This window comes from Oncorhynchus keta, chromosome 19 (assembly GCF_023373465.1).
Source record: "Oncorhynchus keta strain PuntledgeMale-10-30-2019 chromosome 19, Oket_V2, whole genome shotgun sequence".
NCBI classification, from domain to species: Eukaryota; Metazoa; Chordata; class Actinopteri; order Salmoniformes; family Salmonidae; genus Oncorhynchus; species Oncorhynchus keta.
Genome location: NC_068439.1, coordinates 84,628,412 through 84,700,500, shown reverse-complemented (window position 1 = coordinate 84,700,500; position 72,089 = coordinate 84,628,412). Strand labels below are relative to the sequence as shown.

At 41.4% G+C, this 72,089-nt stretch overlaps 1 protein-coding gene and 1 long non-coding RNA gene across 2 annotated transcripts in view; both read left to right on the top strand.

Moving 5' to 3' along the window:
- The first annotated feature begins 32,350 nt into the window (after positions 1-32,350).
- On the top strand, positions 32,351-49,063 carry LOC118375638 (transcription factor AP-2-delta). The gene is made up of 8 exons (XM_052471793.1): positions 32,351-32,564; positions 33,148-33,657; positions 37,634-37,694; positions 40,755-40,920; positions 41,454-41,572; positions 44,004-44,145; positions 44,478-44,591; positions 47,782-49,063. The coding sequence occupies exons 1-8, from the start codon at positions 32,526-32,528 to the stop codon at positions 47,990-47,992; spliced, it is 1,362 nt and encodes a 453-aa protein (XP_052327753.1). The 5' UTR covers positions 32,351-32,525; the 3' UTR covers positions 47,993-49,063.
- An 8,375-nt stretch (positions 49,064-57,438) lies between these two features.
- The window catches only part of LOC127909573 (uncharacterized), a 17,036-nt gene continuing 2,385 nt past the window's right edge, over positions 57,439-72,089 (top strand). The window contains exons 1-2 of the long non-coding RNA XR_008071972.1: positions 57,439-57,473; positions 68,939-69,035. This is a non-coding gene — a long non-coding RNA (uncharacterized LOC127909573). The remainder of the gene's footprint in view (positions 57,474-68,938; positions 69,036-72,089) is intronic.

The window sequence follows — 72,089 nt, the reverse complement described above, 5'->3', positions numbered from 1 at the left end:
GAAGAAGGCGCAGCAGCGCCTCTTCAACCTCAGGAGGCTGAAGAAATTCGGCTTGTCACCAAAAGCACTCACAAACTTCTACAGATGCACAATCGAGAGCATCCTGGCGGGCTGTATCACCGCCTGGTACGGCAACTGCTCCGCCCTCAACCGTAAGGCTCTCCAGAGGGTAGTGAGGTCTGCACAACACATCACCGGGGGCAAACTACCTGCCCTCCAGGACACCGACACCACCCGATGTTACAGGAAGGCCATAAAGATCATCAAGGACATCAACCACCCGAGCCACTGCCTGTCCACCCCGCTATCATCCAGAAGGCGAGGTCAGTACAGGTGCATCAAAGCTGGGACCGAGAGACTGAAAAACAGCTTCTATCTCAAGGCCATCAGACTGTTAAACAGCCACCACTAACATTGAGTGGCTGCTGCCAACACACTGACATTGACACTGACCCAACTCCAGCCACTTTAATAATGGGAATTGATGGGAAATTATGTAAATATATCACTAGCCACTTTAAACAATGCTACCTTATATAATGTTACTTACCCTACATTATTCATCTCATATGCATACGTATATACTTAGTTTAGTTCACTTAGTTTACTTTGTCTACATACTCATCTCATATGTATATACTGTACTCGATACCATCTACTGTATGCTGCCCTGTACCATCACTCATTCATATATCCTTATGTACATATTCTTTATCCCCTTACACTGTGTATAAGACAGTAGTTTTGGAATTGTTAGTTAGATTACTTGTTGGTTATCACTGCATTGTCGGAACTAGAAGCACAAGCATTTAGCTACACTCGCATTAACATCTGCTAACCATGTGTATGTGACAAATAAAATGTGATTTGATTTGATTTGATTTCGATTTGATTTATGAATTTCATAATGCAGTTGGTAGTTATGTACAGTGCTGTGAAAAACGTTTTGAACCCTCCCTGATATCTTTTTTTTTTTGCTTAAATGTTTCAGATCATTAAACACATTTTAAAAATACAGAAAGATCAACTGAACTGATGGCCGGACATTCTCCTTCAGGATTTTTTGGTAGAGAGCATAATTCATGGTTCCATCAATCATAGCAAGTTGTCCAGGTCCTGAAGCAGCAAAGCAGCCCCAGACCATCACACTATCACCACCATATTTGACTGTTGGTATAAGTTTTTCTGAAATGCTGTGGTACTTTTACGCCAGGGACGTACACCTTCCAAAAAGTTCAACTTTTCTCTCATCAGTCCAAGGAATATTTTCCAAAAAGTCTTGGGGATCATTAAGATGTGTTTTGCCAAAAGTGACACGAGCCTTTATGTTCTTTTTGGTTAGCCATTTTTGCCCAGTCTCTTTTTTTGAGTCATGAACACTGACCTTAACTGGGACAAGTGAGGCCTGCAGTTCTTTAGATGTTGTTGTGGGTTCTTTTGTGACTTCTTGGATGAGACGTTGCTGCGCTCTTGGGGTAATTTTGGTAGGCCTGCCACTCCTGGGAAGGTTCACCACTCTTCCAAATGTTCTCCATTTGTGGATAATGGCTCTCAAAGTGGTTCGCTGGAGTCCCAAAGCTTTAGAAATGGCTTTGTAACCCTTTCCTGACTGATAGATGTCAATTACTTTGTTTCTCATCTGTTCCTGAATTTCTTTGTCCTTCTGTGGCTCAGTTGGTAGAGCATGGTGCTTGTAACGCCAGGGTAGTGGGTTCGATTCCCAGGACCACCCATACGTAGAATGTATGCACACATGACTGTAAGTCGCTTTGGATAAAAGCGTCAGCTAAATGGCATATATTATTATTTATTTTATTCTTTGGATCGCGGCATGAAGTCTTGCTTTTTGAGATCTTTTGGCCTACTTCACTTTGTCAGACAGGTTCTATTTAAGTGATTTCTTGATTCAACAGGTCTGGCAGTAATCAACCCTGGGTGTGGATAGTGAAATTGAACTCAACTTTACAAAAAAATTGATTAATACAGTAAATTCATGATTTTACAAGTGGGGAGGGCAATTACTTTGTCACATAGGGCCATGAAGGTTCTGATAACTGTATTTATAAAGGGAAAAAAGCTATCTGCATTTTATTAACTGCATTTTATTTTTACTTGGGTTATCTTTGAGTAATATGAACATGTGTTTGATGATCTGAGACATTTAAGTATGACAAATGTGCAAAAAAATTAAATCAGGAAGGGGGCAAATAATTTCACAGCACTGTATTTGGTATAACATTAGTATGTAGTTATGTAGTTAGTATAACATGTAGTGTGTAGTTATGAAGTTCGTATGACAGTTGGTATGTAGTTATGAAGTTGGAATGTTATCATTTAGTTGTTATGTGTAACGGCGTTCGTCTGTCGAAAGAGAGTCGGACCAAAATGCAGCGTGGTGGTTACTCATGTTCTTTAATGAAGAATTGCGATACATGAAATAACTATAAATATACAAAACATGTAGTTGGTATAACTTGCCATATTCAATGTCCTTCAACTAAACAGCAGCGACAGGTACTAGCATTAACCGGTGCTTTAAGTCCTCCAGACCCAAACTTCTGCTGAGGCCTTTGGAAAGAAGCCCCAGAAAAAGGTGACCTACTATTCCTAGGAGTAAAGTTATGTTTATGGTACATGTCACTGTTTGTCATTAGCCTGTACTCATCTGTACTCATCTGCAAGGATTGCTGCATCACTTGGAGACTTAACTTTACGTTCATTCATGTATGTAGCAACCTGGTCACACAGAATTTTTTAACTCTCCTAACACAATCAAATTAGACAGACCCTCAAAAGTACTAACTTCAGAAGCTATACACCAATGATTAAATGCAGAAGTCAAATCACGAACAAACTCAGAATAGGTTTGTGAATCTAACTTTTTCCTGTAACGAAAAGGTTGACGATATGCCTCTGGCACAAGCTCGACAGACCTTCAGAACTGATGATAAAAAACTTTAGCAAAAACTTTACTGTCAGCTACACTCAGTGCTGTAAAATCCTCACGTGCTTTACCTGTAAGTACACATTGCAACAACATAGTCATGTCCAAATCTGAACAAGCTCTAGCTTCTGAAATACGCTCAAATAAAGCAAAGTATGTGTCTGGATCTGACTCATCAAATTTAGGCAACAAACAAAGATTCTGTGAAACATCAAACAGTGGTAGACCTTCTGGTCTATTAGCATTTCTCAATCGCACTCTCTCTAACTGCATTTGCACCAGCTCCCTCTGCTGCTCAAAAGTTAATGAAGGGCTAGACTGAAAACTTGCACCCTCACTACTAGCAGACTGACCCCAAAAAAACATCAATTTCCCTAAGGCCCTGCTTTAATCTAGTTTTAACTTCTTGACACTACCCATCCCGTTGGCGGGATAATTGTCATAAACAACCACTGAATTGCATAGCGCCACATTCAAATAATATTACTAAAAATATTTATATTCATGAAATCACAAGTGCAATATAGCAAAACACAGCTTAGCATTTTGTTAATGCACCTGTCGTGTCGGATTTTGAAAATATGCTTTACAGCGAAAGCAATCCAAGCGTTTGTGTAAGTTTATCGATCACTAGACAAAACATTATGAACACCTAGCGTCAAAGTAGCTTGGTCACGAAAATCAGAAAAGCAATAAAATGAATCGCTTACCTTTGATGATCTTCGGATGTTTTCACTCACGAGACTCCCAGTTACACAATAAATGTTCCTTTTGTTCCATAAAGATTATTTTTATATCCAAAATACCTCCATTTGTTTTGCGCGTTATGTTCAGAAATCCACAGGCTCAAGCGGTCACGACAACGCAGATGAAAATTCCAAATAGTATCCGTAATGTCCACAGAATGTCTAACGGTTTTTATAATCAATCCTCAGATTGTTTTAAAAATATATAATCGATAATATATCAACCGGCACTGTCTCTGATTCAGTGGGACAGGGAGAGTCAATGGCTGCAAGCAAAACTCATGTGAAGACCCAGCTATCCACCGACACGATGTTATCTTTCTTGCTCATTTTTCAAAATAAAAGCCTGAAACTATGTCTAAAGACTGTTGACACCTTGAGGAAGCGATAGGAAAAGTAATCTGGTTGATCTCCCTTTAAATGGAGGGAAGGCAGGCTATGGAACATGGAGCTTTCAAAATAGAAGCCACTTCCTGGTTTGATTTTCCTCAGGTTTTGCCTGCAATATCAGTTCTGTTATACTCACAGACAATATTTTTACAGTTTTGGAAACGTTTGAGTGTTTTCTATCCTAATCTGTCAATGATATGCATATTCTAGGATATGGGCCTGAGAAATAGGCCGTTTACATTGGGAACGTTATTTTTCCAAACGTAAAAATACTGCCCCCTAGCTGAAAGAGGTTAACATTCTCTTTAATGTTTTATCAACAATCTCAATCTGATAATGTTCAGCAATTTCAACTAACTGCTCCTTAGTACAAAACTCCAAGGCTAGCTCTGAAGGAGCTTGAACAAAACTACTCAGAATGGAAAATATTTTCCTCAACCAATACAACTATTACAAATGCTCCAAAAAAAAAAACAACTGTTGTGGAATTATGAGAATTTGTTGGTAACATTTGTAAGATGTTTAATATTCATCAAATGTGTGTAAGTTACTTCTCATAAGAATGTATTTTGTTGTACTATAGTGGTGGCCATTGGCAGTTATCTGTTCTATGTCAGGACTAAGAAGATATCCCTCTAGTGGTGTGGGGGCTGTGCTTTGGCAAAGTGGGTGGGGTTATATCCTTCCTGTTTGGCCCTGTCCGGGGGTGTCCTCGGATGGGGCCACAGTGTCTCCTGACCCCTCCTGTCTCAGCCTCCAGTATTTATGCTGCAGTAGATTGTATCGGGAGGCTAGGGTCAGTTTGTTATATCTGGAGTACTTCTCCTGTCCTATTCGGTGTCCTGTGTGAATCTAAGTGTGCGTTCTCTAATTCTCTCCTTCTTTCTTTCTCTCTCTCGGAGGACCTGAGCCCTAGGACCATGCCCCAGGACTACCTGACATGATGACTCCTTGCTGTCCCCAGTCCACCTGGCCATGCTGCTGCTCCAGTTTCAACTGACCTGAGCCCTAGGACCATGCCCCAGGACTACCTGACATGATGACTCCTTGCTGTCCCCAGTCCACCTGGCCATGCTGCTGCTCCAGTTTCAACTGTTCTGCCTTACTATTATTCGACCATGCTGGTCATTTATGAACATTTGAACATCTTGGCCATGTTCTGTTATAATCTCCACCTGGCACAGCCAGAAGAGGACTGGCCACCCCACATAGCCTGGTTCCTCTCTTGGTTTCTTCCTAGGTTTTGGCCTTTCTAGGGAGTTTTTCCTAGCCACCGTGCTTCTACACCTGCATTGCTTGCTGTTTGGGGTTTTAGGCTGGGTTTCTGTACAGCACTTTGAGATATCAGCTGATGTACGAAGGGCTATATAAATACATTTGATTTGATTTGATTTGATTTGATTTAAGTTGCATGGGCCACAGAGAGGGGAGAGGTCAAAGTGTCATCATGTGTAAACATATCTTATACTCATTCTATGCTCCCTCTTATGTTGTTTCTATCTTAACCTATAGCCTCACCCCTCTCCGTGAGTTTGTCCAGGAGTTTGTATTTTGAGTGGGTTGTATCTAAATGACAATTTGATATATGCCTGTTGATATGGAGGATTTGGTTTATGGTTCTGGGGTTTGGGAAAGGAGACAAAGCTGAACGATAAATTATGTCTATGCTGTCTGACTATGGGTGTCTTTGCTATTAAAAGGAACTCAGTTGCATTGTAAGGGGGCTCTCAGAAGATTCACTAGGAGACACTGAATTTATCTGAGAGTCACAGGATTGTGATAAGAGCTCATATAATTAAAGATGGACTTTTATAACTAACTCTGACTTGTGTGTGGTTTGCTCCCATGATTTGGTAAATAGAGGAAATTTCCACGACATTTGGCGACGAGGAGGGGATGTGAATCTTCACTCGGTGACCGTTCCTACGATCTAGGTAAATAAATCGTGCACGAGGGATCCCCTAAACTTGGGATCTCAGGGAGAACCACACTTCGGGAACGAAGCAGATGGACCAACCTTTGATCTAAGAGGAAGCGAGCCGAGTGGATACCACATCTCGAACTGAGTTTTTTTTAAAGAAAAAGGTGAGCGAACCACACACAGATTTGAAGTCAAGTTATTTAATTATTCCTGTTACGTATACTCTGAGCGTGAATTCCTTTATAATAGGCACCTTGGCGGCGTAAGCAGGGCCGAGTCAGAGGAGAGTAATCTGGGGGTTTAGTGGACTCAAAAGATACTCTGCACTGTCTTAAATGGATAATTTGATAAAGATGAAGTTTTTAAGCACTATTAAAATCATCTACAAAATCTGGGAAATTGAGCTCTAGAAACTGATTAGAGTGTGTCCACTTTTGGTTATCTTACCCTAACGATGTAACTATAGAACGCATATTGGATTATCTCCGTCTGGGTGAAACATGTTAAATTAAACTGCCCTTAATGTCTGAACATGTTATAATTTTTCTTCCCAGTATGAGAGAAGTTGCGGGATTTATTGAATAAACTGTTTTCCATAAAGTTAAAGAGAATTCGAGGGATGCTCGATGTAATTTATAATGTTGTACTTAGCCTAAGGTTTTCCATCAAACTAATTATCATTGATTAATGTGATGTAGTAAAGCCTAAGGTTTTCCATCAAACTAATTATCATGGTGTGATTAATGTGATTAGTAAAGTCAATGAAATACGGTGCATAAGTAAACATAATCTACTTTTACTGTTTCCTGGTCATTAGTGTCGATTTTATTCTTTGATTGCTAATATGTGTAATTTGGAATTTGAGAATCATAGCTGGAGTAACGTTTCTACTGTTAAAATTGGGCTATTCTTCTTCTGGGAATTACCGATAGTGACGTGTTTTGATTTTACTTTGTAAATGGGGTTTATATCCGGAGTAATTTTTGTTATTTGCAATAACATTAGTGGTTCAGTGGTAGAATTCTCACCTGCAACGTGGGAGGCCCGAGTTCCATTCCCAGTCATGGCGCTGGCTGAATTCAGAGTTTTTGATTGTAAATAATCTATTTGAATGTTTTGCCTGGAAAGTTATAGTCGCTAGTGTTTGTATAAGAGATAAATTGAACGTTTTCAATAGATTGTTTAGGTTAAATTGATAGGCTAATTCAATTTAAAATAATAACGAAGCGAATTCTGATGCAAGACGATGTCTGTTCACTAAATGGTCTGCTGGAATAATGTATTGAGAATTGGGTCGTATTTAAATTACTGTATCAATAGAGAATACAGTTACCTAAGTTAAAGAAATGCTGAATGAGCGGGGAGAGAATGGCGATAGGAAAGTGGTTACCGAAATGTTTTTCATTCTTATAGATTGACTGACGCATGTTATAATTTTAGCACTGCGTGTGTTATTTTTAAAGAAATAGGATACATTTCATAAGTGTGGAGAGCAAAGGGAAGAGGAAGTTATAAAGTTGGGTTTTAATCTTAAAATAGAGGTAAGGGAAAAACGTTGAAATGAGAGGGGTTATATTTTTGCCCACTGGGGGAAAAAGAAGTAGGAAAGTTTAGTTGAAAGTATGGAAGAGAGTTAGTTGGCTACTAATTGTCAGGGAAAGTTGCTGGAGGCAGATAGATTGTTGTAGAATAACGTACATTTGCGTTATTAGTTTGAATATACAATAACCTTACTCTAATTGTTTTGACCGTTGTTCAGGTACATTATTCGTTTGGAGGTTAGATAGCAAAGTGTCCAATGACGGGCCGAAAGCATATAGAATGGTGTCGTCTGCGTAGAGGTGGATCAGGGAATCGCCCGCAGCAAGACCAACATCATTGATATATACAGAGAAAAGAGTCGGCCCCAGAATTTAACCCTGTGGCACCCCCATAGAGACTGCCAGAGGACCGGACAGCATGCCCTCCGATTTGACACACTGAACTCTGTCTGCAAAGTAATTGGTGAACCAGGCAAGGCAGTCATCCGAAAAACCGAGGCTACTGAGTCTGCCGATAAGAATCTGGTGATTGACAGAGTCGAAAGCCTTGGCAAGGTCGATGAAGACGGCTGCACAGTACTGTCTTTTATCGATGGCGGTTATGATGTCGTTTAGTACCTTGAGTGTGGCTGAGGTGCACTCGTGACCGGCTCGGAAACCAGATTGCATAGCGGAGAAGGTACGGTAGGATTCGAGATGGTCAGTGACCTGTTTGTTGACTTGGCTTTCGAAGACCTTAGATAGGCAGGGCAGAATGGATATAGGTCTGGAACAGTTTGGGTCCAGGGTGTCTCCCCCTTTGAAGAGGGGGATGACTGCAGCAGCTTTCCAATCCTTGGGGATCTCAGACAATATGAAAGAGAGGTTGAACAGGCTGGTAATAGGGGTTGCGACAATGGCGGCGGATAGTTTCAGAAATAGAGGGTCCAGATTGTCAAGCCGAGCTGATTTATACGGGTCCATGTTTTGCAGCTCTTTCAGAACATCTGTTATCTGGATTTGGGTAAAGGAGAACCTGGAGAGGCTTGGGCGAGGAGCTGCGGGGGGGCCGGAGCTGTTGGCCGAGGTAGGAGTAGCCAGGCGGAAGGCATGGCCAGCCGTTGAGAAATGCTTGTTGAAGTTTTCGATAATCATGGATTTGTCGGTGGTGACCGTGTTCCCTAGCCTCAGTGCAGTGAGCAACTGGGAGGAAGTGCTCTTGTTCTCCATGGACTTCACAGTGTCCCAGAACTTTTTGGAGTTGGAGCTACAGGATGCAAACTTCTGCCTGAAGAAGCTGGCCTTAGCTTTCCTGACTGACTGCGTGTATTGGTTCCTGACTTCCCTGAACAGTTGCATATCGTGGGGACTGTTCAATGCTATTGCAGTCCGCCACAGGATGTTTTTGTGCTGGTCGAGGGCAGTCAGGTCTGGAGTGAACCAAGGGCTGTATCTGTTCTTAGTTCTGCATTTTTTGAACGGAGCATGCTTATCTAAAATGGTGAGGAAGTGACTCTTAAAGAATGACCAGGCATCCTCAACTGACGGGATGAGGTCAATGTCCTTCCAGGATACCCGGGCCAGGTTGATTAGAAAGGCCTGCTCACAGAAGTGTTTTAGGGAGCGTTTGACAGTGATGAGGGGTGGTCGTTTGACTGCGGCACCGTAGCGGATACAGGCAATGAGGCAGTGGTCGCTGAGATCCTGGTTGAAGACAGCGGAGGTGTATTTGGAGGGCCAGTTGGTCAGGATGACGTCTATGAGGGTGCCCTTGCTTACAGAGTTAGGGTTGTACCTGGTGGGTTCCTTGATGATTTGTGTGAGATTGAGGGCATCTAGCTTAGATTGTAGGACTGCCGAATAACGATAGTCTATATGTTTAACAGCATTGGGCGGGTTGATAGGTGTATTCTATATGTTTAATAGTATAACGTTAGTCTATATGTTTAACAGCATAGGGCGGGTTGATAGGTATAGTCTATATGTTTAACAGCATAGGGCGGGTTGATAGGTATAGTCTAAATGTTTAACAGTATAACGTTAGTCTATATGTTTAATAGTATAGGGCGGGTTGATAGGTATAGTCTATATGTTTAATAGTATAACGTTAGTCTATATGTTTAATAGTATAGGGCGGGTTGATAGGTATAGTCTATATGTTTAATAGTATAACGTTAGTCTATATGTTTAATAGTATAGGGCGGGTTGATAGGAATAGTCTATATGTTTAACAGCATAGGGCGGGTTGATAGGAATAGTCTATATGTTTAACAGCATTGGGCGGGTTGATAGGAATAGTCTATATGTTTAACAGCATTGGGCGGGTTGATAGGTGTATTCTATATGTTTAATAGTATAACGTTAGTCTATATGTTTAATAGTATAACGTTAGTCTATATGTTTAATAGTATAACGTTAGTCTATATGTTTAATAGTATAACGTTAGTCTATATGCTTAACAGCATAGGGCGGGTTGATAGGAATAGTCTATATGTTTAACAGCATTGGGCGGGTTGATAGGAATAGTCTATATGTTTAACAGCATTGGGCGGGTTGATAGGTGTATTCTATATGTTTAATAGTATAACGTTAGTCTATATGTTTAATAGTATAACGTTAGTCTATATGTTTAATAGTATAGAGTTGTTCTATAGTGTTAGTCTTTATGTTTAACATTATCATGTAAGTTTATCATTTTAATAGTACAGGGTTTTAGTATTTAGGGCAGATGACTATAGGGTTAGTCTATATGGTAGATGACTATAGCGTTAGTCTATATGGTAGATGACTATAGGGTTAGTCTATATGGTAGATGACTATAGCGTTAGTCTATATGGCACATGACTATTGGGATAGTCTATATCCAAGATGGCGTAGCAATCGGACGTGTGTTTTGTCTTGTCCCGTCCTGTCTAGTGTAAATATAGTTTTCTTCGTTTTTTTCTGTATATATTTCGTACATATTTTAATCTCACTTTCAAACTAGAGCTGAATATACTCTCCTGCAACCCGCATCACCCAATGTGGTACGGATCTGCTTTTTCTATACTTTACTTTAGAACCGTCTTTAGAACCGTCAGAAGCTAGCCAGCTAACTAGCTACTACTCAGTTAGCCATTGCTAGCGGTCTTCAAAGCTAACTAGGACACCAGCGACATCAACCCAGAGCATATCAGACTGCTCTTTCTCTACCACATCTCCGGATTCCTACCGCAAGCTCTGAACCTTTACACCGGATCATCGCAACTAGCTAGCTGCAATCCAGTGGCTACTCCTGGCTAACGTCTCTGTCCCAAAACAAGCTACAGTTAGCCTTGAGCTAAGCCCATCTCCCGACTAGCCGAAGAGGCCCAACAATACCTCTTTTGCCAATTGGCCTGGACCCTTTACTGCCGACACGGAGCCCCGCCGATCCATCACGACTGGTCCGCCGACATAATCGTCCGAGGTGGTTTCAACAGGCTTTTTCGTTGCGACATCGCCAAAGATCCATCTGCTGGCCAAGGCCCGCGAGCTTTCTGAAACGCTGTGTCTCCAGCTCACCCAGCGCATTAGAGCTCCTGTAGCATAATCCTGGGCTACAATTACCCGGGCCCACAACCGGTCTGTCGATGTCACCGCAAGAAGAGGAATAAACAGACTCACCCCATCGCGACGTCCCCCAAAGGTTAGCTCTCTAGCCCTCGCTATCTCCCTGCTTGCTAATTCGGCCTGCTAACGGTTAGCTTGTCTAGCCCGGGCCTACGAACTGTTAGCTTGTTAGCACAGGCCTGCTAACCATCTGGCTCACTGCGTTCTAAACACTCTGAACCCATTTACTTTCTATCTCTCTTTGATTTTTATTTTTGTTTATACCTTCCGGAAACCTGCATCACCCACTGTGATACGGAATCGCTATCACCTTTAATTTTTATTTTATTTTTATGACACACTCAAGAACCTCCAGACGCTAACCAGCTAACTAGCTACAAGCTATTTAGTCATTGTTAGTTTTTTTCTAAACCTGGATAACACTCGCCAGCCCAGCTTCCCTGCCCATCCACCGCTGCCCCCTGGACACTGATCTCTTGGCTACATAGCTGACGACGCTGGACTGTCCATTAATCACGGTACTCCATTCTGCTTGTTTGTTTTATCTGTCGACCCAGTTGCCTAGTCAACGCCATTTTACCTGCTGTTTGTTGTGCTAGCTGATTAGCCTCGCCTACTGTTTTTAGCTAGCTTTCCCAATTCAACACCTGTGATTACTGTATACCTCGCTGTATGTCTCTCCCAAATGTCAATATGCCTTGTATACTGTTGTTCAGGTTAGTTATCATTGTTTTAGTTCACAATGGAGCCCCTAGATCCACTCTGCATACCCCTGTTACCTCCTTTGTCCCACCCCCCACACATGCGGTGACCTCACCCATTACAACCAGCATGTCCAGAGATACAACCTCTCTCATCATCACCCAGTGCCTGGGCTTACCTCCGCTGTACCCGCACCCCACCATACCCCTGTCTGCGCATTATGCCCTGAATATATTCTACCATGCCCAGAAACCTGCTCCTCTTATCCTCTGCCCCCAACGCTCTAGGCGACCAGTTTTGATAGCCTTTAGCCGCACCCTCATACTACTCCTTCTCTGTTCCGCGGGTGATGTGGAGGTAAACCCAGGCCCTGCATGTCCCCAGGTACCCTCATTTGTTGACTTCTGTGATCGAAAAAGTCTTGGTTTTATGCATGTCAACATCAGAAGCCTCCTCCCTAAGTTTGTTTTACTCACTGCTTTAGCACACTCTGCTAACCCTGATGTCCTTGCCGTGTCTGAATCCTGGCTCAGGAAGGCCACCAAAAATTCAGAGATTTCCATACCCAACTATAACATCTTCCGTCAAGATAGAACTGCCAAAGGGGGCGGAGTCGCAGTCTACTGCAGAGATAGCCTGCAAAGTAATGTCATACTTTCCAGGTCCATACCCAAACAGTTTGAACTACTAATTTTGAAAATTACTCTCTCCAGAAACAAGTCTCTCACTGTTGCCGCCTGCTACCGACCCCGTCAGCTCCCAGCTGTGCCCTGGACACCATTTGTGAATTGATCGCCCCCATCTAGCTTCAGAGTTTGTCCTGTTAGGTGACCTAAACTGGGATATGCTTAACACCCCGGCAGTCCTACAATCTAAGCTAGATGCCCTCAATCTCACGCAAATCATCAAGGAACCCACCAGGTACAACCCTAACTCTGTAAACAAGGGCACCCTCATAGACGTCATCCTGACCAACTGGCCCTCCAAATATACCTCCGCTGTCTTCAACCAGGATCTCAGCGATCACTGCCTCATCGCCTGTATCCGCCACGGAGCCGCAGTCAAACGACCACCCCTCATCACTGTCAAACGCTCCCTAAAACACTTCTGTGAGCAGGCCTTTCTAATCGACCTGGCCCGTGTATCCTGGAAGGACATTGACCTCATCCCGTCAGTTGAGGATGCCTGGTCATTCTTTAAAAGTAACTTCCTCACCATTTTGGATAAGCATGCTCCGTTCAAAAATGCAGAACCAAGAACAGATACAGCCCTTGGTTCACCCCAGACCTGACTGCCCTCGACCAGCACAAAAACATCCTGTGGCGGACTGCAATAGCATCGAATAGCCCCGTGATATGCAACTGTTCAGGGAAGTCAGGAACCAATACACGCAGTCAGTCAGGAAAGCTAAGGCCAGCTTCTTCAGGCAAAAGTTTGCATCCTGTAGCTCCAACTCCAAAAGTTCTGGGACACTGTGAAGTCCATGGAGAACAAGAGCACCTCCTCTCAGCTGCCCACTGCACTGAGGCTAGGAAACACGGTCTCCACCGATAAATCCATGATTATCGAAAACTTCAATAAGCACTTCTCAACGGCTGGCCATGCCTTCCGCCTGGCTACTCCAACCTCGGCCAACAGCTCCGCCCCCCGTAGTTCCTCACCCAAGCCTCTCCAGGTTCTCCTTTACCCAAATCCAGATAGCAGATGTTCTGAAAGAGCTGCAAAACCTGGACCCGTACAAATCAGCTGGGCTTGACAATCTGGACCCGCTATTTCTGAAACTATCTGCCGCCATTGTCGCAACCCCTATCACCAGCCTGTTCAACCTCTCTTTCATATCGTCTGAGATCCCCAAGGATTGGAAAGCTGCCGCAGTCATCCCCCTCTTCAAAGGAGGAGACACCCTGGACCCAAACTGCTATAGACCTATATCCATCCTGCCCTGCCTATCTAAGGTCTTCGAAAGCCAAGTCAACAAACAGGTCACTGACCATCTCGAATCCCACCGTACCTTCTCCGCTGTGCAATCTGGTTTCCGAGCCGGTCACGGGTGCACCTCAGCCACACTCAAGGTACTAAATGATATCATAACCGCCATCGATAAAAGACAGTACTGTGCAGCCGTCTTCATCGACCTCGCCAAGGCTTTCGACTCTGTCAATCACCAAATTCTTATCGGCAGACTCAACAGCCTCGGTTTTTCGGATGACTGCCTTGCCTGGTTCACCAATTACTTTGCAGACAGAGTTCAGTGTGTCAAATCAGAGGGCATGCTGTCCGGTCCTCTGGCAGTCTCTATGGGGGTGCCACAGGGTTCAATTCTCGGGCCGACTCTTTTCTCTGTATATATCAATGATGTTGCTCTTGCCGCGGGCGATTCCCTGATCCACCTCTACGCAGACGACACCATTCTATATACTTTCGGCCCGTCATTGGACACTGTGCTATCAAACCTCCAAACGAGCTTCAATGCCATACAGCACTCCTTCCGTGGCCTCCAACTGCTCTTAAACGCGAGTAAAACCAAATGCATGCTTTTCAACCGATCGCTGCCTGCACCTGCATGCCCGACTAGCATCACCACCCTGGATGGTTCCAACCTTGAATATGTGGACATCTATAAGTACCTAGGTGTCTGGCTAGACTGCAAACTCTCCTTCCAGACTCACATCAAACATCTCCAATCAAAAATCAAATCCAGAGTCGGCTTTCTATTCCGCAACAAAGCCTCCTTCACTCACGCTGCCAAGCTTACCCTAGTAAAACTGACTATCCTACCGATCCTCGACTTCGGCGATGTCATCTACAAAATGGCTTCCAACACTCTACTCAGCAAACTGGATGCAGTCTATCACAGTGCCATCCGTTTTGTCACTAAAGCACCTTATACCACCCACCACTGCGACTTGTATGCTCTAGTCGGCTGGCCCTCACTACATATTCGTCGCCAGACCCACTGGCTCCAGGTCATTTACAAGTCCATGCTAGGTAAAGCTCCGCCTTATCTCAGTTCACTGGTCACGATGGCAACACCCATCCGTAGCACGCGCTCCAGCAGGTGTATCTCACTGATCATCCCTAAAGCCAACACCTCATTTGGCCGCCTTTCGTTCCAGTACTCTGCTGCCTGTGACTGGAACGAATTGCAAAAATCGCTGAAGTTGGAGACTTTTATCTCCCTCACCAACTTCAAACATCAGCTATCCGAGCAGCTAACCGATCGCTGCAGCTGTACATAGTCTATAGGTAAATAGCTCACCCTTATTCACCTGCCTCATTCCCATACTGTTTTTATACTGTTTTTATTTATTTACTTTTCTGCTCTTTTGCACACCAATATCACCAATATCTCTACCTGTACATGCCCATCTGATCATTTATCACTCCAGTGTTAATCTGCAAAATTGTATTATTCGCCTACCTCCTCATGCCTTTTGCACACATTGTATATAGATTGCCCATTTTTTTCTACTGTGTTATTGACTAGTTAATTGTTTACTCCATGTGTAACTCTGTGTTGTCTGTTCACACTGCTATGCTTTATCTTGGCCAGGTCGCAGTTGCAAATGAGAACTTGTTCTCAACTAGCCTACCTGGTTAAATAAAGGTGAAATAAAAAAATAAAAAATATGGTAGATGACTATAGCGTTAGTCTATATGGCACATGACTATTGGGATAGTCTATATGGTAGATGACTATAGCGTTAGTCTATATGGCACATGACTATTGGGATAGTCTATATGGCAGATGACTATTGGGATAGTCTATGTGGCAGATGACTGTTAGGTTAGTCTATATGGTAGATGACTATAGGATTAGACTATATTGTAAATTACTATAGGGTTCATCTATATGTTTAACAGTGTAGGGTTAATCTATATGGTTAACAGTGTCGGGTTAATCTATATGGGTAACAGTGTATGGTTAATCTATATGGTTAACAGTGTATGGTTAATCTATATGGTTAACAGTGTATGGTTAATCTATATGGTTAACAGTGTATGGTTAATCTATATGGTTAACAGTATAGGGTTAGTCTATATGGTTAACAGTGTATGGTTAATCTATATGGTTAACAGTATAGGGTTAGTCTATATGGTAGATGACTATAGGGTTAGACTATATTGTAAATTACTATAGGGTTCATCTATATGTTTAACAGTGTCGGGTTAATCTATATGGTTAACAGTGTCGTGTTAATCTATATGGTTAACAGTATAGGGTTAATCTATATGGTTAACAGTGTCGGGTTAATCTATATGGTTAACAGTGTCGGGTTAATCTATATGGTTAACAGTGTCGTGTTAATCTATAAGGTTAACAGTGTATGGTTAATCTATATGGTTAAAAGTGTAGGGTTAGTTTCTATGTTTAAATGTAAGGTATTAGTCTATATGGCATAGGAGTATAGGGATGATCTATATGTTTAACAGTATATGGTTAGTTTATGTATTTAACAGCATAGGGTTAGTCTGTATGGTATAGGAGTATATGGTTAGTCTATACGGTTAGTCTACTCATTGTATAGAGTTTGTCTATATATTTAACAATATAGTGTTAGTTTCTATGTTTAAATGTAAAGGGTTAGTCTATATGTCATAGGAGTATATTGTTAGTCTATATTGTTAACCGTTTAGGGTTAGTATGTAGGGCTAACAGTTTATGGTTAGTCTATAGGGTTAGTCTATATGTTTAAAAGTATAGGGTTAGTCTATATTGTTAACCGTATAGGGTTAGTCTATATGTTTAACAGTATAGGGTTAGTCTATAGGGTAGATGACTATAGGGTTAGTCTATATGTTTAAAAGTATAGGGTAGGTCTATATGGTAGATGACTATAGGGTTAGTCTATATGTTTAACAGTATAGGGATAGTCTATATGTTTAACAGTATAGGGATAGTCTATGTGGTAGATGACTATAGGGATAGTCTATATGGTAGATGACTATAGGGATAGTCTATGTGGTAGATGACTATAGGGTTAGTCTATAGGGTAGATGACTAAAAGGTTAATCTATATGGTTAACAGTGTAGGGTTAATCTATATGGTTAACAGTGTCGGGTTAATCTATATGGGTAACAGTGTATGGTTAATCTATATGGTTAACAGTATAGGGTTAGTCTATATGGTTAACAGTATAGGGTTAGTCTATATGGTAGATGACTATAGGGTTAGTCTATATGGTAGATGACTATAGCGTTAGTCTATATGGTAGATGACTATAGGGATAGTCTATATGGCAGATGACTATAGGGATAGTCTATAGGGTAGATGACTAAAAGGTTAATCTATATGGTTATCAGTGTAGGGTTAATCTATATGGTTAACAGTGTCGGGTTAATCTATATGGGTAACAGTGTATGGTTAATCTATATGGTTAACAGTATAGGGTTAGTCTATATGGTTAACAGTATAGGGTTAATCTATATGGTTAACAGTGTCGGGTTAATCTATATGGTTAACAGTGTATGGTTAATCTATATGGTTAACAGTATAGGGTTAATCTATATGGGTAACAGTATAGGGTTAATCTATATGGTTAACAGTATAGGGTTAGTCTATATGGTTAACAGTGTCGGGTTAATCTATATGGTTAACAGTGTATGGTTAATCTATATGGTTAACAGTGTATGGTTAATCAATATGGGTAACAGTATAGGGTTAATCTATATGGTTAACAGTATAGGGTTAGTCTATATGGTTAACAGTATAGGGTTAATCTATATGGTTAACAGTGTAGGGTTAGTTTCTATGTTTAAATGTAAGGGATTAGTCTATATGGCATAGGAATATAGAGATGATCTATATGTTTAACAGTATATGGTTAGTTTATGTATTTAACAGCATAGGGTTAGTCTGTATGGTATAGGAGTATATGGTTAGTCTATAGGGTTAGTCTACTCATTGTATAGAGTTTGTCTATATTATTTAACAATATAGTGTTAGTTTCTATGTTTAAATGTAAAGAGTTAGTCTATATGTCATAGGAGTATATTGTTAGTCTATATTGTTAACCGTTTAGGGTTAGTATGTAGGGCTAACAGTTTATGGTTAGTCTATAGGGTTAGTCTATATGTTTAAAAGTATAGGGTTAGTCTATATTGTTAACCGTATAGGGTTAGTCTATATGTTTAACAGTATAGGGATAGTCTATATGGTAGATGACTATAGGGTTAGTCTATATGTTAGATGACAATAGGGTTAGTCTACATTTTAACAGTGTAGGGTTAGTCTATATGTTTAACAGTATAGGGATAGTCTATATGGTAGATGACTATAGGGTTAGACTATATGGTAGATGACTATAGGGTTAGTCTATAGGGTAGATGACTATAGGGTTAGTCTATATGGTAGATGACTATAGGGTTAGTCTATAGGGTAGATGACTATAGGGTTAGTCTATATGGTAGATGACTATAGGGTTAGTATATAGGGTAGATGACTATAGGGTTAGTCTATATGGTAGATGACTATAGGGTTAGTCTACATTTTAACAGTGCAGGGTTTGTCTATATGGTTAACAGTTTATGGTTAACAGCACTATTGTCAGCTTCACGTTTTGTTTGAGATGTTTTGCTGTGAGTTTCACTTAGTAATAAAAAGATGTGGAACCCAGATCACGCTCCACTCATTATAACGATCGTGACAGAAGATCCCACCAACAACGGACCAAGCAGCGTGCCCAGGAGGAAAGCCGGGAGTAGAGGACATCCTGGACGTGGGAACAAATTATGGCAGTAGATAGAAGCCTGCCATGGAAGCAGGCAGAGGCAGCGAGGGAACAACAGCGAAGACGCCAGGGTTCTCAAAAGACATCCCCCCAAAACAGTTTTTGGGGTGGCACACGGAGTGGTTGTCGACGATGAGGGGTGAGTCAGAGCGAGGAGTGGGCAGCAAAAATTGAGGGGAGTGAGCCAGAGCCAACTTCCCGTACTCACCGTGGGGAGCGTGTGACCGGTCAGGCACCATGTTTTGCAGTGATACACACTGTGTCTCCAGTGCGCATTCACAGCCTGGTGCGTTCTGAGCCAGCTCCTCGCATTCGTCATGCTAAAGTGGGTATCTGTCCAGGATGGGTTCAGCGCGCCTGGGCTCAGCGCGCCTGGTCTGCAGTGCGCCTTCTCGGTCTAGGATATCCTGCGCCGGCTCTACGCGCTGTATCCCCAGTGTGCCTTCACAGCCCAGTGCGTCCTGTACCTCCTCCTCCTGTGCCTGCTCCTCGCGCTCGTCCTGTGGTGCGTGTCACCAGCCCGGTACCACCAGTGGCAGCCCCACGCACCAAGCTTCCGGCGACAGTTCCCAGTCCAGAGCTTCCGGCGACAGTTCCCAGTCCAGAGCTTCCGGCGACAGTTCCCAGTCCAGAGCTTCTGGCGACATTTCACAGTCCAGAGCTTCCGGCGACGGTCCACGGTCCGGAACCTCCTGAGACGGTCCACAATCCGGAACCTCCTGAGACGGTCCGCGGTCCAGAACCTCCTGAGATGGTCCGTGGTCCAGAACCTCCACCGACGGTCCGTGGTCCAGAGCCTCCAGCGATGGTCTGCGGTCCAGAGCCTCCAGCAGGGGTTCCCGGTCCAGAGCCTCCAGTGAGGGTTCTCGGTCCAGAGAATCCTGTCAGAGTTCCCAGTCCGGAGCCTCCGGTGACGATCTACGGTCCGGAGTCCCCGGCGATGACCCACGGTCCGGTTCCTCCAGCTACGATCTACGGTTCGGTTCCACTGGTGACGATCCACGGTCCGGAGCCCCTGGTGACGACCCATGGTCCGGTTCCTCTGGTGACGATCCACGGTCCGGAGCCCCTGGTGACGATCCACGGTCCGGAGCATCCATCGACGATCCCCGCACCAGAGCCACCATTGGAGATGACGTATCCGCGAGCAGAGTGGGTACATCGCCCCGCTCCGGAGCCACCCCCAATGGTAGATACCCACCCGGACCCTCCCCTATTGAGTCAGGTTTTGCGGTCGGAGTCTGCACCTTTGGGGGGGTGACTGTCACGGCCTGACCATAGAGAGCTTTATATTCTCTATGTTGATTAGGTCGGGTGTGACTAGAGTGCATCATCTAGGTGATTTATATTTCTATGTTGGCCTGGTTTGGTTCCCAATCAGAGGCAGCTGTTTATCGTTGTCTCTGATTGGGGATCATATTTAGGCAGCCATTCCCCCTTTGTGTTTTGTTGGATCTTGACTATGTATGGTTGCCTGTTAGCACTATTGTAAGCATCACTTTTAGTTTGAGATTTATTGTTTTGTTTTGCTGTGAGTTTCACTTAATAATAAAAAGATGTGGAACCCAGATCACGCTGCACTTTGGTCCACTCATTATAACAATCGTGACAATAGGGTTAGTCTTTTTGGTTAACAGTATAGTGTTAGTCTGTAGAGTTAGTCTACAAGGTTGGTCTATATGTTTAATAGTATAGTGTTAGTCTATATGGTTATTCTATATGTTTAACAGTTTACAGTTTGTCTGTAGTTTGTCTCTATGTTTAACTGTATAGGTTTAGTCTATAGGGTTAACAGTATAGTGTTAGTCTATAGGGTTAGTCTATATGTTTAACAGTATAGTGTTAGCCTATAGGGTTAGTCTATAGGGTTAACAGTATAGTGTTAGTCTATAGGGTTAGTCTATAGGGTTAACAGTATAGTGTTAGTTTATATTTTTAACAGCATAGGATGAGTCAATAGGATTAGTATATATGGTTAACAGTATAGTATGAGTCTATAGGGTTGGTATATAGTGTTTGTCTGTTGGGTTAACAGTATAGGGTTAGTCTATTTGGTTAACAGTATAGTGTGAGTCTATAGGGTTAGTCTATAATTTAAAACAATTGTAGATGATGCAAAAATCCTAGCAAAATGCTTGGCGCATAGAATATAAAAAAGTATTGCCAGATATTCGTCATCCTAATCAGACAGGTTTTTTACGTGGACGATACATTGGAGATAATATAAGACATGTACTGGAAACAATCGAGCACTATGAAGAATCTAAAAACCAAGCCTGGTATTCATAGCTGATTTTGAAAAGGCTTTTGATGAAGTATGACTGTAGTTTATATATAAATGCCGAGAATATTTCAATTGAGGTAAATCTCTATTAAAATGGGTTAAAGTTATGTATAGTAACCCTCTGTGTAAAATAGTAAATAATGACTATATCTCAGAAAGTTTTAGAACTATCTAGATGTATAAAACAAGGTTATCCACTATCAGCATATCTATTTATTATTGCCATCGAAATGTTAGCTGTTAAAATTAGATCAAACAACAATATTATGGGATTAGAAATGCGTGTCTTAAAAACTAAGGTGCCATTGTACGCTGATGATTCATGTTTTCTTTTAAAACCACAATTAGAATCTCTCCATGGCCCCATAGAGGATCTAGATACTTTTGCTATTCTCTATGGATTAAAAAGATAGAGATTAAAGTGTCGTCTATGTTAACTATATTACTTATTGGATCACAAAAAATGCAAATTTTACAATACCACGTAGTTTACCTATTAAATGGTCTGAATGAGATGTGGATATACTCGGTTTACAAATCCCAAAATGAATAAATGATCTCACTCCAATACATTTTTATAAAAAGTTAGCAAAAATGTATCAAATCCTGCTATCATGGAAAGGAAAATACCAGTCTATTTGTGGAAAAATCACCCTGATTAACTATTTAGTCACATCACAGTTTACCTATTGCTTATGGTTTTGCCTACACCTAGTGACCTGCTTTTTAAATTATATGATCAAAAAATATTCAATTTTATTTGGAACGGAAAGCCAGACAAAATTAATATAACAGCAGGGTAGCCTAGCGGTTAGAGCGTTGGACTAGTAACCGGAAGGTTGCGAGTTCAAACCCCCGAGCTGACAAGGTACAAGTCTGTCGTTCTGCCCCTGAACAGGCAGTTAACCCACTGTTCCCAGGCCCTCAATGAAAATAAGAATGTGTTCTTAACTGACTTGCCTGGTTAAATAAAGGTAAAAAATACATTTTAAAATGTTAAAAAACAAATTTGAATTTGGAGGGCAGAAATGAATAAATATTAAAGCATTAGACCTCTCACTAAAGGCATCAGTCATACAAAAGTTATACTTAAATCAAAACTGGTTCTCTAGTAGATTGGTATGAATGTCTCATCCTAATGTATGTTCAAGAACGGCCTTTTCCCCTTTATTCAGATTACACCTGCTCACTTTCGGTTGTTTGAAAAGGAAATAATCTCCAAAATATCATTATTTTTTAAACAAGCCTTATAAAGTTGGTTACAATTTCAGTTTAATCCACCTGAAAAGACAGAACAAATAATGCAACAAATATTGTGGTTAAACTCAAATATACTAATAGAAAAAAATACATATTTTTCAAATAAATAAATTACATTTTAAAAAGTATAATTTTAGTGAATGATATCACAATTAGGACTGGTGGAGTTATGTCATACATGCAGCTAACACAGACATATGGAAATGTCTGCTCTACCCAAAATTACAACCATTAATTGCAGCATTACCACAAAACTTTAAGAGGCAAGTAAAACGGGAAAAAAGTAAGGAACTTGTATGTCGGCACTGCATTAAAGAACATAAATGGTAAAAGAATAGTAAGTCGCTCTGGATAAGAGCGTCTGCTAAATGACTTAAATGTAAATGTAAATATATAAAAACATATACCAATTTCATTTAATTAAGGACCAAAAAACTGACAGCTGTACCATATAAATTGCAAAACAGTTGGGAAGAGATTTTCGATATACCCATTCCATGGGACATGGTTTATGAATTGATACACAAAACAACGCAGGATTCAAAATGTCTAATTCTTCCATATAAATTACTATACAAAATTATTGCAACCAATAGAATGTTATATATATGGGAGATACAATCTTCTCAGTTCTGAAGATTTTGCTGTGAGGAGGCAGAGTCATTAGATCATTTATTTTGGTATTGTAGCTCGTTTTCGCTGCAGACAGCAATACTGGATGATTTGAAAAGCCATAGTCAATCAATCCATAAAATTATTATTATTTTAGCAAAAATGTTTATTTTGAATGTACAATCTGTAGAAGATATGAGAATAGAAAGGTTCAGTACTTTTGTGAAGCATCACAGCACAATAGAGAAATATATGGCAAATAGAAATTCAAAATGGAGGATGTTGAGAGATAGTTGGTAGGGGTTGAATGGAGGGACTAATATCCTGATAACCAATGTAAAACATATGGGATCTGTAAAATGTATATAGGTTGTATATGTATATAGGTTGAGAAATGTTGTGAAATAGCACAGTTACAAATAGAAACTGGATGGACATCAGAAATAGAGGACAAAATAAAAGCAAACAAATAGAACTATTGTAAAATAGATTGTGTCTGTAAAATGTGTATAAGATGTATAAACTGAAGATAGAAGCCTAAGTGTTTATTAGTTTACTCCAATTGGGGGAAGGGTGGTAGGGTTTGTGGGGAATAGTAAAGGTATATTCTTAAAAAAGTATGTATATCTATATAGGTATGTGTATATGTATGTATATGGATATATTTACCCCAAAAAAATATAAGGGGGATTGGAAATTATGCAGACAATTACATTGATGGAAGCAACAATCTTTCTGCAATATTAAGCTGATCCACCCTTAAAAAAAGTATAGGGTGAGTCTATAGGGTTAGTCTGTATGGTTAACAGTATAGGGTTAGTCTATATGGTTAACAGTGTAGGGTGAATCTATAGGGTTAGTCTGTATGGTTAACAGTATAGGGTGAGTCTATAGGGTTAACAGTATAGGGTGAGTCTATAGGGTTAGTCTGTATGGTTAACAGTATAGGGTTCATCTATATGGTTAACAGTATAGGGTTAGTTAATGGGGTTAGTCTATATGGTTAACAGTATAGGGTTAGTTAATGGGGTTAGTCTATATGGTTAACAGTGTAGGGTGAATCTATAGGGTTAGTCTGTATGGTTAACAGTATAGGGTTAGTCTGTATGGTTAACAGTATAGGGTTAGTTAATGGGGTTAGTCTATATGGTTAACAGTGTAGGGTGAATCTATAGGGTTAGTCTGTATGGTTAACAGTATAGGGTTAGTCTATAATATAGACTAACCCTATACTGTTAACCATACAGACTAACCCTATAGATGGGTTATCAGTATCAGATATGGTTAACAGTATAGGGTTCATCTATATGGTTAACAGTATAGGGTTAGTCTATAGGGTTAACTGTATAGGGTTAATCTACGTACAGTATAGGGTTAGTATATATGGTTAACAGTATAGGGTTAGTCTATATGGTTAACAGTATAGGGTTAGTCTATATGGTTAACAGTATAGGGTTAATCTATATGGTTAACAGTGTAGGGTGAATCTATAGGGTTAGTCTGTATGGTTAACAGTATAGGGTTAGTCTATATGGTTAACAGTATAGGGTTCATCTATATGGTTAACAGTATAGGGTTAGTCTATAGGGTTAGCCAATTTATTTCCCAGAAGTAGCAATATAGTTTGGTCACTTATTTTGACGCTACAAGTCCTCAAGAAGTCATAACGCAACAGATGTCATCAAAGCGCGCAACATAACAGTTTACTGTCTACACTCGGTTTGTTGTTTTTATGAAATAGTTTAAATTAAAACATGTTTAATCATAGCTAAAGTTTGTATTGCTATGGATTCCGCCACGAGGTCAGCATTTATGGCTGGGACTACAAAATTGTGTTCCGGATTCCTGTTAAGTCTCAGTTAAATACTAGCCATCATGAAAGCAGAGCAGGCGAACACTAGCAGTGCTAGTTTAGCAGTGTTTTTGTTCACAGCTGGGCACAAATGTCTGGAGTGAGATGTTTTCCACACAATCACAAGATGAATATAAGGTGCAACTGGAAAATGGACAGGGATTTGTCTGCCCTAAATACACCACCATCCAGCATATTAGGAAGAGATCCCCCGGCTGTTAGCTCGGCTGAGAGAAAAGGAAATCCTGCTTTCTAAGTACACCAAACTTGCTGTAACCCAGGAAAACCAAATCTCAGTTTTAAATACCTCCTATAGCAAACTTGCCAGTGAGTTGGGCAGCATTGATCTGTCCCAACCAACGGACAGATGTTCAGCACAACTCCGCGACCTACGGGAGACAAGACACTCGCAAGGCGATACTCCAATATTGACACCATCTTCACTCACATATTTTTTAACGACCTTTAGTTTTAGACGATCTGAGGAACTTAGGGAAGACTACAGAAAAAACATCTAACACCCTTACTAGCACAGGGAAGAGAATAATTATCTCTGGCCCCCTCCCATGCTACCGAAGAGGTTCAGAACGTTTTAGCCGACTCTGCCCTGAACAAGTGCATGATTTGTTTTTGCAATGACAGGAATGTCTATATTTGTGACAACTTTGATTTGCTGTGGAAGCAACCATCACCTTTGAAAAGAAATGGGATTAACCCTAACCACAGGAGTTATTTCCAACAACATCGCAAACAATTTTCTTACATACATTGCTTGAACTGCATTGTTGGTTAAGTAAGCATTTCAATGTAAGGTCTTACAACTGTTGTATTCGGCGAATGTGAAAAATAAAATTTTATTTGATTTTGATTTGATCCAGTTGCAGCGGGATGCGTTCAGTGCCAGGGTCCTTAGCTGAGTGATGGGTTTTGAGGGCACTATGGTATAGGAGTATAGTGTTGGTCTATAGGGTTAGTCTATATGTTTAACAGTATAGGGTTAGTCTATAGGGTTAGTCTATGGGGTTGGATTACAGGGTTAGTCTCTATGTTTAACAGTACAGGGTTAGTCTATATGTTTAGTATATAGGGTTAGTCTATATGTTTAGTATATAGGGTTAGTCTATATGTTTAGTATATAGGGTTAGTCTATATGTTTAGTATATAGGGTTAGTCTATATGTTTAGTATATAGGGTTAGTCTATATGTTTAGTATATAGGGTTAGTCTATATGTTTAGTATATAGGGTTAGTCTATATGTTTAATAGTATAGGGTTAGTCTATATGTTTAGTATATAGGGTTAGTCTATATGTTTAATAGTACAGGGTTAGTCTATATGTTTAGTAGTACAGGGTTAGTCTATATGTTTAGTATATAGGGTTAGTCTATATGTTTAGTATATAGGGTTAGTCTATATGTTTAGTATATAGGGTTAGTCTATATGTTTAGTAGTACAGGGTTAGTCTATATGTTTAGTAGTACAGGGTTAGTCTATATGTTTAGTATATAGGGTTAGTCTATATGTTTAGTATATAGGGTTAGTCTATATGTTTAGTATATAGGGTTAGTCTATATGTTTAGTATATAGGGTTAGTCTATATGTTTAGTATATAGGGTTAGTCTATATGTTTAGTATATAGGGATAGTCTATATGTTTAGTATATAGGGTTAGTCTATATGTTTAATAGTATAGGGTTAGTCTATATGTTTAGTATATAGGGTTAGTCTATATGTTTAGTATATAGGGTTAGTCTATATGTTTAGTATATAGGGATAGTCTATATGTTTAGTATATAGGGTTAGTCTATATGTTTAATAGTATAGGGTTAGTCTATATGTTTAGTATATAGGGTTAGTCTATATGTTTAATAGTACAGGGTTAGTCTATATGTTTAATAGTATAGGGTTAGTCTATATGTTTAGTATATAGGGTTAGTCTATATGTTTAATAGTACAGGGTTAGTATATAGGGTTAGTCTATAGGGTTAGTCTATATGTTTAGTATATAGGGTTAGTCTATATGTTTAGTATATAGGGTTAGTCTATATGTTTAGTATATATGGTTAGTCTATATGTTTAACACTATATGGTTAATCTATATTTTTAACAATGCAGAGTTAGTCTGTAGGGTAGTGTCACGACTTCCACCGAAGTCGGTCCCTCTCCTTGTTCGGCAGTCGATGTCACCAGCCTTCTAGCCATCGCTGATCCACTTTTTATTTTCCATTTGTTTTGTCTTTGTCTTACACACCTGGTTTCAATTCCCCAATTACTAGTTCATTATTTACCCTCTGTTCCCCCATGTTTGTTTGTGAGTAATTGTTTATTGTATTGCTGTCCGTATTTGTGACCTTGTATTTATTCGACGTGTATTGTTATATTATTGAGTAAAATAGCTTTCATTTCTCATATCTGCTGTCCTGCGCCTGACTCATCACACCAGCTACACACAGATGCATTACAGGTAGTCTATATGTTAAACATATCGATTAACCATATAGTGTTAAACATTGCAGGGTTAGTCTGTAGGGTTAATCTATATGTTTAACAGTATAGGGTTAGTCTGTAGGGTTAATCTATATGGTTAATCTATATGTTTAACAGTATAGGGTTAGTCTGTAGGGTTAATCTATATGGTTAATCTATATGTTAAGGGATTTTAGTGGACCTCTGGACTATTTACCTTTCTGTCCTACCTGAACAGGTGATTTTTAAAGCCTATTTAACTGACAGGGTAGGCCCGTCATTGTAATTAAGAATTTGTGCTTAAAACTGACTTGCCTATTCAAATAAAGGTTACACAACAAAATATTAAGTTTACGCCTTTTTAACTAGGAGGTTTCAAATGAATATGTTGTTAGATGTAACCCAATCTACCTTCATTCTGGAGTGTCTTCAGAAACACAGTATGAGACAATGACTGAGGGATAGCCTATGACTGAGGGGTACAGGTGAGGGGTGAGAGGTAGCCCATGGGTTGGCGGTAAGGGGGAGGGGTGAGGGTAGGGTTTAGGGTGAAGACTGAGGGTAGGCTGGGATGGAGTTTCGAGAGGCATGAACCAAGAGTTTTAACTAAATCTACAGCGCAATTATAGTTATTAATTAAAACAATAAAACATCCTAATTACAAACAAAAGCCAGAAACTACACTATTAACGAGACATTACAATCTGTAGGCCTATGCGTTTATGTTTGGGCTGTTAGTGTGTGTAAATTGTGCATTGCTAATGTTGTTAATACTACAGCCATATTAGAAGACCGTAACGTCTGTTTGTTTGAATGGGCTCTGGCCTCTTGGCTACAGGCTTAATTTAAATACTGACCACTGTTTCCTGTTCCACACCTATTGCTCTGTGAAATAGATGTTGTTTAAATCTGTAAATAAACCAGGCATTGATTCTGATCCCCCCCTCCCTCCTCCTCTTCCATTTTAGCAACCTGGCTAACATCCCATTACTGTACTATGTAGGTCAGTACCAGGCTGTTGTCATGGCGGTTGTTATGTCGCCTTAAAGTAATAATTGAGACTCTGACCGAGACTTTTATAGTGGCGAGCGGTGGAAAGGTCACAGACGCTCACGGCCTTATGAGTTCGGTGTCCGACTGTTTACAACAACTTTGCCACATGCACACACCACAGTTCTCGACACAACAGTTCTCAACATAACACAATCCACAGAACAAAACAAACCTCAGCACATCGTTCAATACAACACATTAAAATCCAACCAATAGGCCTGCATCCCTTAAAATAGCTATTCTAGAAATGATTCATTTTAAATATTTTCTTAAATGTGTATTTTTTTTCTTGGATTGTGATGTTGTCTGTTTTAGTAGTAGTATTTTTATGCTATTGATGTCGATATTGTTGATTGATCAAATTGTTAACATATTGTTGATTTAGGCTAATTTGAACTTGCTCCACTGGTGAGAATTAGCTTTAAATTGATAAATATTGACATTGGTGTGATAAAATGTGGATTGATTTGTACTGTCTCTGTCAAATAAGTTCAATGAATAACAATAAACAAATTCAGCATTGCATTGAAATATAACCTGCTCACGTGAAGCATTTGAACTTCTGCTATTATCTGAAATCCACTGCTGGAAACAAACTTCAGTAGGCCTATAATCCTATTGAGAAAGAACCTGCGTAGAGTTAAACAGGGAGCAAGAGAGGAGAAAGGACGTCAAGAGGAAACCATCTGGCATTTCTTAAATATATATATATATTTCAGGTTAATTTGAATTGGGACTGATACAAGCACATTGACATATTGACTAAACAATATAAGCTAAACCAGCTCCAAAGCCTGCACAATTACGGTTAAACTTGATTTATAAACGTTGCAATATTTTTCTAGAATTATACCTATGCTGGATGTGTTGTGGAAGTACAACAAAAATTATCCCAAATCTCCAACAATGCCTATAGGTTTTCACATAGTTTTTCACAATAGTGGTCTGTAGATGCTTCTTTCACGTGAATATTTCGATTAGATTATAGTCCCAATGGAAGAACGGAAAACAACCTCAAGACGCTGAAGACAAGATGGTAGTAGTGTCTCATCTAAGAGACAACATTAAAATGCTTTAACAGGGTCTTCATCACTCTCCAATCAAATTGGTGAGATTTTCTTTCAAGTAGGTCTACATTTTACTCTAAAAGTGTATAGGTTAGTATATGTCTGATAGGCTAGTATATTTAAGATATAGTGTATAGGTTAGTATATTTATGATGTAGAGTATAGGCTAGTAAATTTATGATATAGTGTATAGGTTAGTATATTTATGATATATTGTTTAGGCTAGTACATTTCTGACATACTGTATAGGCTAGTATATTTATGATATAGTGTATAGGCTAGTATATTTATGATATAGAGTATAGGCTAGTATATTTATCATGAAGAATAGGCGGATTTCACCCTCAATTGGATGTTGATAGGCACGGTTAACTATATTACACTATATATATTGTACTGTGATAGTTATTATTGTATAATAGTATAGATTTATAGTAGCCTATTTGACAGTAAATATTATGATTTGGCCCTGTGTGTCTGAGTGTTAATTTCGCTCCCGCGCTGAGATTCTAAGGGTTGGGGCTCTAGTCTCTCCGAGCAGATGGATCCGGTCCGGGCTCGAACTCACTGCGCATCTGGCGCTTCCTGCGCTGTCCGCGAGGCTGCTCCACGAGCTAAGCCCTATTAGCACCGTCTACCGCGCAACTGGTGCCTCGCGCACAGACAGCGCGCTCTGCCTGGTGGAAAAGATTAATCCTCACGTGCGACAACTGGCCTTCATCAAGCCTCGAGGCAAAACAATCGAATTACTTAATTTACTCACGGGCTTGTGGGCCTTGAGAATTTATTTTTTTATTAAAAAGCATATATTAGGCTAAACCTTCCATAATGTGTGTGTTTCATGATTTTGTTTTGTGGTTATAATTTCTCATTTGAATTATGATATTATTTAGAAGAAATGCAGTATAATATTATTGAGATGAGAGAGTGTTGTGGTGGTTATTTAGTGGTAGGCCTAAGACCTGTATAGGAACAGATGGAGAAATAGTTTATTAATTAAAGATTAAGAGTAAATAACGGCGTCTTAAGGGCCTGGCTGCCTGCCTGCCTGCCTGTCTGTCTGTCTGCCTGCCTGTCCTGTCGGTCTGCCTGTCGGTCGGTCTGTAGCGGGGTCTGTGGTGACTGGTCCTTATAATGTCACAAGTCATAATTTAAATATCACACCAATATAGTTAAAACACAACCGCTGTTTAAGTTTAACATTGGTTAACGTGTCTGCGCGCATGTTGAAGTTGCCGGTTTTGAGTGGAGTGGGCGGTTGGATTTAGCATCTCCTGGAGTAATTTCGATAATTCGGGTTAAATAAACAGAGCTCCAGGCTTTAAAACACTAAAAGCATCGTTCTGCCCTTGCGCTTAGACTCGCTTAATGTTCTCTCAACCTCCCTCTCTCCTACTCTCTCCCTCAGTGCGTGTGTTATATCTGACAGACTGCTAGAGTAGTTCAGCACTGAGGCAGACAGACAGAGAGCTGCAGGGCCTGACCGGAAGCACAGCCTTCTGTTATTCCACATGTATCTTTTCCTCTCTACACTCCTCTCTCAATTCAATTCAAGGGGCTTTATTGGGAAACATATGTTAACATTGACAAAGCAAGTGAGGTAGATAATATACAAAAGTGAAATAAACAATAAAATGTAACAGTAAACATTCCACTCACAGCAGTTCCAAAAGCATAAAGACATTACAAATGTCATATTATATATATATTATATATATACAGTGTTGTGACAAATCCCTCCTCTCTCTCTACCAGCAGACCCTCCTGTCTCTCTACTGGACAGTTACCAGCAGACCTTTCTCTCTCTCTCTCTCTTACCAGCCCCTTACCTGCAAACCCCCCTTTCTCTCTACCTTCCTCTCTCTCTACCGGCAGACCATCCTATCTCTCTATCCTCTCTCTCTACCGGCTGTTACCAACAGGCTCTCTCGCTCTTTCTTTCACTTTCTCTCGCTCTCTCTCTCTCTACCGGCCTGTTTACCATCTAACTGGCTCCAGGTGAGTGCGGGTGGTTGAGATCATCATACTGACCGCTGTCTCGCACTGGCCTCCCGGTCTTAACCGAATATTAAACGGTATAATAAGATGACCTCCATTCATGCGCCCGCCACTCACACAATGGCGTCAGAGTATTGTTTCGACCTGCTTAAGGGCAACACAACGTTGGCACTTCTACACAGCGCTTGAGCCCCGGTTGAAGAGGCTCTATCCAAGCCGAAAAAGAATAGAGATGAGTCGGTGTCTCCGTTTCTCTCATGAGCTGAAGCCCTATCACCCTTCCGCCCGAGCGCAGACCAGAAACACACACACACACACACAAACTTACCCTGGTGATATCACAAAGCCTTAACAATTCACTGTGAAATACCATTTTGTTAGCCTATACGTTATAAATGTCCATGTTCCATTAGCGACATAAGAGAAAAGGAACGAGGTTTATTCCTCAGAGAAATCCAGAGCTGTTAGCAGAAATGATCTCCTGATTGTTCTCGTTATTAATCTCCACGAAATGATCTTCTTCCCAGGTAGTGCACGCATTCAATATTTATGATTCCGATCAAAACATAATATCTTCGTTATTTCCAAATACAACTGGAGCATATTTTTACTGTTTAATATCGAGTCTATTAGATTTAAAAACAATGAGGATAGCATAATAATAATAATAACCACAATAAAATGTCTGTAAATAGACACAATAATGGCAATAATTAAACACCAATAATAAGGATAACAATAACAATAAAACATCAATAATAATAGTACTCGTAATGGGCTCGTAATATGCTAATATTAGTAGTTATAATAATTGGTTTAATAAAGGTTCGGCGACGTGCACCGCAATGGAGTGATATGTTTGAAAAAAAAACATGAAACATATTTAGTTTAAACGAAAATAGATTTTAAGTAATAATCAATATATAAACCAGGGGATGATTTCAAAGCAACTTACATTTCTGTTGAACATCCAATTCCTGTTGTAATAGCCTAGGTTTAAGCCATGTGGGTGAAACGAAGAAAGCAAATACAAACGAGAAAATGTCCACAAAAATTGATGAAAGAGTGTCGGTTCCTTATTAGGGAAGATACAATATTTATTCCTTGTCTCCTGGGATGGAAGCAGCTCTTCTATTGTCCTCCATCCATTCCTCAGTGCTGATGCTTAATTTTCTAACTATATTATCAGGGGACCACCGACGACATCACAACAGAAATACCCTGCAAGTACAAAATCGGCGCGCCAGCCGGTGTGACTGGTACAGAGGGGAAACGCTCCGGTTTCACCAGCTATCTGCGGCTCTACGCAGGGACTTTTTACATTTCTTTCGTTTTGGGGATTTTAACGGAAATCATTTATTTGATCAAGCGGGTTACCGGAGCAAGAACATGTCAGCCACATTTCCCGGCCTGGTTCATGATTCCGAGGTATTTATTTACTATCACTCTTCTTCATTCTTCATTATAAATAACATTAAGGAATATTCTCCGTCAGTTATATTAATCACAACTGTTTGTGAGCCTACATGCAGATTTAGAGTACAAATCATTGTGAATGGGTCTCCAGAAAACAGGGCTTCATATATCGTGGGACCGGGGATAGGACTGTCTTGGTGTAATGGGGGTTGTTTTAGTGTGGAGAGAGAGAGGCAGATGAGCCTCCTGTGTGTAAAACCGGTAACAGAAGTGATTAGAACATTATGGTGGCTCATCCTACTCACCTGCCATCCGGCTCGCAAAGCTGAGACCGCAGTTCGATAGTAATAATATACAAATAAAAATAGAGCAACATTCTAAAACGATGAACCCAGCATGACAGAACCGTGAACAACATGCACATACAAACACCATGGACTCGTGGAATGACATATTCATGTATTTTTTTCTAAGCGTCTTGTGTGTTTCAGTTGTGTCAACGTGTGTGAGAACATGTTTGGGAGACAGCTGGCGGTTAAAGAGATTGTAAATGAAATGACACTGCTGAGATTTTCCTTTCCTTTCTTCCTCTCAGATACGTCATGACGGGTCCAACAGTTATCGTCTAATGCAACTCGGTTGCCTCGAGAGCGTCGCCAACTCTTCGGTGGCCTACAGCTCGTCCTCGCCGCTCACAGCCTACCCCCCGGCGGCCACAGAGTTCGCCTCGCCCTACTTCTCTACCAACCACCAGTACACCCCCCTGCACCACCAGTCCTTCCACTATGACTTCCAGCACTCCCACCCAGCCGTGGGCCCAGAAGCATATGGCCTCAACTCTCTCCACTCCGGGCAGTACTACCAGCAGATTCACCATGCAACACATGGAGATGCAGACTTCATCAACCTGCACAGTGCCCGTGCACTCAAGTCCTCGTGCCTGGATGATCAGCAGAGGCGCGAGTTGGGCTGCCTGGACGCTTACCGGCGACATGACCTGTCTTTGATGACGTCACACGGCGGACAGTATAGCATGCACCACGACCAGAGGCTGCTGCCTGCGGCAGGTCTGGGGCTCCCAACCCCTGGGGCGGATGACCTGCAGGTACCTCCTCTCCTCTCTTGTCTTCTCTCCCCTACTCTCCTCTCTTGTCTTCTCTCCCCTCCTCTCCTCTGTTCCTCTCCTCTCTGCTCCTCTCCTCTCCTTTTCCCTCCTCTCCCCTCTTCTCAACTCCTCTCCACTCCTTTCTGCTCCTCTCCCCTCCCCTCACCCTCCCCCTTCACCTCTCCCCTCCCATCTTCTCCTCTCCCCTACTTCTCACCTCTTCTCACCTTCTCTCCACTCCTTTCTGCTCCCCTCCTATCTTCTCCTCTCCCCTAATCCCTGCTCCTCTCCCCTACTCCCTGCTCCTCTCCCCTTCTCTCCTCTCCTCTCCCCTCTTCTCACCTCCTCTCCACTCCTCTTCCCTCCCCTCTTCACATCGCCCTTCCTATCTTCTCCTCTCCCCTACTCCCTGCTCCTCTCCCCTCCTCTCCACACCTCTCCCGTCTTTTTACTCCTCTCTCGTCATCTCCCCTCCTCTCCTCTTCCTTCCTCTCCACTCCACTCTTCTCCTCTCCCCCACTGTTGTAATCCTGATCAAACACCAAGTCTAAACACAGCTGCTGACATTTTTTATCCAATAGCCACACTGGCTATAATGAACTACAAAGTCATTTTCAGGCCCTAACTGAGAGAGAGAGAGACAGAGAGACAGAGACAGAGACAGAGACAGAGACAGAGACAGAGACACAGACAGACAGACAGACAGACAGACAGACAGACAGACAGACAGACAGACAGACAGACAGACAGACAGACAGACAGACAGACAGATAGAGTACTCACCATGTATATAACCCGTTTAAGAATGAACATTGCCATTGAGGTGTTCCACCATTTTAAAGTTGTCAACTGGGTCTTGATTCCTATGAGTTGGGAACAATCAGACAATGAATTAGAACAAAATGTACTACTTTAAAATGGATGTAGTCTCAATGGCGCCCGTGCTGTCACATACGCTATAATGGCACAGATACAAAGATGAGTCCTCTATCTATCTCTATGGTCAGAGTCCGTCTCCGCCCTTTCCAGACACAGACACTAGCCCAGCTCTGTTCCCTCTCACGCGTTGCAGTCCTTTTGAAAAGCAGCAGGAGGAGGGTTCAGTCAAAATAGAAACAGAACATTCCATGTATGACGATACCTACATTAGGCTAATATTATACTCGATGGAGAGAAATTTAATCAAAATGGGTCAAATGAAGATGAAGTAATCTAGAACAAAAGGAAATAGAATAAATGCTGCATTTAAACGGTTAATCTGAAGAAATCCACTTCCATTATGCAGTCCACCCTCTACTTTACCCCATATGCACGTGACATATATTTTAACTATTCTTTTAGATGTAAAGAAATGTGTGTGTGTGTGTGTGTGTGTGTGTGTGTGTGTGTGTGTGTGTGTGTGTGTGTGTGTGTGTGTGTGTGTGTGTGTGTGTGTGTGTGTGTGTGTGTGTGTGTGTGTGTGTGTGTGTGTGTGTGTGTGTGTGTGCCCGGCTGGTGAGGCGGTGTGAAGCCGCTGTGTCTCTCTCCTCTGAAAGGCGGATTAAGGGATCCGGGTTCGCGGCACAATGGGTCGCGGGAGCGCAATAAAGCACCGTAGTTTATCCAATTACCGACTTAATGTCAATCAACCGGTTCTTTATGCAACAACATCTGAGCTGCGGCTCCGGTTAAACACGCTACACGGGACAGAAAAATCATTCCTTTATTACAATATTCCTTTTTAAACTGAACAACCAAACTGCTAGGATACCAGAAGTATTTCAACTGGTAGGATAATATATATTTACTCAATTAATCATATTAATATAGAGCTATTGTAGAACAACTTTACTTGTAAGTAATATGAATATAGGTTTAAATTATAACTAATTGATCAATACTATTAATATAGGTTTATGTGATAACTACTTGATTAATAATATGTTTTTATTAACTACTTGATTCGTAATATTTAAGTTTATATGTATAAATAGTAGTAGGTGTTGTTTTACAGGGTCAGTCATAGTAGTATGATAGGTGTTGTTTTACAGGGTCAGTCATAGTAGTATGATAGGTGTTGTTTTACAGGGTCAGTCATAGTAGTATGATAGGTGTTGTTTTACAGGGTCAGTCATAGTAGTATGATAGGTGTTGTTTTACAGGGTCAGTCATTGTAGTACAGTGCCACTGGAGCACATTAGGGTTCAATTCCTTGGTCAAGGGCACATCGACTGATAGATTAATCTGATAACTACTTTATTAATATTGATAAAGGTTTATATTATAACTAGTTCATTAATATTAATATAGGTGTATATGATAAGTACTTTACTAATAATATTAATATAGGTGTATATGATAAGTACTTTACTAATAATATTAATATAGGTGTATATGATAACTAGTTCATTAATATTAATATAGGTGTATATGATAAGTACTTTACTAATAATATTAATATAGGTGTATATGATAAGTACTTTACTAATAATATTAATATAGGTGTATATGATAACTAGTTCATTAATATTAATATAGGTGTATATGATAAGTACTTTACTAATAATATTAATATAGGTGTATATGATAACGACTTTATTAATAATATAGGTGTATATGATAACTAGTTCATTAATATTAATATAGGTGTATATGATAACTACTTTACTAATAATATTAATATAGGTGTATATGATAACGACTTTATTAATAATATAGGTGTACATGATAACTACTTTACTAATAATATTAATAACATAGCGTACCATAGCATAGAAAAATAGTCTCCTGGTAGGATCAGTAACAATAATTATTATAATAATGGGGATGGTGTTCTAGATCCAATTGCCTATCATCTTTTTTTTCCTGTAATATTCTCTTATTTAGGCTATGATGGTGATGAGGATAACCGATATTGTGATTCTGATTATAAGAATATTGTTTTTATTTCATATATTTCAATATGTCACCATCTTTGCCACTTTCTTTATGTAGATTGTTATTAGACCTGTGAGTGGTCTGTTGGTAGGAAGGGTAGAAGAACACACACGGGACATTAAAATAGGTCTTCGCCCTTCTTTAGAAAATAAAGGCACGTGAACCTGAGTAGAACAGATGCGGTCTGATCCAGCGCGCGCAGAAACAGACATAGCATCTTTGAGAACATAAAGAGATTTTCATGCTCAACAAAAGAGCTGCCACACCTTTCCCCCGTCAGGCTCCCTAACCCTAACCCTTCCTCCTGTTAGACACTTAATGTATGCAAGACCTTTGCGTTTTGTATATTGATTTTATAATCACTTTAGCTTCGGAGTAAAAATGTACTATAGAGACAGAGTTTGTTAAAAAGACTTACACGGCCTGTTCCGTGTGGCGTGAGATAGACAGCCGAGTGTTTTATTTTAATCAGGGCTGTGTCTGTGCTCGACCACCTTGCGGCTCACACCGGGGATTAACGGGGTTCTTGTTCCTAGGCCATCATTGTAAATAAGAAGTTGTTCTTAACTGACTTGCCTAGTTAAATAAATATAATAGTAATTATGCATTAATAAGGTCCAGAGAGAAACAAATGAGAATAAAAAAAACAGACACATTCAGCTCCGCACAGTGCGTCAACTTCAGGATGGGCGAGAACGCTCAGCCCACGGTGGCGTGTGTGTGGATATCTGCACCTACCTGTTGTTACCGATCATAACCACAAATGTGGTAGCATGTAAAACCTGTTAAAATGCCCGCGTGCAGAACCTGGTATCAGAATGACTGAGGAACACGGGCTCTATTTTAAAAGAACAGTGGGTTTAATTTCCTTGTTCAGGGGTAGAACGACAGATGTTTATCTTGTCAGCTCGGGGATTCGATCTTGCAGCCTTCCGGATACTAGGCCAACGCTCTAATCACTAGGCTACTTGCTGCTACATTCTTTATTGTTATTATTCATACAATTATTATTATTACTATTGCTGTTGTTGTTATTAATAATAATGTGACACCGTTTCAGGGCTCCGTCGAGGCGCAGTGCGGGCTCATGCTCAATGGCCAAGGTGGCGTCATCCGAAGAGGTAAGGCACCTTACAACACACATTTTAGACACACATTAACATTAACATAACAAGAATCGAACAGACAAGACGGAATCTAAATCAAGTGAAAATATATTGTTGTTGAATTAGCCAATATTATGACACACCACGGTGCTATTTTACATTTTCTGTCAGATTGTATTTAAAGTTGTTAAATTAGTACGTGAAATGTCCTGTCATGCATGCAGGCACTTTCACTTCATCCAGACAATTCTACTACTCTGCCTGAAGCTGCACTGTCGGATTTCCTTCACGCTTTCAGTGCAACTTCCGTTGTAGAATAGTGTGTATAATCCTCTGATCAGTCATTCTCAAACCAACTCTATTATGAAAAGCAACAATGAAAAGAAGAAATAAAAATCATATTGCCTAACAACAACAACAACAATAAACAATAATATTAATAATAACAATAACAGTTATAGTAATTGTTATAATGACAGCAATAATAACAGTTATAGTTGCTTGATAGTAATAATTACAGCTTTAATAACAGTAAAAGGAGTAATAACATAACTAATAAAAAAACTGAAAAAAGGTGGTTTGCTTGATAGCTTGTTTTAAAGTGTTTATGGGATGGCAGGTAGCCTGGTGGTTAAGAGTGTTGGGCCAATAACCAATAAGTCGCTGGTTTGAATCCCGAGCTGACTAGGTGAATCATATTTTGATGTGCCCTTGAACAAAGAACTTAACCCTAATTGCTTCTGTAAATACATTTAAAATGTCTAAAACCATAGTTTTGGCATTTTATCCATGAAATGTAATACTAATTTATGCCAATTGCCTCTGTTTATATTTTATCAAAGTTAATTTAAGGTAGCCTGAACATGTGAAAATTGGTTTGGTGTCTCTAGCTTGAACGGTTCAAGAGTTACTGTTGGTAAATTATTTTATGCAAAATATACAGTACATACTTATAGTAGATAAACGTTTTTAAATAGTTTACGCTCTAGAGCGGGCAGAATACATGGATTTATAATTCATCTAGAGTTGTGCTTTCACTTCAGCAAGAACAGCTAATAATCATTTAACAGTGTTATCCTTCACAGTAATAACTGAAGGATGTTTTTATTTCTTCTTTATTTCTTTAATTTCACCTTTATTTAACCAGGTAGGCCAGTTGAGAACAAGTTCTCATTTACAACTGCGACCTGGCCAAGATAAAGCAAAGCAGTGTGACAAAAAACAACACAGAGTTACACATGGAATAAACAAAAGTACAGTCAATAACACAATAGAAAAATCTATTAACAGTGTGTGCAAATGTAGTTTGATCATTTCATAGTGTTGGCCTTCACAAAAATAACTGAACGATGTTTTGATGTCATTAGTAAAGACTTATTACTGTTTTTATTATTTGTTATCGTTGATAAATTGTAAATTAACTGTATAATGAAATATAGCCTAATGATATAGAAAGAGATCATTTGAACTCTGAAATACTGTTTCTGCTGATTTTAATCCACTAAGCTGCTGACACAAGACTTTTCCAGATGTTCAGCGTGGTAAAATTAATATAAATTTAAAAAATGAAAATAAGATAAAAAACAACATTTTAGCTCGAGCTTGGTAAGGAGAACAAAGAGCGAACTGCTTTCCTGGAATTTTTACCTGTTATCTGTTGCTGTGATAATGTTTTTACCTGTTATCTGTTGCTGTGATAATGTTTTTACCTGTTATCTGTTGCTGTGATAATGTTTTTACCTGTTATCTGTTGCTGTGATAATGTTTTTACCTGTTATCTGTTGCTGTGATAATGTTTTTACCTGTTATCTGTTGCTGTGATAATGTTTTTACCTGTTATCTGTTGCTGTGATAATATTTTTCAGTATTTCATCATCTCTATATCTATCACTCCAGGATTAATGCTAAATTGTAATTATTTTGCCTCTATGGCCTATTTATTGTCTTCCTCTCTACTCTTCTACATTTGTACATAGATTTTTGTATTGTGTTATTGACTGTACGTTTGTTATGTGTAATACTGTGTTGTTGTTTTTGTCGCACTGCTTTGCTTTATCTTGGCCAGGTCGCAGTTGTAAATGAGCACTTGTTCTCAACTAGCCTACCTGGTTACTGAGCAGCCTGTATCTAGTTGATTAATAAACAGTGCGGGTGCGTGTGTGTGTGTGTTACTCTGTCTTGGTGTTGTGTTTTGGAGAGTTCTGGAGGATTGATACAGGAATCCCTCCGCTATCACTTTCGGTTAATGGTGTGCAGGATTTAGCCGCGAGCTCCACTGCTCCAACCATCACAACCAATAATCTTTGCTTTACCTCGCGCTCCCGTATCGATAGCTTCTCTCGCCTCGGGCGGCCGCTTTGATATGCTAATGCAGCGCGGCCCGAATTCAGCTGAGATCATATTAATGTTGTTCTTTCTGACGCCGGCTTTGGCGCCATGAATATTCACACAACCTTTTTCAAAAGAAATGTCTCCAGAAACGCGGCTCCTACTTAGAGCAGTGTCTGTGTTTTAATCACCAGTATCCCACCAAGCCTTCAGCATCTGATCAAGCTCATCACCAGACGTGTGCCCTCTACGTGCACGCGCCCTCTCTCAGACGGCTGCTGGGTTTATGTGGGCTGTGCTGTCTTGTGACAGGTGCTCTAAACATTGTTTTTAAAATAGGAAGAGAATGACATTTGGCCCGTGTCTCCTTTTCTTTAATTTTCGTGGCAAACTTGTAAAAGGCGCTTGATTCCGCGTGTGATCCCGCCGCCGCTCGCGCCGCCGCCCGAGGCTACTCTCCACTGCTTAAATAGCGCTATCGCCTCTGGGCCCACGCGCTCCACCGCACTACCGGCAAAAGCTCTTTTTCCATTGCCCGTGGCAACATAAAATACAAACTACTTTGATTCAAAACATTTTTGGAGGAATTAATATGATGTGAACTCACAGCTTTCAGAGACGTGAGTCTGACTGACAGGCCAGGCAGGAAACTGTCACACAGCTGGACTTCACACAAGACTATCACACTCACATACACAAGCACACTCACGCACGTGTTTATTTGTTGTGTTACTGTGTTGTGTCTAGGAGGTACCTGTGTGGTGAACCCTACAGATCTGTTCTGCTCTGTCCCTGGCCGTCTGTCCCTCCTGAGCTCAACCTCCAAATATAAAGTCACCATTGCTGAGGTGAAGAGACGCCTCTCGCCTCCAGAGTGTCTCAACGCCTCACTACTGGGAGGAATCCTCCGCAGGTACACACACACACACACACACACACACACACACACACACACACACACACACACACACACACACACACACACACACACACACACACACACACACACACACACACACACACACACACACACACACACACACACACACATGATAACAAAAACAAGAACAATGGAGTAAAACATTTGTATTTTAGGTTCTGATGACAGTTTTACACTCAATGTTTTTTCTGAAAGTGAACGGGATTGTATTGTTGATACTCATGTTTCATTGATAGTGATGTGATTATATATGCTGGGGTTACACATTCATACATGGCAAAACAGAAAAGTAATACAAAGAAAATAGATTTGAAGTGTCTGTCCTATATCTGAGAGATAAACAGATGCCTTATGTTAATTTGACCCAGTTACTCACAACAGAAAAATAATCCTGTAGCAACAAGGAATGGGAATTATTATGTGGATTATAACTAATGGAAATGTTTTATAGTGGTTAATTCATTTTTGGTGTTGATGTGAAGATGTGATAATCTATTTTAATTCAGAGCTAAGTCTAAGAATGGTGGTCGTTGTCTGAGAGAGAAGTTGGATCGACTGGGACTCAACCTGCCAGCTGGACGGAGAAAAGCTGCCAACGTTACACTCCTCACCTCTCTGGTGGAAGGTAGGAATAACTGATCACTATATCAATTTACACCTAATAAAACTCATCCTTCTATCAATCTACACCTAATATAACTCATCCCTCAATCAATCTGGACCACCTAATATATTTCATCCCTCTATCAATCTACACCTAATATAACTCATCCCTCAATCAATCTGGACCACCTAATATATTTCATCCCTCTATCAATATACACCTAATATAACTCATCCCTCTATCAATATACACCTAATAAAACTCATCCCTCTATCAATCTGGACCACCTAATATATTTCATCCCTCTATCAATATACACCTAATATAACTCATCCCTCTATCAATATACACCTAATATAACTCCTCACTCTGGTAATAAATCACTCTATCAATTTACACCTAATAAAACTCATCCTTCTATCAATCTACACCTAATAAAACTCATCCTTCTATCAATCTACACCTAATAAAACTCATCCTTCTATCAATCTACACCTAATATAAATCTATCAATCTGGACCACCTAATATATTTCATCCCTCTATCAATCTACACCTAATATAACTCATCCCTCAATCAATCTGGACCACCTAATATATTTCATCCCTCTATCAATCTACACCTAATATAACTCATCCCTCAATCAATCTGGACCACCTAATATATTTCATCCCTCTATCAATCTACACCTAATATAACTCATCCCTCAATCAATCTGGACCACCTAATATATTTCATCCCTCTATCAATCTACACCTAATATAACTCATCCCTCAATCAATCTGGACCACCTAATAAAACTCATCCTTCTATCAATCTACACCTAATAAAACTCATCCTTCTATCAATCTGGACCACCTAATAAAACTCATCCTTCTATCAATCTGGACCACCAAATAAAACTCATCCCTCTATCAATCTACACCTAATATAACTCATCCCTCAATCAATCTGGACCACCTAATATAACTCATCCCTCTATCAATCTACACCTAATATAACTCATCCCTCAATCAATCTGGACCACCTAATATATTTCATCCCTCTATCAATCTACACCTAATATAACTCATCCCTCAATCAATCTGGACCACCTAATATATTTCATCCCTCTATCAATCTACACCTAATATAACTCATCCCTCAATCAATCTGGACCACCTAATAAAACTCATCCTTCTATCAATCTACACCTAATAAAACTCATCCTTCTATCAATCTGGACCACCTAATAAAACTCATCCTTCTATCAATCTGGACCACCAAATAAAACTCATCCCTCTATCAATCTACACCTAATATAACTCATCCCTCAATCAATCTGGACCACCTAATATAACTCATCCTTCTATCAATCTGGACCACCTAATATATTTCATCCCTCTATCAATCTGGACCACCTAATATAACTCATCCCTCTATCAACCTAGACCTTCTAAAAAAACTCATGCCTCTATTAACCTACACCTAATAAAACTCATCCTTCTATCAATCTGGACCACCAAATAAAACTCATCCCTCTATCAATCTACACCTAATATAACTCATCCTTCTATCAATCTGGACCACCTAATATATTTCATCCCTCTATCAATCTGGACCACCAAATAAAACTCATCCCTCTATCAATCTACACCTAATATAACTCATCCCTCAATCAATCTGGACCACCTAATATAACTCATCCCTCAATCAATCTGGACCACCTAATATAACTCATCCTTCTATCAATCTGGACCACCTAATATATTTCATCCCTCTATCAATCTGGACCACCTAATATAACTCATCCCTCTATCAATCTACACCTAATATAACTCATCCCTCTATCAATCTACACCTAATATAACTCCTCACCTCTCTGGTGGAAGGTAGGAATAACTGATCCCTCTATCAATCTACACCTAATAAAACTCATCCTTCTATCAATCTACACCTAATATAATTCATCCCTCTATCAATCTGGACCACCTAATATAACTCATCCCTCTATCAACCTAGACCTTCTAAAAAAACTCATGCCTCTATTAACCTACACCTAATAAAACTCACCCCTCTATCAATCTACACCTAATAAAACTCATCCCTCTATCAATATACACCTAATAAAACTCACCCCTCTATCAATCTACACCTAATAAAACTCATCCCTCTATCAATATACACCTAATAAAACTCATCCCTCTATCAATCTACACCTAATAAAACTCATCCCTCTATCAATATACACCTAATAAAACTCATCCCTCTATCAATCTACACCTAATAAATCTCACCCCTCTATCAATCTACACCTAATAAAACTCATCCCTCTATCAATCTACACCTAATAAAACTCATCCCTCTATCAATATACACCTAATAAAACTCACCTCTCTATCAATCTACACCTCTTAATAAAACTCATGACTCTATACTAATAAAACATCTGTGTGTGTGTGTGTGTTTGTAGGTGAGGCGCTCCACCTGGCTAGAGACTTTGGCTATACGTGTGAGACAGAGTTTCCTACCAAGGCAGTAGGAGAACACCTTGCCAGTCAACACAATGAACCCAAGGAGACCAACGCACGCAAGAAGATGGTGCTGGCCACCAAGTAAGATACACACACACACACACACACACACACACACACACACACACACACACACACACACACACACACACACACACACACACACACACACACACACACACACACACACACACACACACCCTTATTTACTCTTATATATAGATTTTTTTTCACTCTTTATTCGCTGCACACTTTATTTTATTTATGTGTCAATTAATCCCGAATTGGATTGGTTGCCAGTTGACATGAAAATACACATTTTATTCATTGATTCATTCTGAAAAAAAAAAAAATTCAGAGACACACACACACACTGAACCCTTAACCTCTAACCCCTAACCTGTGACATTTAGGCAGATCTGTAAAGAGTTCCAGGACCTGTTGAGTCAGGACCGTTCTCCTCTTGGCTCTTCCAGACCCACACCTATACTGGACCTGGATATACAGAGACACCTCACACACTTCAGGTACATGCACACACACACACACACACACACACACACACACACACACACACACACACACACACACACACACACACACACACACACACACACACACACACACACACACACACACACACACACACACACACACACACACACACACACACACACACAGTAATATGCAAAGTCCTAAAAATAGTCAAAGCCACTCTGCTACCCAAGGGTTAGGTGTTAGGCTTAGCTTCTACCCCCAAGTCATAGCCTGTTCTCTCTGCTACCCCCAAGTCATAGAATGTTCTCTCTGCTACCCCCAAGTCACAGCCTGTTCTCTCTGCTACCCCCAAGTCATAGACTGTTCTCTATGCTACCCCCAAGTCATAGAATGTTCTCTATGCTACCCCCAAGTCATAGAATGTTCTCTCTGCTACCCCCAAGTCATAGCCTGTTCTCTCTGCTACCCCCAAGTCATAGAATGTTCTCTATGCTACCCCCAAGTCACAGCCTGTTCTCTCTGCTACCCCCAAGTCATAGCCTGTTCTCTATGCTACCCCCAAGTCATAGCCTGTTCTCTCTGCTACCCCCAAGTCATAGCCTGTTCTCTCTGCTACCCCCAAGTCATAGACTGTTCTCTCTGCTACCCCCAAGTCATAGACTGTTCTCTCTGCTACCCCCAAGTCATAGACTGTTCTCTCTGCTACCCCCAAGTCATAGCCTGTTCTCTCTGCTACCCCCAAGTCATAGCCAGTTCTCTCTGCTACCCCCAAGTCATAGCCTGTTCTCTCTGCTACCCCCAAGTCATAGACTGTTCTCTCTGCTACCCCCAAGTCATAGACTGTTCTCTCTGCTACCCCCAAGTCATAGACTGTTCTCTCTGCTACCCCCAAGTCATAGACTGTTCTCTCTGCTACCCCCAAGTCATAGCCTGTTCTCTCTGCTACCCCCAAGTCATAGATATGGGTTAGGGTTGTAAATGTGGGTGAGTGTCGTGGAGGTTGAGTCTCTCTAAATAGTCAAATGGTTAACCAAATAGTTAGTAAAATCGTTTGTGTGTGTGGGTATATGTGTGTGTGTGTATATGGTTAAATGGTTAACCAAATAGTTAGTAAAATAGTCAGCTACACTTATCATCTGCATTGACTCTTTTTGCACTAACTTTTTTAACTCATCATATGCATTGCTACTACTGTTTATTATCTATCACTTTATTACTAGTTATATGTACATATCTACCTCAATTAACTCATACCGCTGCACATTAATTCAGTACTGGTACCATGTGTATATAGCCAAGTTATTACCTCGTACCCCTGCACATAGTCTCAGTTAATTTTTTTATTTTACCTCTATTTAACCAGGCAAGTCAGTTAAGAACAAATTCTTATTTTCAATGACGGCCTGGGAACAATAGGTTAACTGCCTGTTTAGGGGCAGAACGACAGATTTGTACCTTGTCAGCTCGGGGTTTGCAACCTTCCGGTTACTAGTCCAACGCTCTAACCACTAGGCTACCCTGCCGCCCCCAGTACTGGTACCATGTGTATATAGGAAGCAGATAGTCTTCCTGGGGTCCGTTTAAATGAAGGCAGTTAAAAAACATTACAATACGTTCCCAACATATTAAGTGTTTGCCCTCAGGCCCCTAGTCCACTACCACATATCTACAATGCAAAATACATCTGTACGTCTGTGTATAGTGCATATGTTTGCCCTCAGGCCCCTAGTCCACTACCACATATCTACAATGCAAAATACATCTGTACGTCTGTGTACGTCTGTGTATAGTGCATATGTTTGCCCTCAGGCCCCTAGTCCACTACCACATATCTACAATGCAAAATACATCTGTACGTCTGTGTATAGTGCATATGTTTGCCCTCAAGTCCATACCACATCTACAATGCAAAATACACGTCTGTGTATAGTGCATATGTTTGCCCTCAGGCCCCTAGTCCACTACCACATATCTACAATGCAAAATACATCTGTACGTCTGTGTATAGTGCATATGTTTGCCCTCAGGCCCCTAGTCCACTACCACATATCTACAATGCAAAATACATCTGTACGTCTGTGTATAGTGCATATGTTTGCCCTCAGGCCCCTAGTCCACTACCACATATCTACAATGCAAAATACAATACGTCTGTGTATAGTGCATATATACTCCATCTCTACAATGCAAAATACGTCTGTGTATAGTGCATATGTTTGCCCTCAGGCCCCTAGTCCACTACCACATATCTATATATATCTACATATGTTTGCATGCGTCTGTGTATAGTGCATATGTTTGCATGCGTCTGTGTATAGTGCATATATTTGCATGCGTCTGTGTATAGTGCATATGTTTGCATGCGTCTGTGTATAGTGCATATGTTTGAATGCGTCTGTGTATAGTGCATATGTTTGCATGCGTCTGTGTATAGTGCATATGTTTGCATGCGTCTGTGTATAGTGCATATGTTTGCATGCGTCTGTGTATAGTGCATATGTTTGCATGCGTCTGTGCCAATGTTTGTGTTGCTTCACAGTCCCCACTGTTCCATAAGGTGTATTCTTTACCTGTTTTTAAATCTGATTCTACTGCTGCATCAGTTACCTGATGTGGAATAGAGTTCTATGTAGTCATGGCTCTATGTAGTACTGTGGAATAGAGTTCCATGTAGTCATGGCTCTATGTAGTACTGTGGAATAGAGTTCCATGTAGTCATGGCTCTATGTAGTACTGTGGAATAGAGTTCCATGTAGTCATGGCTCTATGTAGTACTGTGGAATAGAGTTCCATGTAGTCATGGCTCTATGTAGTACTGTGGAATAGAGTTCCATGTAGTCATGGCTCTATGTAGTACTGTGGAATAGAGTTCCATGTAGTCATGGCTCTATGTAGTACTGTGGAATAGAGTTCCATGTAGTCATGGCTCTATGTAGTACTGTGGAATAGAGTTCCATGTAGTCATGGCTCTATGTAGTACTGTGGAATAGAGTTCCATGTAGTCATGGCTCTATGTAGTACTGTGTGCCTCCTATAGTCTGTTCTGGACTTGGGGACTGTGAAGAGACCTCTGGTGATATGTGTTGTGGGGTATGCATAGGTGACTGAGCTGTGTGCCAGTTGTTTAAACAGACAGCTTAGTGCTTTCAACCAGCTTCACTACTAATGTCTGTGTTTAGGGTTATATAATGTGTATTTATATGTGTGTGTATTCTCCAGTCTGATCACTCATGGGTTTGGGACTCCGGCAGTGTGCGCAGCTCTTAGCACCTTCCAGACCGTTCTCAGTGAGATGCTCAACTTCCTGGACAAACAATCTGCCGCTGGGAACCATGGGAAAACCTCAGGTCAGGAGACGGAAAAGACCGGAAACGGCCGTAAAAACAGCGAACCGCTCAATAAAGAGGAGAAAGCTGAAAAGACAGAGTAACCCCTTCCCTGTGCCTTGGGAGGATGAGCTATGGAGGCAGATGTGTTTATTAATTCTGAACAACAGGAAGTAGAGACATGGACTTCTGGTCACCGCCATCTGGGAGCCAACAGGAGAGGAGCACACTGTTCTTCCTTCAGCCTCCACCTGAACAGTGCAATTAATGCCATCAGAGTGTTTACCATTTTAGAATTGTGAGACTGGGGTCTGGGGTTACCATGTTGGTGAGACTGGGGTTACCATGTTGGTGAGACTGTGAGACTGGGGTTACCATGTTGGTGAGACTGTGAGACTGGGGTTACCATGTTGGTGAGACTGGGGTTACCATGTTGGTGAGACTGTGAGACTGGGGTTACCATGTTGGTGAGACTGAGGTTACCATGTTGGTGAGAGTGTGAGACTGGGGTTACCATGTTGGTGAGAGTGGGGTTACCATGTTGGTGAGACTGTGAGACTGGGGTTACCATGTTGGTGAGACTGAGACTGGGGTTACCATGTTGGTGAGAGTGTGAGACTGGGGTCTGGGGTTACTATGTTGGTGAGAGTGTTAGCCTGGGGTTACCATGTTGGTGAGACTGGGATCTGGGGTTACCATGTTGGTGAGAGTATGAAACTGGGGTTCCTATGTTGGTGAGAGTGTGACACTGGGGTTACTATGTTGGTGAGAGTGTGAGACTGGGGTTACTATGTTGGTGAGACTGGGGTCTGGGGTTACTATGTTGGTGAGAGTGTGAGACTGGGGTTACTATGTTGGTGAGAGTGTGACACTGGGGTTACTATGTTGGTGAGAGTGTTTGTGTGTGTGTGTGCGCGCCTCTGTGTGCGCCTCTGTGTGCGCCTCTGTGAGCAAATTTCTGAGACTAGTCCATTTTGTAATGATGACTATTCAGTTGCCATAGAAACAGTTTGTTGTGCATGTCTATCTTTGTACACTCCCCAGAACTATGTTTACGACACAAGCTCTTTGACCCTTCATAAACATTTGTATAGATATATATAAATATTTAAATAACTTTTCTTGTAGGCTTTGAACTACATATACTGTATGTTAAAACCATACCTTCTAAAATACCTGTGTTCAATAAAAACTATTGATACAAGTTTTTTTCCTACTGGTTCCTGTAGTGGGTGGGTCAATCAATCAATCAATACACACACACCAAAAATATATATTCACATGTTGTGGTATTGTATAATAACAGACACCGGATGTGAATCCCTCTGATAAAATATAAAACTGTTTGATCAATCTTACAGTTTGATTGAATACTCCTCCTCAATGGAAGAACTTCTGAAACAGATAAACATGAAGAATAAAGACCTGCCAATTCCCCAGGAGAAAGAGAAGAGAGATAGGTAGTGTCGTTGTGATGACTATCATTTAATGTGAAGACTGTATATTATCAAATCAATTCTCTATGTGTCTACAGCATTTTGACGTAGTTTCACGCCTTTATGTTGAAGAATGAGCGTAAACGACTACATTGCGTATGTGGCCAGCTGAGGGCTCTCAGAGGGATTCTTGCGTAAAAGTTAGAGGTAGTCATTATTCCTCTCACTCCTACTGAAAAGCCAATTGTCCCTGTTGATATATTATCAAATAGATATTTGAAAAACACCTTGAGGATTGATGATAAAAAACGTTTGCCATGTTTCTGTCGATATTATGGATATAATTTGGAATTTGTTTCGGCGTTGTCATGGATTTCTCAACACAACGTGACAGACAAATGGAGGTATTTTGGGTATAAAAATCATCTTTATGGAACAAAAGGAACATTTGCTGTCTAACTGGGAGTCTCGTCAGTGAAAAGGTAAACGGTTAATTTGATTGCTTTTCTGATTTTCGTGACCAAGCTTCCTGCTGCTAGCTGGACATAATGCTATGCTAGGCTATCGATAAACTTACACAAACGCTTGTCTTGCTTTGGCTGTAAAGCATAATTTCGAAATCTGAGACGACAGGGTGATTAACAAAAGGCTAAGCTGGGTTTCGCTATATTTCACTTGTAATCTCATGAATATGAATATTTTCTAGTAAGATAATTTGGCCGTTGCGCTATGCTAATTAGTGTAGTTGATGACAATTCTCCCGGATCCGGGATGGGTAGTTCCAGGAGGTTTTAACCTTACCATCCTGAGACAAGGCCTTGGTCACAAAAATCAGAAAAGCAATCAAATTAATCGTTTACCTTTGATGAGCTTCGGATGTTCACTCACGAGACTCCCAGTTAGACAGCAAATGTTCCTTTTGTTCCATAAAGATATTTTTTTATATCCAAATACCTCCATTAGTTTGATGTGTTATGCCTAGGAATCCACCGGAAATAGCGGTCACGACAACGCAGACAAAAATTCCAAATTATATCCATAATATCGACAGAAACATGTTTTTTATATGTTTTTATGTTTTTCAAATATCTATTCGATAATATATCAACCGGGACATTTGGCTTTTCTTCAGGACCGGGAGGAAAAATGGCTACCTCTCTGTTTAGTGAAAAAATCACACTGAGAGCCAACAACTGAACACTTACGCAATGTGGACGTTTACACTCATTCCTCAAAATAAAGGCCTGAAACTATGTCTAAAGGCTGTAGAAACCTTAGGGAAGCCATAGAAAAATGTATCTGGTTGATATCCCTTTAAATGGGCAATAGGGATGCATAGAAAGACAGGTGTTTCAAAATAAGAGTCACTTCCTGATTGGATTTTTCTCAGGATTTCGCCTGCAATATCAGTTCTGTTATACTCACAGACAATATTTTTACAGTTTTGGAAACTTTAGAGTGGTTTCTATCTTAACCTCTTAAGTCGAACCCCTACTTTTTCGAACATTCTGTTAAAAATCGCACAACATTTCAGTGCCCTGCTACTCATGCCAGGAATATAGTATATGCATATGATTAGTACGTGCGTTTCATCGAAAAGTGCAGGAAAATCTGATCACTGAAAATGGTAAAATATATCCATGCGCCACTTGAACGTGTTGTTGAATGGGAACCACATTAAATGGGGCCGAGGTTGCAATACCTACAGCTTCCACACGATGTCAACAGTCGTCATTTGCCTACGATTTGTTTCTTGGTCAAACGGACACGAGGCAGCGCATTTCTTCCGGTCTCCGACCGGATATTTTGGTTGAGATTTACCCGGACATTATTTCAAGACGTACAACTATAGAATATACATCGCCTCGTGATCAATTTGATAGATTATTAACGTTTACTAATACCTAAAGTTGCATTACAAAAGTATTTCGAAGTGTTTGGTGAAAGTTTATCGTCAACTTTTTTAAATGTAAAAAATGACGTTACGTTATAAAACTGTGTTTTTTTCCTTGATCACACAGTCTTCATAGATCGATATCTAGGCTATATATGGACCGATTTAAACTAAAAAAAGACCCAATAGTGATGTTTATGGGACATCTAGGAGTGCCAACAAAGAAGATTGTCAAAGGTAATGAATGTTTTATATTTTATTTGTGCGTTTTGTGTAGCGCCGACTATGCTAATTATTTTCTTTACGTCCCCTGCGGGTCTTTTGGGGTGTTACATGCTATCACATAATAGCTTCTCATGCTTTCGCCGAAAAGCATTTTAAAAATCTGACTTGTGGGCTGGATTCACAACGAGTGTAGCTTTAATTCTGTACCCTGCATGTGTATTTTAATGAACGTTTGAGTTTTAACGAGTGCTATTAGCATTTAGCGTAGCGCATTTGCATTTCCAGATGTCTAGATGGGACGCCTGCGTGTCGGGTGGAGGTAAGAGGTTAAGCTGTCAATTATCTGCATATTCTAGCATCTGGTTCTGAGAAATAGGCAGTTTACTTTGGAACGTTATTTTTCCAAAAATAAATATAGTGCACCCTAGCTTCAAGAGGTTCCTCTTGAACCTCTGGGGGTAGTATTTCATTTTTGAATGAAAAACGGTCCCATTTCAAACAAGATATTTTGTTATGAAAAGATGCTCGACTATGCATATAATTGACAGCTTTGGAAAGAAAACACTCTGATGTTTCCAAAACTGCAAAGATATTGTCTGTGAGTGCCACAGAACTAATGCTACAGGCTAAACCAAGATGAAATTTCATACAGGTAGTGAGTCAGATTTTTGAGGCACTGTGTTCCAATGTCTCCTTATATGGCTGTGAATGCGCAAGGAATGAGCCTACGCTTTACATTTACATTTACATTTAAGTCATTTAGCAGACGCTCTTATCCAGAGCGACTTACAAATTGGTGCATTCACCTTATGACATCCAGTGGAACAGCCACTTTACAATAGTGCATCTAAATCTTTTAAGGGGGGGGGGGGGGTGAGAAGGATTACTTTATCCTATCCTAGGTATTCCTTAAAGAGGTGGGGTTTCAGGTGTCTCCGGAAGGTGGTGATTGACTCCGCTGTCCTGGCGTCACAAAACACTTTCTGTCGTTTCCCCAAGGTGTTTGCAGCATTGTGACGTATTTGTAGGCATATCATTGGAAAATTGACCATAAGAGACTACATTTACCAGGTGTCCGCTCGGTGTCCTCCGTCGAAACTATTGCGTAATCTCCAGGTGCGTACATTTTTCCATTTTGAACAGAGGAGAAACCAAACTGCCACGAGTGACTTATCATCGAATAGATGATAAACATTTTAGCCAAACGTGATGAACAAAACGGAGCGATTTCTCCTACACAAATAATATTTTTGGAAAAACTGAACATTTGCTATCTAACTGAGAGTCTCCTAATTGAAAACATCCGAAGTTCTTCAAAGGTAAATGATTTTATTTGAATGCTTTTCTTGTTTTTGTTAAAATGTTGCCTGCTGAATGCTAGGCTTAATGCTATGCTAGCTATCAATACTTTTACACAAATGCTTGTGTAGCTATGGTTGAAAAACATTTTTTGAAAATCTGAGATGACAGTGTTGTTAACAAAAGGCTAAGCTTGTGAGCCAATATATTTATTTCATTTCATTTGCAATTTTCATGAATAGTTAGCGTTGCGTTATGGTAATGAGCTTGAGGCTATAATTACACTCCCGGATACGGGATTGCTCGTCGCAACAGGTTAAAGGATGTAGAGGGCTTAAATGAATGTTTCTGCCCCGTCAAAATTTTAGGGCCTGTTTAGTGGTGCCATTTGGTGTCCGAGGTGACCTTAAAGTGCCTAGAGTCCTGGCTATGTCGTGAGTCTTCCATGTTATGTGTCCCTGTGTAAAACTCAAAGGGAAAAGAAAAGTACAAAGTAAATAGGTAGCCAAAAGGAGATACCTCCGACGTCCGTGTGGATCCTGACTTCCTTACAGCTACACAGCGGATCTAGAGGTATCCAAGCCACGACGCGTTTCTGCCTTACTCTGCTTCATCAGGTAGCAGGGAGATAAAAAGTACAAATGTGCCAAAATGTGCACTCGGCCGTGGTACAGGGACAAGGCCGTTTTTGTACTGGAGAAAATAGTTTGTGTGTGTGTGGGTATATGTGGGTGAGTGTCGTGGAGGTTCTATGGTCTGGAAGTTTGATGAAGTTCCGTAATGAATGCAAAAGGGCGTAGATTCGTTGGAATATAAGCTCCGTGATGTAGGAATCCAAAAATGTGATGGTGGTCGCAAGGATTAAAACAGGTCGAAAATATCAAAATTCGGGGTGTAGCATGAGGCTGGGGCCTGGTTTAGGAAAAGGTAGTGATCCAAAGTGGAAGTGGAGAGATCAAAATTGCATGTTGTCCAGGTGAAAGTGTCTTCAAAAAGTTTTTCGACCCAATGGTGCTGAGACTGAGGGATGCTCTTCTTTTGTATGAAAGAGGGGGGGCGTGGTCACCATGTGAATGAAATCCTATTGGTGCATGAGGCATGCATGAAAAATTATGATGCATGAGGCAGGCATGAAAAATTAATCCATGCTTTTGTCACTTCTAGGTTAGACTACTGCAATGCTCTACTTTCCGGCTACCCGGATAAAGCACTAAATAAACTTCAGTTAGTGCTAAATACGGCTGCTAGAATCCAGACTACAACCAAAAAATGTGATCATATTACTCCAGTGCTAGCCTCCCTACACTGGCTTCCTGTCAAGGCAAGGGCTGATTTCAAGGTTTTACTGCTAACCTACAAAGCATTACATGGGCTTGCTCCTACATATCTATCTGATTTGGTCCTGCCGTACATACCTACACGTACGTTCACAAGACGCGGGCCTCCTAATTATCCCTAGAATTTCAAAGCAAACAGCTGGAGGCAGGGCTTTCTCCTATAGAGCTCAATTTTTATGGAATGGTCTGCCTACCCATGTAAGAGACGCAAACTCGTTCTCAACCTTTAAGTCTTTACTGAAGACTCATCTCTTCAGTGGGTCATATGATTGAGTGTTGTCTGGCCCAGGAGTGGGAAGGTGAACGGAAAGGCTCTGGAGCAACGAACCGCCCTTGCTGTCTCTGTCTGGCCGGTTCCCCTCTTTCCACTGGGATTCTCTGCCTCTAACCCTATTACAGGGGCTGAGTCATTGGCTCACTGGGGCTCTGTCATACCGTACATAGGACGGGTGCATCACTTGAGTGGGTTGAGTCACTGATGTGATCTTCCTGTCTGGGTTGGCGCCCCCCCTTGGGTTGTTGCCGTGGCGGAGAGCTTTGTGGGCTATACTCGGCCTTGTCTCAGGATGGTAAGTTGGTGGTTGAAGATATCCCTCAAGTGGTGTGGAGGCTGTGCTTTGGCAAAGTGGGTGGGGTTAGTGGGTGGGGTCCTTCCTGTTTGGCCCTGTCCGGGGGTGTCCTCGGATGGGGCCATAGTGTCTCCTGACCTCTTCTGTCTCAGCCTCCAGTATTTATGTTGCAGTAGTTTGTGTCGGGGGGGCTAGGGTCAGTTTGTTATATCTGGAGTACTCCTCATGTCCTATTCGGTGTCCTGTGTGAATTTAAGTGTCCTCTCTCAAATTCTCTCTTTCTTTCTCTCTCTCGGAGGACCTGAGCCCTAGGATCATGCCTCAGGACTACCTGACATGACGACTCCTTGCTGTCCCCAGTCCACCTGGCCGTGCTGCTGCTCCAGTTTCAACTGTTCTGCCTTATTATTATTTGGCCATGCTGGTCATTTATGAACATTTGAACATCTTGGCCATGTTCTGTTATAATCTCCACCCGGCACAGCCAGAAGAGGACTGGCCACCCCACATAGCCTGGTTCCTCTCTTGGTTTCTTGCTAGGTTTTGGCCTTTCTAGGGAGTTTTCCCTAGCCTCCGTGCTTCTACACATGCATTGCTTGCTGTTTGGGGTTTTAGGCTGGGTTTCTGTACAGCACTTTGAGATATCAGCTGATGTACGAAGGGCTATATAAATACATTTGATTTGATTTTGATTTGGGAGTGTCCATAGGTCATTTGTTTGGTTATGTATGGTGCAGTAGTATTTTTAGTATAATTATTTTGTTTTAATCCTAAAGTGAAATTCGGATTGCGTGGTGGTTATGTCCCAGGTGGAAAGATACAATTGTAATTGAGAGAAAAGGGTGAAAAAATGTAAATTGAAAATGACGTATGTGGTGGTTGAATCAGGGATCCATGATGAAGGTTAAAATTTGTTTCCAATGTTTCAGGGTGGTGAAGGCTTTAAAAATAAGTGGTTCCTGAAGTGTCATCCGTTGTTGTAGATTTCCAGGTTAAAGAAAGAAAAAATATTGTCGGCAGTGATGTCCTTGAAAGATTAAAAGTGAAGTATGTGGTGGTGAAATCAAGGATCCTTGGTGAAAGAACGAATTGCAAAAATCGCTGAAGTTGGAGACTTTTATCTCCCTCACCAACTTCAAACATCAGCTATCCGAGCAGCTAACCGATCGCTGCAGCTGTACATAGTCTATAGGTAAATAGCTCACCCTTTTTCACCTACCTCATTCCCATACTGTTTTTATACTGTTTTTATTTATTTACTTTTCTGCTCTTTTGCACACCAATATCTCTACCTGTATATGCCCATCTGATCATTTATCACTCCAGTGTTAATCTGCAAAATTGTATTATTCGCCTACCTCCTCATGCCTTTTGCACACATTGTATATAGACTGTCCATTTTTTTCTACTGTGTTATTGACTTGCTAATTGTTTACTCCATGTGTAACTCTGTGTTGTCTGTTCACACTGCTATGCTTTATCTTGGCCAGGTCGCAGTTGCAAATGAGAACTTGTTCTCAACTAGCCTACCTGGTTAAATAAAGGTGAAATAAAAAATAAAAATAAAAAAGAGAAAACATTGTGTCCAAAGATTGAGTGTGGTGAAAGCTTTAAAACAAATTCAAATACATCAAAATGAAAGGAATACAACTATTATAAATAAGCATCTGTTAAATAAATTGTTTGTAGGTCTCTTATCCACCTAACAATTACCAGTTAAAAACGCTCATTCAGACCGCTAGGTGTAATTGTAGGTCTCTTATCCACCTACGTTCCACTGCTTTTCGCCGCCCACTGGTCCACCCAGAACACGACTGTAATCCTGATATATTGAGGTAGGTGATGGATCCTGGAAATGAGTCACTTGTTCTGTGTGTAAATGGGCCCGTTTTGATATTGTATAGATGTTGTTTAAGTCTATTTTCTATTGTAACTGGGTTTCCCCAATGTAGTGTTTTTTGCTAAATGTGCAAGTGATTATATATAAGACATTTGGAGTGTAGAGTGAAATGGAGTCTAAAACTGGTCTTGCTGTATGAGTTTGAAATTAATTTTCTTGGCCTGAAGTGGGCCGTCTAGGGTTTGGGTGGTTGTGGGCGCTTGGTACTGTATTTAGCTTGGATGAGGATGTCTTTGAGACTCTTATTCCTCCTAAATGCTGAGATTATTCTATACGGCTGGAGGGGTGTATGCCTGTTGGGTGATGGAAAAATGGTGTTTGAACACCTGATGTAACGGTCTGATCCTATGTGAGAATGTAGTAACTAGGGGGATGAGGATTGTCTGCTGCTCGGAAGGGGAATGAGAGGAAGAAAGAAGATTGTGGTTCCAAGGGGGGTTAATTTCCAAATCTGTTGTTCTAGGAGGGGTAAGATTAGAGGGTTAGGGTTAGGGTTAGGGGTTAGGGTTAGGTTTAGTTTCTAGTTTTGAGTCGGTTGATCCACTTCCATCTCTGACACGTGGAAGCCGTAGGGGGGGGAGGGAGGGGTGTGCACTCCACATCATATACGCGCGGGCCGGAGGGGTCCGGGCGCGGCCGGCCAAAGTAGTAGGCCCCATGGTTGCCCACTTGTAGATTAACCCGTTGGTTGGGTTAAAAGACTGTCTGTCTGTAGGGTTAGGTATAGTTTTTTAGAATGGTTAAGCTTAGGGTTAGGTTTAGGGTAAGGTATAGTTTTTTAGAATGTTTAAGGTTAGGTTTAGGGTTAGGTAAGGGTTTTTAGAGTGGTTAAGGTTAGGGTTAGGTTTAGGGTTAGGTATAGTTTTTCAGAATGGTTAAGGTTAGGGTTAGGGTTAGGGTAAGGTATAGAAAAGGTTAAGTTTAGGTAGGTCTGTCAACTCAACTTAGGATCAGGCAAAACCCTTGAGTTGCGTGCCTTATGCAGGTGCGGTCCTCGGTTGGTTGCCATGTGTCCATGTCGAGTGGTATGGTCATGATGTCTAGGTCCGCTGTGTCAACGGAAGTGGAAAGCATAGTGCAACCTAGGAGTTTACTCTCTGTCGGATCCTTCTTTTTTAGCTCCACGTTGTCTATGTATTTACTTCCGTGTTCGTCAGTCTTTTGGTCCTGGATGTTTTCAATCATGTGTGTAATTAGGAGTTATTCCCTTCCAGGATCCTAATTCCAAATTAACCCATGTCTAGTCGAATCCAGCTGGTCTGTATGGGTATACTTGGCGTAGGATCAGGCAAAACCATAGAGTTGCGTACCTTGTGCAGGTCCGGACCTCTGTTGGTTGCCATGTGTCCCTGTCAAGTGGTTAGTCTTTAAACTACCAGTGGTATGGGTTAGGGTTAGCCCTAACCCTAACCCAGACAAAAACCCAGGAGGCGAGCCCTCTATACGGTTGTCATGCATCCACCCTTGGAGTTCCGTCCTGTGTTTCAGTGGGTGTATGGAGGGTTTAGGATCAGGCAAATCTTCTCTGGCTTACGTATGGTACGTCTGGCAGTAGTAGAAGTTGATTGCCATGTGTCCATACCCACCATCTCAGTCGTAGGTGATTCAGTGGTTTTGGGTGATAGTGACCAGTGGAGTTACTCCCTTCCAGGATCGTGACGTTTCCAGAGGTATATCCTCCCTAGACAGTGAATTTGATCGTAGTCCAGGTAAAAAAGTGGTTCGGTTGTCCAGGCTTAGTGTGGAGGGGTAAGGGATCCCCCAGTGAAAAATTATTCTGTGGGATCCAATTCTCCGGTCGACGCGAGTCCTCCAGCCCGACCCAAAAGCCCCCTTTTTCGAGGACTTAACTGCCCCAACCTGCTAGGATGAAACACGCGCTACTGAACATAATGCCAATCCAATCCGAAGGAGTCCGGTCTATCCTCCTGTCTTCTTGCTTGGTGTATGGAAGGGCCTAATTGCTTAGGGTCCAATCGCTGCGGGGGAGTCGCCAAGGTCGGGGTCCCCAGAGTAGTTGGAGAAAAAAGGTTCTCGTCCGTTGGGTGGGTATCTTCAAAAGAGTGTTTTTGGAAAGATGGTGGGTTGGTGAAGGTTTTTTGTTGTTTAAATTTGGTCTATTTGTGTTCTATTTTATTGTTTCTTTTCGTCAAGGGTCCATGGTCATGGTAACCCTTACTTCCAGAAACAAAAAAATAAAATAAAATAGATATTTATCTAAAAAAAAAAAAAGAATTATATTTTATTTTAATAATGTGTAAGTAAAAGTGACTAAAGGTAAGTATTTTTGAGAGTCCGTGGTCACGGTAACTCTATAGTACTATTGGAGGCCTATTTTTGTGGTCTAAATGACCCCCTATTTTTTATATGGGATGTGGGATTAGGGTTAGGGGTTAGGGGTTTGGGTTAGGGTTAGGGGTTAGGGTTAGGTTTTTAAATATAATTGTGTTTCGTTTCAACTAGTTAGTTTTACGGTGCACAGGCCAATTTCCTGTTTATCCCTCCCATTTCTGATGATCTAATATAATAGGTGTAGTACTTAAAAAGGCCCGTAGATGTCCTCCTAGGATCATAAATTAAACTGAGGTAAGCTCCAAGTTGCCTCTTTTTCTGGGTGGCCGAACAGAAGTCAATATGGTGAGAGATTCATTCAACCATAGTGTTGTTAAATGTGAACATAAACGCCATATTGTGCATTTAAATGGTTTTATTGTTTTGTTAAAGGAAAGGGAAAACCTAAAAGAGGAAGTGCCAAACTAAAACCAAACAAACCATAAATATATAGAGTAAAAATAAATTATGAATAAAACCATGTTCTTTTCCATCCATTTTCCTGTCTGTTAAAACCCATTTTTTAAAACCTCTCGTTCAGGCCATTTGGCGTTATTGTCTGTAGGTGCTGGATCCACTCCCGGTCTACCTTCTTTCGCTGCCCACAGGTCCAGCCTATATGTGACTGTAACCCTGATATGGTAAGGTGAGTGATGGGATGCTCCTGGAAGTGGGTTATGAGTTCTGTTTGTAGGTGTGCCCTTTTAATGTTATACAGGTGTTGTTTGAGTCTGGTTTCTATGGTGTGTTTGGTTTCTCCAATGTATTGTTTATTGCAAAGTGTGCATGTAATGATATAAATGGTGTTATGTGTGTTCAATGAATAGGATTCTTGTACTGGTGCTGATGTGTGGCTATGTATATTTGTAATGAACTTTATCTGTCGAAAATGGACGTTGTGAGGTTTGAGGTCTTGTGGTGGCGTAGAGAAGTTGTGTTTGAATGATTGATGTAGGGGTCTAATTCTATGTGAAAATGTGGTTACTAGGGGGATGATAATTGTCTGTTGATTGAGTATTGATGATAAAGGAGAAGAGACAGAGGAAGTGTTCCGGTTTAGTGATTGGTGCAGATCACTTTCCATAGGGGAGTCAGGGTTAGGGTGAGGGAGGGAGATAGAATGAGAACCCTGGTTAGGGTAATGGTACACATTAGGGTTAGACGTGGGGTTTGGGGAAAGATTGAGGTTAAGGTTAGGGTTAGGGTTAGGGGAGAGGTTAAGGTTAGGTGTGGGGTTAAGGGAAAGGTTAAGGTTAGGCGTGGGGTTAAGGGAAAGGTTAAGGTTAGGCGTGGGTTTAAGGGAGAGGTTAAGGTTAGGCGTGAGGTTTGGGAAGAGGTTAAGATTAGGCGTGGGGTTTGGGTTAGGGTTAGGGTTAGGGGAGAGGTTAAGGTTAGGTGTGGGGTTAAGGGAAAGGTTAAGGTTAGGCGTGAGGTTTGGGGAGGGGTTAAGGTTAGGAGAAGGATTGAGGTTAGGGTTTAAGAGAGGTGGATGATTTGCTGTGGTCTGTGAGTGTTGGATGAATGGGAGGGAGGGCGGCCAATGTGTTGTTTTTAATAGTTCTTAAAAATCGTTTTGAATATCCTCTTCTTCTAAGTGCGTTGAATAGTATATTTATTGCATAATCCAGGTCTTGCTTGCAAGATGATATCCTGTAGAACCGTATAATTTGTGATTTTATTATTCCCTTAAATGTATGTTTGGGGTGGTAACTGTGTTTATGAAGTAAAGCATGTGTGTCTGTTGGTTTGAAGTAAACTCTAGTGTGTAGTGTTTTCTGTGATTGATTGTTATTACTGAAAAAACTGTTGTGTCTAAGAAGTTGACTTCTTGCGGATTCATTGTTTATTTAACCTTAATGGATGGATGATGACCGTTGAGAATGTTTATAAAATTTGTGAATAACTGGATGTCGTGGGGCCAGGCTCCTATTATGTCATCTAAAAAGCGGTAATAGAAAGTGGGTTGATATGGACACTTGGCCAGTGCCTCTCTCTCCCATTCAGCCATGTATATGTTGGCGTAAGCAGGTGCAAATTTCTTGCCCATAGCTGTTCCCTCCACCTGCAGGTAATATTGGTCATTGAATAAAAAGTCATTACTAGTCAGGCTGATTTCTAATAGTTGTAATATTTCTTTGTCCGGTCTAGTGTTGTCTGGGTATCTCTTAAAGATGTTTCTAATTGCTTGTATTCCTGTTGCTGTATTTATGTTGGTGTATAGGCTATCAATATCTATCGTGAATATGTGTGTATGGGAGGGAACAACTATGGGTCCAATCCTCTCCATGAAGTGGTAGGTGTCCCTGAGGAAGCTGGGATGCCTAGTGGAGAGAGGGTTGATGTGATGATCTATATATTGTGAAATGTTGTAAGATTCACTATTGCAGTCTGAGACAATCGGTCTGCCAGGAGGAACTTCAAAGGGAATTGTCCATGCCTCCGGTTCCTTGTGTACTTTTAGCAGTAAATAGAATAGTCTAGGTCGTGGGGTGTCTGTACCGTAGAGAAAGTCCCGTTGTTTTGCTGTGATGTAGTGTTGGTCGTAGAGTCTTTTTATTTTTTATTATTGTCCTTAGCTGTGTCTGTGTCTGTGGTTGTATACTGTTTTCTATTTGTTTATAATGTTTGGTGTTTGATAACTGTCTGTTGGCTTCATACATGTATTGATGTTTATCCAATATTACTATTTTTTAACCTTTATCTGCTGGTTTAATGATGATGTGTGGGTTATATTTAAGTTGTTGTATTGCCTGTCTTTCTACGTGTGGGAGGTTATCCTCCCTGTCTGTGTGAGTCTGATGGTTGCGAAGTGTGTTTTTGTCTATTCTGATTAGTCTCCTGATTCTACCATCTATCTGGGAGGTTTTAGGTTCCCAGGTAGATGGTAAAGTAAATGGTAGGTGATTGTCATCTGTGTTGTAGTCAAAATAGTCCAACAGTTTAAGTCTTCTATGATATTTGTGGGTGTCCCTTTGAAGTTCCTCCCAATCAAATTTGTTTGGGCGAGGGATGAATGTCAACCCTCTCTCCAGGAGCTTTACCTGTGCTGCTGTGGGTATGGGATTTGGAAAGATTCATGATATTAGTTGTTGACCGGTCCGTTGCTCCCCTTGGTGGGGGATCTGCACTGGTTATTGGGGAAGGAGAGAGATTGCAAGAAAAGTTATTTCTATCCAGACTGTGGCTTGTGGTTAATGTAAATTTAACTGTCTACACCAGTGTTGAAAGATGAGGTCTGCTGTGGTGGATGTCCAGTGTATGAGATCTGTTGTTGTGTGAAATGTGTCTTGTGGGATCTCTAATAGGGTTGGGAAGTTAGTGGTGATGTAAGCGTTGATGAGCTTAAGGTTTCTCTTCTGCTGTGGAGTAAGAAGAGGTGAATGGCTGATGACAGGAATGTATATTAGTTAAATCTAGAATCTAGAAGTTAAATCTAGAATTGGCTTCCTATTTCGCAACAAAGCATCCTTCACTCATGCTGCCAAACATACCCTTGTAAAACTGATCATCCTACCAATCCTCGACTTTGGCGATGTCATTTACAAAATAGCCTCCAATACCCTACTCAACAAATTGGATGCAGTCTATCACAGTGCAATCCGTTTTGTCACCAAAGCCCCATATACTACCCACCATTGCGACCTGTACGCTCTCGTTGGCTGGCCCTCGCTTCATACTCGTCGCCAAACCCACTGGCTCCATGTCATTTACAAGACCCTGCTAGGTAAAGTCCCCCCTTATCTCAGCTCGCTGGTCACCATAGCATCTCCCACCTGTAGCACATGCTCCAGCAGGTATATCTCTCTAGTCACCCCCAAAACCAATTCTTTCTTTGGCCGCCTCTCCTTCCAGTTCTCTGCTGCCAATGACTGGAACGAACTACAAAAATCTCTGAAACTGGAAACACTTATCTCCCTCACTAGCTTTAAGCACCAACTGTCAGAGCATCTTACAGATTACTGCACCTGTACATAGCCCACCTATAATTTAGCCCAAACAACTACCTCTTTCCCAAGTATTTAATTAATTTATTTATTTTGCTCCTTTGCACCCCATTATTTTTATTTCTACTTTGCACATTCTTCCATTGCAAAACTACCATTCCAGTGTTTTACTTGCTATATTGTATTTACTTTGCCACCATGGCCTTTTTTGCCTTTACCTCCCTTCTCACCTAATTTGCTCACATTGTATATAGACTTGTTTATACTGTATTATTGACTGTATGTTTGTTTTACTCCATGTGTAACTCTGTGTCGTTGTATCTGTCGAACTGCTTTGCTTTATAATAATAATAATATATGTCATTTAGCAGACACTTTTATCCAAAGCGACTTACCTTGGCCAGGTCGCAATTGTAAATGAGAACTTGTTCTCAACTTGCCTACCTGGTTAAATAAAGGTGAAATAAATAAATAAATAAATATGGTTGCGTTTGGAAATGTTTTCTTTTCCTCCTTGTGCATACCTGACAACTGTTTTAGTGATGTTTGGAATGGGTCATGGTCTTTATTGTTCAAGCCCACCGAGATAACCCTTACCCGGATGGTGAGTGAGGGCCCAGAGTTGGGCATAGTGCAATTTCTGAGATTTTATTTTTAGGTTCCCAGGTGCCTATTTTCAATCACCAGTTGCACAGAGGTATATCCTAATCCGCATCCACAAAAATATTTTAAAGTGTCCATAAAGCATTCAGGACGGATGCCCATGGATAGAGGGCCGTAGTGGGCATTAATATCAGAATGACCGGTAAGTGCATTTAGGACCGTATTTTTATTTTTAGGTTCCCAGGTGCCTATTTTCAATCACCAGTTGCACGGCTGTGAAAAGTGGGGACTCTCATTTTTCCGCCCAAATTCTGTAATTTTCAAAAAATGATTAAAAATACTTCCCGACGGGCTAGATGTCCTAAATTTCGTCTCATACCCTCTTTCGTGATGGGCAACAAGTAGAGCATGTAAAAAACATTTAGCAGGCACCTATGTTTACTGTAACATGCACTTTTTTCCCAAATCTTAAAACACGATTTCCTATTAAAAGGTTTTATACAAAAATGGTTTTAATTAAATGGAAATGCTCGTCTATGTGTGTCCTTTCGTGCAAAAAAAAACCCATCCAGATTGGATGTGTACTTTTTGATTTATTCATGTTTTGGTGTACCGGAATGTGACCCAAAATGGCAGGGGCACACAGTAGCCCTTTGAGTTTCCGGGCTTCCATCGATAAATTGGCCTGCCCGGTTAAGACACACTCAGTGGCGGGTCGACCAGACTGGTTTTTGATAACAAGACTTCCATGTCCTAGAGAGACGGGGGTGGTGTCAAACTGCTCAGCCCGAATAGAAAATGAGTAATGGACACTTTTGAGGGATGTGAGCCCCTCGGAACCATGGTACTTTGGACATTTTCCGCTGGCGACCGATTTAGTGGGTTGACCAGCCCCTTCGGCGCCCGATTTGTCCTAACTTTTGATCCACGTTTCCCAGCTTGGTGGTGGGAGGATATTGAGCCTTGTCCTGGGCAGGTGCTCTATCCCAGCTATTACCTTACTTGTGGGTAAGTCAATAGTCCATAGGCCTAGAGAGAGAGTGGGCAAGCTGTGTGTGTCCTCTCATACCCATATGAAGGCCTGTCTGTCCCTTCATCCCATGAGAGTGAGTTTAGCCTTTTATGCCTCTCTGTGTCCTCTCATTCCCAGAAAAAGGCATGTCAACCGGTTAGGTCAAATAAGGCCTTGAGGCCTGTTTGTGATCTCTGAAGCCCAGATAGAGGCATATAACCTGGGTAGGGGTGTAAGGCCTTTAGGCCTGTCTGTCCCTTCATCCCATGAGAGAGAGTTTAGCCTTTTATGCCTCTCTGTGTCCTCTCATTCCCAGAAAAAGGCATGTCAACCGGTTCGGTCAAATAAGGCCTTGAGGCCAGGGCAGTGGCTTTTGTCCCAGGCCAGGGCAGTGGCTTTTGTCCCAGGCCAGGCCAGTGGCTTTCTGGCCTATGGGCCTATGGGCCTTTTTTGGGTTACCAGGCCCCTGTGGAAAAAAAAATGATTACCCAGGCATGGCATGAACACTTAACCCAGTGATTGTGAGTCAAACACCCTAACCATTTAGCCATACAGCCTTTCATGAGTAAAGAGACAGCGAGGTGAGCTTTATGGTCAAATTCTCCTTCCCCGTCCAATTAGTCCCATATTGGGCCACTGCTGGGGCCCACAACTGGGGCTGTGGGTTAGCAGGCCCTGTGGGGGGGAAAAAAATGATGATCCTTGCAGGGCTCAAACCCTTGCCGGACAATTCTCAGGCAAGTGCGCTACCCATAGGGCCAAATGTCCTTTCACAAGTAAAGTGACAACGAGGTGAGCTTCATGGTCAAATTCTCCTTCCCCGTCCAATTAGTCCCATATTGGCCCACAGCTGGGGCTCATTGAGCCAATTAGGGTTAGGGTTAGGTGTTTGGTGGAGCAAACAAAGAGACACTGAGGAAGGCAGGAGAGAGAAGCTATGAGTAGCAGACCAAGACACGACTGTGGACTTTGTTGTAAACAGAATATACTGCGGCTAGACCGACATTTCAAGTCTGTACATGCACTTAAGTTCGGTACTATGGAATGGACGAATGCTATGCAAGTTAGCCGGTTTTCGACTGAGAGACAGCAGCCCGAATCAGTGCTTGAACCGCGGCCGGAGGACCCTGTGATTTGGCAGTGTTTACAAAGTGAGTTGTCCGTGGAGCAGCAGCTGGTGGACGAGTGGGATCAGACGGCAGGTTCTTCGGCGGCGGTGCAGCCAACCAGTCAAGTGGATAGTGAACTGTGCTCGGAACCGAGGGAGCAAGGCTGCGTCGTGGCGACTTCCACGGAGAGCGAGAGCGATGAAGACGGCGGCGTGCCGTCCCGAATTCAGGTTTGGAGTAATGCAATTTTGACTGAGTATGAAAACTATATTGTGGGTATACACCCTTCAGTTAAACAAATTGACAATAGTCGCACCAGTATGTCCCGAGTACGGGAATTCCTCCGCATTATGTCGGGTTAGGGTTTAGGGTTAGAGGTTAGGGTTAGGGGTTAGGGTTAGGTTGTCTAGTTTTGAGTCGGTTGATCCACTTCCATCTCTGACACGTGGAAGCCGAAGGGGGGGAAGGGAGGGGTGTGCACTCCACATCATATACGCGCGGGCCGGAGGGGTCCGGGCGCGGCCGGCAAAAGTAGTAGGCCCCATGGTTGCCCACTTGTAGATTAACCCGTTGGTTGGGTTAAAAGACTGTCTGTCAGTAGGTTTTAGGGTTAGATATAGTTTTTAGAGTGGTTAAGGTTAGGTTTAAGGTTAGGGTAAGGAATAGTTTTTTTTTAGAGAGGTTAAGGTTAGGTTTAGGTAAGGGTTTTTAGAGTGGTTATGGTTAGTTAGGTATAGTTTTTAGAGTGGTTAAGGTTAGGGTTAGGTTTAGGGTTAGGTATAGTTTTTCAGAATGGTTAAGGTTAGGTTTGGGTTTTGGGATGGTTAAGGTTAGGGTTAGGGTTAGGGTAAGGTATAGAAAAGGTTAAGTTTAGGTAGGTCTGTCAACTCAACTTAGGATCAGGCAAAACCCTTGAGTTGCGTACCTTATGCAGGTCCGGTCCTCGGTTGGTTGCCATGTGTCCATGTCGAGTGGTATGGTCATGATGTCTAGGTCCGCTATGTCAACGGAAGTGGAAAGGGTTAGGGGTTAGGGTTAGGGGTTAGGGTTGGGGTTAGGGGTTAGGGTTAGGGGTTAGGGTTAGGTTTAGGGGTTAGGGTTAGGTTTTGAATATAAATGTGTTTCGTTTCAAGTAGTTCGTTTTACGGTGCACAGGCCTATCTCCTGTTTATCCCTCCCTTTTGTGATAATCTAATATAATAGGTGTAGTACTTAAAAAGGCCCGTAGATGTCCTCCTAAGACCATAAATAAAACTGAGGTAAGCTCCAAGTTGCCTCTTTCTGGGTGGCAGTACAGAAGTCAATATGGTGAGAGATTCATTCAACCATAGTGTTGTTAAATGTGAACATAAATGCCATATTGTGCATTTAAATGGTTTTATTGTTTTGTTAAAGGACAGAAAAACCTAAAAGAGGCAGTGCCAAACTAAAACCAAACAAGACATAAATCTATAGAGAATAAAAATAAATTATGAATAAAACCATGTTCTTCTCCATCCATTTTTCTGTCTGTTAAAACCCATTTTCTAAAACCTCTCGTTCAGGCCATTTGGCGTTATTGTCTGTAGGTGCTGGATCCACTCCCGTTCTACCCTCTTTCGCTGCCCACAGGTCCAGCCTATATGTGCCTGTAACCCTGATATGGTAAGGTGAGTGATGGGATGCTCCTGGAAGTGGGTTATGAGTTCTGTTTGTAGGTGTGCCCTTTTAATGTTATACAGGTGTTGTTTGAGTCTGGTTTCTATGGTGTGTTTGGTTTCTCCAATGTATTGTTTATTGCAAAGTGTACATGTAATGATATAAATGGTGTTATGTGTGTTCAATGAATAAGATTCTTGTACTGGTGCTGATGTGTGGCTATGTATATTTGTAATGAACTTTATCTGTTGAAAATGGACGTTGTGAGGTTTGAGGTCTTGTGGTGGCTTGCTACTGAATCTTGCTTTGGTGAGCATGTCCTTTAAGTTTTTGTTCTTTCTAAATGCTGAAATAATTCTGTATGGTTTGAGTGGTATGTAAGTGTGCTGAATTGTAGAGAAGTTGTGTTTGAATGATTGATGTAGGGGTCTAATTCTATGTGAAAATGTGGTTACTAGGGGGATGATAATTGTCTGTTGATTGAGTATTGATGACAAAGGAGAAGAGACAGAGGAAGTGTTCCGGTTTAGTGATTGGTGCAGATCACTTTCCATAGTCAGGGTTAGGGTGAGGGAGGGAGATAGGATGAGAACCCTGGTTAGGGTAATGGTACACATTAGGGTTAGGCGTGGGGTTAAGGGGAAGGTTAAGGTTACACTTGGGGTTAAGGGAAAGGTTAAGGTTAGGCGTGAGGTTTGGGGAGAGGTTAGGATTAGGCGTGGGGTTTGGGGAGGGGTTAAGGTTAGGTGTGGGGTTAGGGTTAGGGGTTAGGGTTAGGGTTAGGTTTCTAGTTTTGAGTCGGTTAGGGTTAGGGTTAGGGTTAGGGGTTGGGGTTAGGGTTAGGGAGTTAGGGTTAGGGGCTAGGGCTAGGGTTAGGGTTAGGGTTAGGGTTAGGGGTTAGGGTTAGGTTTCTAGTTTTGAGTCGGTTGATCCACTTCCATCTCTGACACGTGGAAACCGGAGGGTTAGGGTTAGGGTTAGGGTTAGGGTTAGGGTTAGGGTTAGGGTTAGGGTTAGGTTTCTAGTTTTGAGTCGGTTGATCCAGGGTTCCATCTCTGACACGTGGAAACCGGAGGGTTAGGGGTTAGGGTTAGGGTTAGGGTTAGGGTTAGGGTTAGGGTTAGGGTTAGGGTTAGGGTTAGGGGTTAGGGGTTACTCTCTTTCGGGGTTAGGGTTAGGGTTAGGGTTAGGGTTAGGGTTAGGGGTTAGGGGGGTTAGGGTTAGGGTTAGGGTTAGGGTTAGGGTTAGGGTTAGGGTTTAGGGTTAGAAGGGGGTTAGGGTTAGGGTTAGGGTTAGGGTTAGGGTTAGGGTTAGGGTTAGGGTTAGGGTTAGGGGTAGGGGTTAGGGTTAGGGTTAGGGTTAGGGTTAGGGTTAGGGTTAGGGGGTTAGGGTTAGGGTTAGGGTTAGGTTAGGGTTAGGGTTAGGGGTTAGGGTTAGGGTTAGGGTTAGGGTTAGGGTTAGGTTTCTAGTTTTGAGTCGGTTGATCCACTTCCATCTCTGACACGTGGAAACCGGAGGGGGGAAGGGAGGGGTTGCACTCCACATCATATACGCGCGGGTCGGAGGGTACGGGCGCGGCCGGCCAAAGTCGTAGGCCCCATGGTAGCCCACTTGTAGATTAACCCGTTGGTTGGGTTAAAGGACTGTCTGTCTGTGGGGTTAGGGTTAGGTATAGTTTTAGAATGGTTAAGGTTAGGGTTTAGGGTTAGGGTAAGATATGGTTAAGAAGGGTTAAGGTAAGGGTTAAGTTTAGGTATGGGTTTTGGGATGGTTAAGGTTAGGGTTAGGGTTAGGGTAAGGTATAGAAAAGGTTAAGTTTAGGTATGGGTTTTGGGATGGTTAAGGTTAGGGTTAGGGTTAGGGTTAGGGTAAGGTATAGAAAAGGTTAAGTTTAGGTAGGTCTGTCAACTCAACTTAGGATCAGGCAAAGCCCTTGAGTTGCGTCCCTTATGCAGGTCCGGTCCTCGGTTGGTTGCCATGTGTCCATGTCGAGTGGTATGATCATGATGTCCAGGTCCGCTATGTCAACGGAGGTGGAAAGCATAGTGCAACCTAGGAGTTTTACTCCCTTACGGATCCTTCTTCTTTAGCTCCATGTTGTCTATGTATCCACTTCAGTGTTCGTCAGTCTTTGGTCCTGGATGTTTTCAATCATGTGTATGATTGGGAATTATTCCCTTCCAGGATCCTAATTCCAAATCAACCCATGTCTAGTCGAATCCAGCTGGTCTGTATGGGTATACTCGGCGTAGGATCAGGCAAAACCATCGAGTTGCGTACCTTGTGCAGGTCCGGACCTCAGTCGGTTGCCATGTGTCCCTGTCAAGTGGTCAGTCTATAACAGCCAGTGGTTTGAGCAGACAAAAACCCAGAAGGCGAGCCCTCTATAGGGTTGTCATGCATCCGCCCCTGGAGTCGCATCCTGTGTTCCGGTCGGTGTATGGAGGGTTTAGAAACCGGCAAACCTTCTCTGGCTTACGTATGAAACGTCCGGCAGTAGTAGAAGTTAATTGGGTGTTTCCATCCACACCATCTCAGTCGTAGGTAATTCAGAGGTTTTGGGTAATAGTGACCAGTGGAATTACTCCCTTCCAGGATCGTAACATTTCCAGAGGTATATCATCCCTAGACAGTGAATTGGTTCGTAGTCCAGGTAAAAAAATGGTTCGGTTGTCCAGGCTAAGTGCGGCGGGGTAAGGGGTCCCCCAGTGGGAAATTCCTCTGCGGGGTCCGATACCTCGCCAGACATTATCTGGGCACCCCAGGGGTTATTCGGCAGACGCGATCCTCCAGCCGCAGCGCATAACCCAAAAGCCCCTCTTTTGGGTATCCCAACCCGCTAGGATGAAACACGCGCTACTGAACAAACTGCCAATCCAGATCTAATCTGGGGTAGATAGTGGTCCAGCGCGTTACGTGAGTCTCCCGTGTGTAAGGGGGCTGGGAGGGTTGAGCCGATAGGTCTGCCAACAGGCCCCAGGGGTCCCGGAGGAGTCCGGTCTACCATTTCCTCCCTTCTTCTTGCTTGGTGTATGGTTGGGCCTGATTGCTTAGGGTCTGCTCGCTGCGGGGAGTCGACAAAACCGTGCCCCCAGAGTAGTTGGAGAAAACAGGTTCTCGTCCGTTGGGGGTGCTGGTGGGTATCTTGGGTGAGGTAGATTTGGAAGGATGGTGAGAAGGTGAGGGTTCTTGGTAATTAACATTTAGCTATTTAGATTCTATTTTGTAGTTTCTTTGCATCAAAGGGTCCATGGTCATGGTAACCCTGAGTTCAAGAAACCTGGAAAAAAAATTGATATAACCACATATTATATTCCTTTTTTTTTTTTTATTTTTTTTTTTTTTTTTTTTTTAAATATGTATTTATTTATTGTTATTTTTTTTAAATTTATTTATTTTATTTTTTTATATATTTTTAATTTAATTTCTTATTTTTTATTTATTTATTTATTTATTTAAAAAATATATATATTATTGTTTATTTATTTTTGTTTATAATGGTTTCCTATTGGTCAAGGGTCCATGGTCAAGGAAACTCCAAGAGGAGAACATTAAATGTTTTGTTAAATATAAATTGGTTGTCTAGTGATTATTGGTACAGGATCAAAGGGATCATATAGGATAAATCTAAGGTAAATGTTTAAGAGTCCGTGGTCACGGTATCTCTGAAATGCTAGTAGAGATCTATGTTTACGGTCCTAATGGCCACTAATCTATTTTTAAGGTAGCCTACTGGTAAAGGGCCCTATCCTGCGATGGCTGAGTGCCAGTGTCTCTCAGTCAGTAGGGTTGGGACCAAGGATGGGGTGGGGGCACACATGCATACATACATAAACATGAAAGGGAATGTGCCTATACATATATTTTTAACATATACAAAAGCATACACATACAACACCACAAGTGGTGTGAGGGATAACATACAAAGTCACACTCCACTACATCCTAGTGTGTGCATATATATATATGAGAGCTGTGTAAAAGTCCAATTAAGGAAAGCAAAGTGTAAAATAAAAGGGTAGCCAAAGGAGTTACCCCGAAGTCCGTGTGGAATCTGCCTTCCTTACAGTCTCACACGGGTCTAGGGGCAACCCAGCCACGACGCGTTTCTGCCTACTCGGCTTCATCAGGTAGCAGGGAGGAGAATATACAAATAAAATTGAAATAAAAGGTGCAAAAAGTAGTAAAAATGTATGTATGTATATCTACATGTACCGTAGGGTGTACTGTGTAATTTACTTGCCTTGAATGTGGTCCTGGTTGGATGTGTGGAGCGAAATGCTAACTGTCCGGTGGTCTCCTCCTGAGGCTGCAAAGAGAGCTAACTCTCCCGTGTGCGCGTGTGGGAATGCGGTCTAGGTTATTTCGATTGGTCTGTACTGTTACTAGGTAGGACAGCCGCTAACAGGCTGTGGTGTGGAGGAATCAGACATAGGTGAGAGTGGAATGGGGATGCAGTAAAGTGGATGGGCAGTTAGAGTGGAGGTCAAGCACATCTAATAATAATACAATGGAGACCCAATGTGATAAATGTTCAACCTTGTAGTGACACAAGCTTTTCAAATGTTATTTGGTATAAATGAAGAGTGGAGTGTGACAAAACAGAAGACACAATAAATTGTAAGGGACAGACAGGGTTAACAACATGAGGTCAGGTACAGATACATGTATACACACACACATACACAGAGGGGTTGGAACTGGGGCTGCAGTTCGGGTTAGGGAGCCAGGGCTAAGGTCAGAGACGGTGTTGTGAGAGAGGTTTTGTTTTTGGGAAGGCCTCTGTCGTTGAGCCCTGTGGGGAATTGTATAGGAGAAGTAGACTCTTTGCTTTTGGGGTGCTGTTTGGGTTGTAGGTGTCCGAGAGGTACCAGGTGAATTTTAAGTAGGACTAGCAGTCCTGG

Coding starts and splice junctions, on each gene's coding strand:
- LOC118375638 (XM_052471793.1), top strand. CDS start 32,526: ATGTCAGCCACATTTCCCGGCCTGGTTCATGATTCCGAG. Junction 44,146..44,477: donor AAGATGGTGCTGGCCACCAA/GTAAGATACACA, acceptor TGTGACATTTAG/GCAGATCTGTAAAGAGTTCC. Junction 44,592..47,781: donor AGACACCTCACACACTTCAG/GTACATGCACAC, acceptor TGTATTCTCCAG/TCTGATCACTCATGGGTTTG.